This window comes from Miscanthus floridulus, chromosome 1, assembly GCF_019320115.1.
Source record: "Miscanthus floridulus cultivar M001 chromosome 1, ASM1932011v1, whole genome shotgun sequence".
NCBI classification, from domain to species: Eukaryota; Viridiplantae; Streptophyta; class Magnoliopsida; order Poales; family Poaceae; genus Miscanthus; species Miscanthus floridulus.
In genome coordinates, this window is record NC_089580.1 from 65,825,205 (window position 1) to 65,897,293 (window position 72,089).

At 47.3% G+C, this 72,089-nt stretch overlaps 1 protein-coding gene, 1 long non-coding RNA gene and 1 other non-coding gene across 4 annotated transcripts; all 3 read right to left on the reverse strand.

The window, feature by feature from the left end:
- Positions 1–14,727: 14,727 nt before the first annotated feature.
- Positions 14,728–15,051, reverse strand: LOC136458123 (uncharacterized). Its single transcript, XM_066458116.1, has one exon. It carries the CDS (start codon positions 15,049–15,051, stop codon positions 14,728–14,730), a length of 324 nt encoding a protein of 107 aa, XP_066314213.1.
- Positions 15,052–24,675: 9,624 nt separating this feature from the next.
- LOC136512198 (small nucleolar RNA Z247) lies at positions 24,676–24,814 on the reverse strand. The gene has a single exon (XR_010772999.1). It is a non-coding gene; the product is annotated as a small nucleolar RNA Z247 (small nucleolar RNA).
- Positions 24,815–36,629: 11,815 nt separating this feature from the next.
- On the reverse strand, positions 36,630–37,814 carry LOC136485938 (uncharacterized). Of its 2 annotated transcripts, XR_010766614.1 has the most exons (4): positions 37,400–37,814; positions 37,110–37,292; positions 36,941–37,016; positions 36,630–36,848 (listed from the first exon to the last, which is right to left on the reverse strand). It is a non-coding gene; the product is annotated as an uncharacterized lncRNA (long non-coding RNA). The 2 variants fall into 2 exon arrangements; XR_010766613.1 differs by having other exon boundaries at positions 36,941–37,292.
- Positions 37,815–72,089: the final 34,275 nt, after the last annotated feature.

Sequence of the window (72,089 nt, forward strand, 5' to 3'; positions counted from 1 at the left end):
CATTGCAGCACTTCCCCGTGGATGACATCACCGTTCCTTTGATGCCATGTGAGTTGCACATTCCCATGGGGAATACTGGTGCCACAGTCTTGGTGGCGCATGGTATTTTTTCTCCTGTGGTCCCTGAGAAGACACCAAGAAGCCATGGGAATCCAATTCCACCTGGCTATTATAGCGTCTCGGTGGATAGAGTTATCAAAGACTATAGGAAAGTGGCTCTTGACTTTCTTGGAGGTGATGGGGAGAAGACCCTAGAACAAGGAGAGCATTCATTCATTTTATTGCGCAAGCGCTACATTATTATTCCCGGTGCGGCGGCTAGGGTACCGTCGCCTTCTCCTCAACTACCTCATGATAGGTGCGGATGAAAGTGAACAAAACATTTTTTCAATAATTAATCATTCTCAATTATTGACTTCTCGAGTAATAACCATTTACTCCCAATCATTTTTGTACTCATAGGTCTCCCAACCTGAGTCTAGTTCTTCCATCCTTTGATAATCATCAGAGTGCTATGGACGATGATGATGCTTTGGACGATGATGATGCGTTCCATGGCATGGCTACATCTCCATCTCCTCTAAGGCGGTCTTCCCCTCCACCTCCTCCCGCACCGTAGAGCCAGAAGAGGCCCTCGCCCCCGGTGAAGTCCCCGGTGAAGAAGAAAGCCAGACGTCGTAAAACAAAGCCCTCTTCGGAGAAGCTACCTTACGAGAAGTCTGAAAAGGAATCAAAAGCGGTGGCACAAAAAGATTTGGATAACTGGCAGAAAAGTTTAGCAGAATCAAAAGCAAGGAGGTTGGAACTTCAGAAAAACCCACCAAAGCCATACTACATAGCTCAACGAGAACTAAGGAAAAGAGTTCATGAAGTGGAGAAAAAGCAGCATGTGGCATGTAAGTCCCCGCCATTATCGGACTATGAACGCTCTCTCGACAAGTCATATAAGGCGTCGCTGAAAGCGAAGAGAGCAGGGAAAGATGTTGCACAGCTCGGGCAGCAATCTAAGCAATCTATCAACCCGCTAGTTGTTGAGAATGATTGTACAAATGCCCAAGGCAGTCCAATCGATAGGGAGGCACTCTAAGACTTCATGGCCACAACAGGTCTCACACCTCAACAACACATTGGGGGAGGATCGATACCCACAACCAACTTTGATATTTACTAGACCTATGAGTATGGCAGGAGTCTTGTCAACCCTAAGTTTTTGTCATCACTGGGTACGCAAATGTTCTTGTTAAACAAGTGGTACTTAAGAGCATGTGACAACGAAGAGGCATGGCTTATTGTCAGAATTAGACCAGAGCATTACTTCAATGGCTATGACATTTTATATACTGAGTTCAATGAATTACACCAACATTAAACCGAGATGCTCTCGACAAATCTCTCCTCAACTGCTGGTGTCTATAAGTAATTCTTTCTACAATTGATGTAGCTTGCGTGTTAGTTCATTGTCTATATATAGTTATCCTCACACTATATATATTCTTGTACTATATAAATGTAGATATGAGATGCAGAAACTAAAGAGAAAAGGGTTAACTGATGTTGGTTTCATGGATCCAAATCACACATTTAAGGACACGCTTACTTGATATGATAGATGGTCACCTCAAGTGGAGAATAATCTCTTTAGGTTCTTAGATAACCAACATGACAAGACACTGATACTCCTCCCTTACAACTTCAAGTGAGTGTTAATGTCTTGTGCCCATTTTATTTTGCTTAGTCCATGTTGACTTTAGTTAATGAGTTATGCCTGCGTATAAACATGTAGCTATCACTGGATACTACTGGTCATCGATATGCCCAGGAGTATTGTAAAGATCTTTGACTCAGCGACAAAACCCTAAGAAAATTACCAAGCAATGATAGATATTCTCCACTGGTAATTTTGGTCTCGCATACTGTATACTCTCTTATGCCATTTTATTGATATAACTCCATTTATTTATTTATTTTGTTGGGCAGTGCTTGGAAAAGGTTCACCAAGAAACGCCATTATGGTCAATGGAAAGTGCCTTTGAATGTAGTCCAATACCTAGTAAGTACTAGCTAAGTCACCGTCTTTATTTAGTTCAATTCATTATTAGCATGCTTCATTGGTTGATGATGAATCTTTTTCTCATAAAGTGGTGTCCGCAGCAAGGATCGAGAAACAACTTATGTGGATACTACGTCTGCGAGTTCCTCATGGAGTACTCAAGGAGAACAGGTGAAGAGATCCTCAAAGTACATAAAAAATATACATAATTTATTTATTATCATTGTGTTGATATATATAATCATATATATATTCATACTTTTCCTTTCATTCAAATTGAAGATTGAATGGAGGAAGCAAAATGTTCTGTGATGTGACCAGATCAAAGCAATTCAAGAGGCATTGGTAGGATTTCTTATGGATGAGGTCATAGATCCCAAAGGCGTGTATCACTATGACCCTAAAGAATTAATACCTAGTAGCCATACTATCGGTGTTTCGAGTAAACACCAAATAGTAAATTTGTATTTGTTGCGCGTTAGGCCCGGATGGTGTGCTAAAAGACACAAGGTTTATACTGGTTCGGGCAGAATGTCCCTATGTCTAGTTTGCTGCTGCTGCTCGTGTTATTAGCACTGAAAGGTTCAAAGTAGGGGGTACAAACGGTTGAGAGAGGGATAGGTCCCAAGTCTATGATGGAAAGGTCGAACGAGTGCTGAGAGCTCGGTTGCTGCTCAGCTGTGTGCTATGTGGTGCGTGGTGTGTTGAATTGATCTGTCTCCTTAGTGGGGTGCCCTGCCCTCCCTTTTATAGATCAAGGGGGAGCAGGGATTACAAAATAGGAGAAAGAAGAAGAACTAGAGGCCAAGAAGGTCCTTCGAAGGTGCTGGGTCTTTCTTTTCCTTTGAGCCTGCCCTGCTGACATGGCAGTTGGTGCCAGGGATAGCATGTTCGCTGATCCTGATAGGACCGTACTATGGCTTCATTCAGCAAGTGGGCACGTCTCGTCCCGCCCTGGTGGGCGGCGTAATGCACTAGGGTGCCAAGCCACGACCCTATGGGGAGCAAACGACGTAGAGGCCCCATGTTTGTTACTGTAGATGACATGAGTTTCCTTCTTGGACCGTAGTGGTTATCATATGTTTATGTCAGGATTCATGTCCGAGGGCAAATGCCGGTGCCCATAACATTGTAGGATAAATGTCGATGCCAGCAACACTATTTGGGCTCTGACGTGCCTAGAAGGGCTTAAAGCGCCCATCTAGTCATATCCTGATGGTACTTCCCTATAGACATGTAGGGTATGGTCCTTGGTATTGCGGTTGACTTGAGTGCCCTGCCTTATCAGCACGTGTCATTATGAAGGAGTAGCGCATAGACGTTGGGTGAGGTGGAGTCAGCCTTTAGACGTCGGGCGAGGCGGAGCCAGCCCTTAGACATTGGGTGAGGTGGAGTCTGCGCCTGGACGTCAGGTGAGGCAGAGCCCAGCCCCTAGACGTCGGGCAAGGTGGAGCCTACCCCTAGACATCGAGCGAGGTGGAGCCTTCCCTCCGACATCGGGCGATGCAGAGCCAACCCTCAGTTGTTGGGCGAGGCAGAGCCTGCCCTCAGACGTCGGGTGAGGCGAAGCCAGCAATTAGTCATTGGGTGAGGCGGTGTCTGCCCCTAGACATCGTGCGAGGCGAAGTCTGCCCTCAGATGTCGGGTGAGGTAGAGTCTTCCCCTAGACATCGGGTGAGGCGAAGCCCAGCCCCTAGACATTGGGCGAGGCGAAGCCAGCTCTCGGATGTCGAGCGAGGCAGAGCCTGCCCTCAGACGTTAGGCGAGGCAAAGCTAGCCCTCAGTCATCGGGTAAAGCGGAGTCTACCCCCAAATGTTAGGCGAGACAGGGTCCAGCCTCAGGGGTCAGGCGAGGCAGAGCCAGCCCTCAGGGGTTGGGCGAGGCGGAGCCAACCTTCAGTCGTTTGGGCAAGAAGTGTAGTTGCATTCTTGTTTGTTCGGAAGCATCAGCGTTTGATGGTTATTAGCTCCTCTTCTTTGGGTACCCCAGTATTCGGTCCCCAACAGTAGCCCCTGAGCCCTCGAGTGATTCAGATAGAATCACCCGAGGGTATTTCGATTCGTCTAAGGGTGCGTGCGAGCGCACCCGTTGGGTGTAGCCCCCAAGCCCTAGGTGATTCGGATAGAATCGCCTAGGGAGTAATTTGGACCCTTTGTGGGTATGGCTATGAGATTTGGTGTTTTGATAACTGGATAATTCGATTGGAGTCCCAGTATCCCATTCATAGGGATCTGGCAAGATTTAGCCTGGCTAAGACTTAATCGTGGGTCGAGATACGTGTGGCACTCGTGTGCCAGGGTTTTGGCCGCTTATGGGCCCATCCTTCGTCGTAAGGATGCCTTGGGATGGTCGTTAAAACTGTTGATGGGCCAGCCCTTGAACTCTTGGGCCTAGGTGGGCCGAAGGAACGCTTTTTGACCTGTATCTCTTCTGTTGGTAAAGAGTCCTGGCCTGCCTGGGAAGGCAAAAACGTTCGGCGCGACTTTGGCGAGAAAGGATAGGGATTGGGGGCGCATATCCCGCGTGGTGACGTGGTGGCGAATTATGGCAGGCACAGAGATCTAGGCGGACGATTGCCTTCCTCGCATCCGTCGCCCCTATAAAACCAAAGGGTTCGCCCCTAGGGTTTCATACACTGCCTCCTTGCCTTTGCATCTACAACCTCTACTACCAATCGCCTAATACTTCTGCATCCGCATCTCAGCCGCTGTCAAGTTCGCATCCACCCTCCCCAATCATTCAATAGAGTCGTGGTGTAGATCCGATGGCACCCTCCAGCACCTAGAGGGCCTCGTTCTCCATGACCTTCTTTACACGTGGACCGCCACCGAGGAGTGGCGGCTGCCCTGCAATGAGGATGCACCATCGCCGCCTAAAGGCTACGTTGTGTCCTTCGCTCACTTCCACGAGCGATGATTCACCACCCCTGCCCACAAGTTCCTTTAGGGGGTTTCTATAATACTACAATGTGGAGTTGAAGCACCTTACTCCCAACGGGATCCAACATATTGCGGCATTCATCACCCTATGTGAGGGGTTGCTGGGGATTAGTCTCCACTTCAACCTGTGGTGGCACTTCTTCACCGTCACCCTCCTGAAGAAGCGGGAGAAGAAGCACGAGCTGAGCGTACCTATGGGATGCGCCAGCATTCAGCTACGCAACAACCGAGTAAATGAATACCCGCCGATGCGTCTGTCGACCTCCAACAAGGGGTGGCATTCACATTGGTTCTATGTCAAGGATGAGGCAGCCACCCCCTTGCCAGCGTTCACCGGGTGCCTCATCGAAGAGGTCCCAGAATCATGGTGGAAGTGGGGGGTCCTGGATAAAGATAAGAAGAAAATCCAGAACCATCTCATCACCATCTGAATTCTGAAGGAGAGGGGCATGAAGGGGGTCGGGGATCATCAGCGCCTACCATACGTGGAGAGTGGTGCCACTGATAAGGTGTGTGCTTCCCCTGCACATGATGGCGCCCGACGCATCACTGGATGGGACGACGCTCGCCGAGGGAGCGCTCTCCCCTCCAAAGTGGCACAGCGCATCAAAGAGGCGATGGAGCCTTCGTGGGACGATGCCGGTGCCATTCTTGATTTTGTGTATCCGGTGCCGAGGCATCCCCCAAAGCGGCCAAAACCGGGGTACATTGACTTCGTAAGTTCTCTTTCGCCGTGCCTCCTTTTTAATTGAACTCCTGACCCCTTGATGCTGATATTGAGATAGTGGGACCAGCCAAAGAGACTCGTCTTTATGGATCACTCGGCCCTGCTGCCAAAGGACCCGCTCATGATGGTGGCGAATCGCACCGTGGTCGAGTGGCATAAAAAAGCCAAGGAGGACGAGAGGAGGAAGAAGCAACAGAAGTTGCGAGCACGGGAGCGAGGAGAGGAGACCGATAGTGATGATGATGATGATGACAAGGAGGTGGATGACAAGGTAGCTTCCAACATTGAGTGGGATGACGCGATGAGCGAGGATACACTGACAGGTATCCACTTGTCCGTGCAGGGGCTTTTCCCATTCCACGCGGGGGAAAGCGTGTCCGCGGGGCCGGTGGAGATGGGCTGAACTGTCGGCCTACCCCAAGAGATGGCAGGAGTGGGTGAGTCTGCCATTGTGCCTGAGGTGCAGACATAGAGGGTGGCCCCATCGCCGTGCCTCAAGAGCTATCAAGCGTGGGTAGATCTATCACCGCGCCCGAGGTGTCGGTGGAGGGGGCGGCTCCAATGTTGCGCCCCTGGACACAAGGGAGGTGGGTCCCTCTGCCCAGCAGTAGAGGGTAGGCTTGAAACAGTCCCGCCCCGATGAGGTGGAGCAAAGGCCTAGGGCTTCATCCCCTAAATGTCTCCACCACCCAATAGTGCCAACGTAAGTCACCAGCTTCTCTGTTTTCTTTGTTTTTGCCTGTTGTCATCATGACTTATGCCTTTTGTTTCTTTTGTAGCATCAGGAGACGGGTCAGATGGGGCACTTCTTTAGCACTGGCGCCCAAGAAGAGCATCACCCTTCAGGTAAGGCGGGGGCCGTCGCCTGACGTTGCTCCTGTTTTAGACGAGAGTGGAGCCAGTGTCACAGCCTTGTTGGCCAGTCAGGCGCCGCCCGCGGTGGGACCCCTAGACACCACGATGGTTGCCGAGGAGACTAGTAGGGAGTTGTCCCTGGTCCTAACACCAGGGGGCAGCCACTCACCCACGCAGGATGAGCCCCTGCTCTGATGGGGGAGTCCGCAGGACCCATCATCAGAACTCTTCACCCTCGATGATGCCACCGAGGGCATGGAGCGGGAGAGTCTCAACGAGGGCATCACGGCCACGCTAGAAGCTCTGAACTAGGCTAGGGGCGCCCTATGAGACATCATCATTCCCACTGGCTAGGTATTCACTTAGTCTTGCCTCTCGCCCTCCTCTTTCTTCATCTATTTTTGTGTTTTGACCACCATCTTTTTCAGTCTCTTATTACTCGCAGCCGGGAGAAATCCTGGTTCCTTCATGAACACAAGGAGGACTGGGACCATCTTGTCAATGAGGCACGACTGTACTAGGACGGGACCACCTAGCTCCAATAGAGGATGGCCGAGTTAACTCCCCTTGCCGTGGAGGCTGACAATCTTTGACGGCGGGAGGCCGAGGCCCACCGGGACGTGGAGGACGCCGAGAAGTCTTTCGACGAACTATCGAAGAGGGCACAACAGGATGAGGAGGAGGCCACTAGAGTGCAGAAGGAGCAAGATGAGCAAGATGGAGCGGATCATCAACCTCCTGGCAGAGGCCAAGATGGAGCGGGATCTCAGGCTAGAAGCCAAGGAGAGGTTCGTGGCCCTAGAGCAGAGGGCGAAATCGGACGCCGAGGCGGTTGCCCTACTTCACAAGGAGTGAGACAAGCTATGCCATACCGCAAAGAGGCTCCACTCAGAGCATGGTATGGCCCACAGGGAGCGCGACCAGGCTGTCCAAGAGTGCGACGAGGCGCAACAGAGGATTAGCTCCCTCCAGGCCGAGCTTGAGACCGTGAAAGCCTAGAAGTTGGAGGCCAAGGGCATTACTGCTGGACTAGCCATAGATCTTGCCGAGGTGAGGAGTCTTCTTCAGGCAGAGAGTGACGAGCTCAATGTCCTGAAGGTTGCCCTTGGCGTAGTCTACGACGACCTATAGGTGGTGCAGGCAGAGGAGACCAGCTCGCTCGTGGCCCGTGCCATAGATATCACAGTGCGGGTGCACCAGTTGGAGAAGGAAGCACTTTGCTCAGGGATCACCTAAGCGTTCGCCATCGCCCACTCGCATTATGATGAAAGCATCAACTTGGAGGCTATGAGCTTCGGTTTTGTGCATAGCTATGAAGCCTCCGAGCTGGATGAAATAGAAGCGGCGGTGACTCCTCTTATGGAAACCCTGGTGAGCAAAGTTGAAGACATGGTTCTCCCCCGGAGGGGGTAGTTAGTCGAATAGGTCTGATGGATATTATCTATAATCTATGGATAGGTGTTGGCACTTTTGTATTTTGAAAACAGATTTGTAATTTCATTTTGTTTAAACAAATTCGTAATTTCATTTCATTTGGTTGAACTTGCTTTCTTCCCTTTTTGCATTCAAAAAAAGGGGCTCATGCAATCCGACCCTTCCGTTCGTTAAGACCATAGGGCCTGAGGTATATAAGAGGGAAACTTTGATTATGCTGGTGAGCAAAGTTACCATAGCTGTTGGGGCGTGGGTTTTTTGCAGTCTGACCAGGCATGCTCGGTTATTCGTTCCCACAAACCTTGCCACTAACCTTAACGTGAGGAAGAGGCCTGATGCCACGACTATTTTGAAAAAAGGGGGTATTTATACCTTTACCAGCCCCCGAGTGAGATCCGACCCCTTGGTGTTGCTGGGGTCGAATGTCACTGGAGACCGAAGAGAGGATAGCGAAACTATTCTTGTATTCGCACGTACCCCTTCCTTAGGATTTTAGCTATCATTCTACGACCGTATGTTTGGTCTCCTTGCAAGTCCAACCTTCCCTGAGCCCCCGCGTGTGGCGGGGATTTGGTAAAGGGTTGGCTCGTTTTTGTGACTGTTGCCCCGTCCGCGTTTTTCGCAACTGGAGGGGTTAAGGCGACGTCACTTGCCTCAATGGCTCGAGTGATGCACTTAATGAGCTCGCTAACGGGGATGTTTGAATGGAATCCAGTCTCATCACTCATGACAGGGTCGGCAAAGCCCTCGGGTGGCATTCCATTGCTCCTTAACCTACCTTCCAATAGATTCCCCCTTAATGGGGATTCTATGGGCTCGGCTAAAGGCTAGATCGGACAAGAAGGTTGAGATGACCCCATCCACCTCTATGTGGGTTAGGCGAAGGCCGCTAAGGCTCATCTGCACTTTCTCCCTAGCTCTTGTTCAACGTGAGGTGGCCTTGGGCCCTTCACGGGCCGACCTTCGAACCCCGGTCTCTCGATCTAGGATCGGGCGGCTCGAGCCCCCGAGCCCTTTAGGGTCTGATAGGGGTTGGCCATGTTTCACGTGTCACCCTATCCTCGGTTTCTATAACTAGAGGGGCTAAGCTAACGACACTTGCCTCGATGGCTCGAGTGTTGCGCTCAATGAGCTCGCTAACGGGCACGTTCAAGTAGAATCCGGGTCCATCATCCACTGATGGGTTCGGTAGAGCCCTCATGTGGCATTCCACTATTTCTTAACCCGCCTCTTGGTAGATACCTGAGCTGTTCGATAGGCTTGGGTGGCCCATTGGCCTCTCCTCGATGGAGATTCTGTGGGCTTGGCTCGAGGTTAGAATCGAACGAGAAAGGTCGAGATGTCCCTGTACGCCTCTAAGCGGGGTCGGGCAAGGTCGCTGGGGCACATCTCGGTTTTTCTCCCCTGGCTCTGTTTGACGCGAGGCAACCTCATGCCCTTCGTGGTCCGACCTTCGATCTGGTTAGTTGCCGCTCATATCGAATGGGGTGACTACCGCTTTGTGATGCGACGCGAAGCATTGAGATGCAGCAATTGCATATGCAACACTTGGATATATGGGATGAATGTACGATATAATGGAAACGAAAGCGAGGGTCGGTGATGTTACCTTGGTGGCATGAGTGACAGGGAACTCTTACCAGACATGTTCATGCGGGGTTCTGGTCCGATGTTCACGACGGGGCCGGTGTAACCTGCACGAGCATCACAATTTTTCGTTTGTGTCTCTCGGCAGCAATCCGAGCCATTTGATCGAGTTTGGGTGACCTCACAGCTTGTCCTTAAAAGAGATTCTACAGGTAGACCCTCCAAACCCTTCTTGAGAAGGTGGATGCTAAAGCTTGGGGTGCGGGGATAAAGAATTTGATCACGCTGGTGAACAAGAACGCCGTAGCCACTGGGGCATAGGGTCTTGCGGTTCAACAAGTTTTACTCAAAGTTTACACCCATGCGCCGTGTCTCTGGTATTTAAGCGTAAGGAGGGGTTGGGCAAAGCGAATGTCTAAACAAGTAGACACTTTCGGCAGCACCCGAGCGATGTCCGCGCCCCTGCCGTTGCTGGGGTAGGAGGCTCAGTAGTGAAATTGATACGTTAAGTAAGTAAATAAGGGTGCTTATCTTTCAACATATGTTTGGTTCCTCCACCCCATCGCTCGACATTTGCCTGGGCCATCTGATCGACTCAAGAGGCCCGTTGGTCTCCCCTTGATGAAGGTTCCATCGTTGGGCCCTTCCAGGTCCTTCCTGGGAAGGCGGAGAGTCGCCTACATGTGGCTGCGCCTTGTTTCTTGTGGCCAGCGTGCGGTAGTGGTGGGCCATGCCTAGGCCACGTCCCATTTGACTAGGCGCCGTCTCATCGAGCAGGGCGCATCCCGTCGGTAAAGACGCGTCCCATCGAATTCCCATCCGCATGGAATAGGGGAAGGGAGAGGGTTTTTTGCCCCAACCTTCACCTTTCTCCAACTGATGTGTCTCCTCCTTAAATAGGGGAAGGGAGAGGGTTCTCGTCCCATTTGTCCGCCTATTCTTGAGCTGCTACCTCTCCTCCTGTTCCTTCTCGCCGAGTGCGTTCATGCATCACGGCGGTTCCTAAGTAAGAGATGGTAAAGCGAGGGAGAGGAGAACTCACAGATCCATTCATGAATCCAGAGCGCGACATCGAGCTAGAGGTCATCCAATGTAGATGAGATGGTGTTGGCTGCCTTCGCTAAGAAGGGGCCACTTCTGCTGAAAGAGGAGGCGCACTAGAGGGTGCTGTACGTCATTGGCTTTGTCACCATCTATGAGGCCTTCATCGGGATGGAGCTGTACGAAGACTTCTTCTGACGAATCTTCTTTGGGCGAGCCGTGTGGGGGAGCCCCCGTGTGAGTAGTTTTTTTGTATTCATGAATACATCAGTCCCTTTTCGTGATGAAATCACATTGTAATGGGAAGCTTGTCACATCCATTTCCTGGCAATGGTCGTGTTGTTCGATCGATTCAGGCTACCTGTTGAAACAAGAATTTCTTGCAAATATAAAGGATGCAGACACCACACATAAGAATTTAGTTAAGCAGGGAAGCCAAGCGATGAATTTGTGCGAAAACAGACAAGTTCTTAGATTTTGCTACAGCAAACAACTTTTCAGCTCTTCTCCCTCTTTTTACAAAAGAGGCCTAGTGCCTTCCGACCCTTCCCATAGTTAAGTTCATAAAAGCTTAGCGCGTGGGTGAGCTAGCTCTGATCATGCTGGAGAGCAAAGGTGCCATAGCCGCTGGGGCGTAGGTGCCTCATAGTCTACCTAGTTTTACTCAGACCTTGTTCCCGAAATCCTAGCTCGTAGGATTTACCATGAGAAAAGAGGGCAGACACAGAGAATGTTCGTAGGATAAATGTACTCATACCAGCCCCGGAGTGAAACCCAACCCCTTAAGCTTGTAGGGGTCAGATGTCACAAAAGATTAGGGATTGTAATGACAAAACTGATAAGAGAAAGTATGTGTTTATTTAGGGGTAAAAACGACGTAGCTGCTCAATGTTCCCGGCATTGGTGAAGACCTCGCCGTCGATGGTTTTCAGCTTGTAGGCGCCTGGCTGAAGTACTTCCGTGATGACATACAACCCCTCCTAGGGTGGGGAGAGCTTGTGGCAGTCCTTGTTGCTCTGCACAGGGCAGAGGACTAGGTCCCCGACATTGAAGGCTCGGCCCCGCACCCGTCGGCTGTGGTACCATCGCAACACCTGTTGGTACTTGGTCGAGCGGAGGAGGGCGATGTCACATGCTTCATCCAGCTAGTCTATGGTGTCCTCATGGGATGCCTCGGCTCCCTGTTCATCATATGCCCAAATCCTTGGTGCTCCATAGTTGACGTCGGTTGGGAGGACGGCCTTAGAACCATAGACCATGAAGAAGGGCATGTAGCTGGTGGCTCAGCTAGGAGTTGTCCTTAGGCTCTAGAGTATCGCGGGGAGCTTGGTGACCCACCATGCACCAAACTTGTTCAACTGGTTGAAGATCCTGGGCTTGAGGCCTTGTAGGACCATGCCGTTTGCGTGCTCGACCTACCCGTTGGTTCGGTGGTGCACGACGGTGGCCTAATCGACCTGGATGTGGTATTTATCACAGAATCGAAGGAACTTCTTGCCGGTGAACTGTGTGCCGTTGTCTGTGATGATGGAGTTCGGTACCCCAAAACGATGGATGATGTTGAGGAAGAATAGCATGGCTTGCTCAGACTTGATCACGGAGATCGGTCGAGCTTCTATCCATTTGGTAAACTTGTCTATGGTGATGAGCAAGTGGGCGTATTCTTCGGGCGCCTTCTTGAGAGGTCCAACCAGATCAAGCCCCTAGACCTCAAAGAGCCACGTTATGAGATCATCTAGATTGCCTAGGCTGGGAGGTGAGTTTGCCGAGCGTAGTACTGACACCCTTCGCAGGTGCGCACGATCTGCTCGACGTCGGCTATAGCAGTGGGCTAGTAGAAGCCCTATCGGAAGGTGTTTCCAACCAAGGTTCTAGTAGCGGTGTGGTGACCGCAAACCCCACTGTGGATATCGCTCAGCAAGCATTTCCCCTGCTCAATGGGGATGCAGCGCTACAGGGTCCCAGTGTGGCTTCGTTTGTAGAGTTTGCCCTCCACAAGAACCAAGGACTTGGCACGGCGTGTGAGCTATTGAGCCCCTGCCTTGTCTATCAGTAGTGTGTCATGGAGTAAGTAGTTGAGGTAGAGCATTCTCCAGTCGATCAGAGGGTCAGGCTCTGTTACTGCATCTTGTTAGCTCCATGACCTTAGGACCAGACGGAGCCGTCAGTTGGTTAGCCCCCGAGGCTGGATCGGGCGAACCGTCGTTGGCCTGTTCAGACCCTTCGTAGCACATCGAGGGCTTGTGTTGGTCGCTGGCGAAAACACCTATTGGCATCAGCTCTCGGTCGGATGCTGCCTTCGTAAGCGCATCGGCCGCCTCGTTGAGGCGCCTTGGGATGTTATTGAGTTTGAGGCCATCAAATTTGTTCTCTAGCCGTCGGACTTCTCGGTAGTATGCAACCATCTTGGCGTCATGACAGCTTAACTCCTTCATGACTTGGTCGATGACTAGCTAGGAGTCGCCTCGGACGTCGAGGCGTCGGATGCCCAACTCGATGGCAATGCGTAGGCCATTGATGAGTGCTTCATACTCAGCCACATTATTGGATGAGGGGAAATGGAGATGAACCATGTTCCTCATGCATACCCTGAGGGGCGATAAGAAGATCAGCCCTACGCCGATGCCCCTCTTCATCAGTGACCCATCAAAATAATCATCTAGTACTCTTGGTCGACGACCGCCGATGGCATTTGGACCTCGGTCCATTCCGCGATGAAGTCAGCCAACACCTGGGATTTGATCATTGTTCGGGAGGCATACATAATGCCCTGATCCATCAACTCGAGTGCCCATTTTACTATTCTTCCCATAGCGTCCTGGCTTTGGACGACCTCGCCGAGGGGGAATGACGTCATAAACATCACTGGGTGTGACTCAAAGTAGTGGCGTAGCTTCCTTTTGGTGATGAGGATGGCATACAGGAGTTTTTGGATTTGGGAGTAGTGGGTCTTAGAGTCAGATAGTACCTCATTGATGAAGTACATAGGGTCTACACCTTGATGGTGTGACCCTCTTCTTCCCGCTCCACTACCAGGGCAGCGCTGACCACTTGCGTGGTGGCCGCTATGTATAGCAGAAGGGATTCTCCATCGGTTGGAGGAACCAAGATTAGGTCCTTTGTCAGAAGTAGTTTGATCATGTCAAGTGCCTCTTGGGCCTTAGATGTCCATTCGAAGCGGTCGGCTTTTTTCAAGAGTCGATAAAGGGGAGACCTCGTTCACCAAGGCGTGAGATGAATCGGCTGAGTGCAGCGAGGCACCCTGTGACTCGCTGAACCCCCTTTATGTTCTGAATCGGGCCCATCCTTGTGATGGCTGAGATTTTCTCTGGGTTGGCTTTGATGTCATGTTCGAAGACGATGAAGCCAAGCAGCATACCCCTCGGGACCCGAAAATACACTTCTTGGGATTGAGTTTGATGCCATTGGCTCAGAGTTTTGCAAAGGTTTGCTTAAGATCGGTAACGAGGTGGTCAGCCTGCTTGGTTTTGACCATGATGTCATCATCATTGGCCTCAACGGTCCACCCAATGAGGTCCCCGAAACACTTGAGCATACAATGCTGGTTTGTAGCCCCAGCATTCTTCAGACCGAACAGCATTGAGACATAGCAAAATGATTCAAAGGGGGTGATGAAAGATGTCGCGAGCTGGTCGAACTCTTTCATCATGATTTGATGGTACCCGGAGTACGCATCAAGGAAGAAGAGGGTTTCGCACCCCGAGGTAGAGTCAACTATTTGGTCTATGTGCGGCAAAGGAAACAGATCCTTTGGGCATGCCTTGTTGAGACCTGTATAGTTGACACACATCCTCCATGTCCCACTCTTCTTTCGTACAAGAACGGGATTGGCTAACCACTCTGGGTGGTATACTTCCTTGATGAATCTGGCCATTGAAAGTTTTGCTATCTCATCGCCGATGGCCCTACATTTCTCCTCGTCGAAGCAACGCTGGCGTTGCTTCACTGGCTTGGATCCTAGGCAGATCTTCAAGGTATGCTCGGTGACTTCCCTTGGAATGCCTGCCATGTCTGAGGGTTTCCACGCGAAGATGTCTCTGTTAGCGCGGAGGAAGCCAACGAACGTGCCTTCCTATTTGGAGGAAAGTGTGGTACCAATGCACACCATTTTACCCTCGGTGCTGTCGGGATCTATGAGGACCTCTTTGGAGCCCTCCACTGGTTCGAAAGACCCAGTCGACTTCTTGGTGTCAGGCACCTCTTTGGTGACCTCCTTCTTGATGGTGGTGAGCTCTCCGAAGGCGACGATTGCTGTGGCGTGACCGCAGCACTCGACCTCGCACTCATAGGCACGCTGGAAGGAGGTGCCACCGGTGATGACCCCGTCGGGGCCTGGTTTTTTAGCTTGAGGTATGTATAGTTGGGGACAACCATGAACTTTGCGTAGCATGGACATCCTAGGATGGTGTGGAAGGTTCCGGGGAACCCAACCACCTCAAAGGTGAGGGTTTCCATGCTATAATTGAACTGATCCCCGAAGATAATGGGCAGATCGATCTGCCCAAGTGTCATGGCCAGCTTTCCGGGCATAATGCCGTGGAAAGTTGCTTGGGTTGGGCAGAGGTGTGTCCGGTCGATGCCCATTTCGTTGAGTGTCTTGGCATACATGATGTTGAGGCCGCTGCCTCCATCCATCAATATTTTGGTGAGCCGCTTCGTGCCAATGATCGGGTTGACCACGAGCGGATATTTCCTCGGATATGGGATGCTCTCTGGATGGTCGGTCTGATCGAAGGTTATGGCAGACTCGGACCACCGGAGGAAGGGAGGTGTGGCCGATTTGGTCATATAGACCTCACAGCGTGCGACCTTCTAATGATGTTTGGAGTCATAGGCCACTGATCCTCCGAAGATCATGAGGTAGCCATCTGGTGTTGGAAAACCATCGTCCTTCTCCTCAGCGTCGTCCACAGTGGGGGCATGATCCTTTCCGTGCTCCCCTTTGTTGGAGCCTCTAAACAAGAACCGCCGCATGAGGCTACAGTCCTTAAACAGATGCTTGATCGGGAAAGCATGGTTTGGGCATGGCCCCTTGAGTAATTTTTTGAAATGGTTCAGAGTGCCCTCTGTGGGCTTCCGACCACCCTTGCAGTCAGCAGTGGCTATGAGCGAGTCCTCACACCGTTGCTTCTTGTTCTTCCTTTTGGCAGAATGGTTGGAGGCTCCTTCGCTGATGCCCTCGTCTCGCCTTGCCTTGCCATCAAGACGATCAAAGATCGCTCCGACCGCTTCTTCTCCTAAGGCATGGCTGGTGGCGATGTCTAGAAGTTCCTTGGCGGTTCGCGGGCCCTTGCATCCTAGCTTATGAACCAAAGACTCATAGGTAGTCTTGGGTAGGAAAGCCCCTATAACGTCGGTGTCAGCGATGTTAGGAAGCTCGTTGCATTGCTAGGAGAAGCACCAGATGTACCCACAGAGGGTTTCTCTGGCCTTCTGCCGATAGTTCTTGAGGTCCCACTAGTTTCCAGGGCGCTTGTACATGCCCTGTAAGTTCCACACAAAGATCTCCTTTAGGTCCGCCCAACTCTAGATTTTGTTGGACGACAGGTGTTCCAACCACGTTCGTGCCGAATCGGCCAAGAATAGTGGAAGGTTGCGAATAATGAAGTCATCATTATCTGCACCACCGGCTTGGCAGGCAAGCCGATAGTCTTCGAGCCATAGTTTGGGGTTTGTTTCCCTAGAGTACTTCGGGATGTTGGTTGGTGGCTGGTACCTCTATGGGAAGGCAGCGTTGAGGATGTGCCGGGCGAAGGCCTAAGGGCCTGGTAGACCGGGGCCTAGACTCTGGTCCTTGCCTCTGCCGTAGCGTTTGCCGCGATGAGGATGATAGCCGTGGCTGGTTTCGTCTCTTAGATCGCCGTGGATATGCTTGTGAGCATGGAGAGTGCTGCGTGCGTCGCGGTTACGGCCGAGACGCTGATGCATAGGGACCATGGCGTGTTGCCTGCCGCTATGTGGTCCCTGGTGGACCGACGCGTCCCTACCAGGATGCATGGAGAGCGTGTGTTGGCTGGCGTCAAGCTTGCGTCACTGAGACAACGAGCTCTCTACCTGCTGCGCTACCGCACGTTCGAGCAACGTGTGAATCTCGTGGTGGGCCTGACGATCCTCGAGCGTCGCAGCCTCCGGAAGGCCATGGAATAAGGCTGCCCATGCCAGCGATGTTTTGGCTTGCTCGGGCAAAGCGAGGGAGGGCTTCATCATCGGCGATGATCCTCCGGTTCACGTCGTGAGCCATGGTGCATGCGCGCCCACCGTCTCTGCGATACTCTATCTCCCGATCGAGCTCCACGCATTCCTGCACGAGCTAGAGTCATGCTTCCTTGATCTCCTGGTGTTGAGCTTTTAGCTGTTCCACCCCCATACGAGGTGGAGCCATTGTCTCCCCTTTGGCCTCATCGCCGAGGTTGTCCGCCTGGGTAGCCTCCTCCCTGGAGATGCTTTCGATGTGTCCCTCGGGGGTACCTGTCATGAAGCATTCTCGGGAGGGGTGATGGCTCCCCCTGCTAGAGTTGGAGCTCGAGGATGACCCTGGCTCCTCTACGAGGAGGTTGTGGAGAGATTCTGTGATGTGTTCGATTACCCCCACGAACTCATTGTTCGTGGGCGGCAGGACCATGCATCGTGCCACAAAGTGGCTAACGGTCGTCGCAGCGTTGTGGAGAACAAACGAAAGCGCTGTCAGGGCGCTCTGTATATGGTGTTCCGGAGAGAAGGGTTCTCCTCTGGCGAGCCATGCCATGTTGTTGGCGTCGGAAAAGGTGAGGCGGTGCTGGTCCTCCCTGGACTGCTGGGGTCCTAGGGAGACACTAAGCTAGAGCTCAAGCCTCTCGTAGTTGAGGCCGATGGAGGGGAGAGATAGGATGGCGGCGTGAGCCAATGCCAACTCTCCTCCCACTGTGACACTGAAGTCTAGGTCCCTGAAGCGCACATGTGCGCCCGGAACCCAGCTGATTCCATGGCTAGCCATCCGTGGCCAGATGTTAACGTCAGAACGCGCAAAGGTTCGCTACCTGGCGCTCCAACTGTCGGTGTTTCGAGTAAACACCAACTAGTAAATTTGTATTTTTTGCGCGTTAGGCCCGGATGGTGTGCTAAAAGACACAAGGTTTATACTAGTTCGGGCAGAATGTCCCTACGTCCAGTTTGTTGCTGCTGCTCATGTTATTAGCACTAAAAGGTTCATAGTAGGGGGTACAAAGGGTTGAGAGAGGGACAGGTCCAAAGTCTCTGATGGAAAGGTCGAACAAGTGTTGAGAGCTCAGTTGCTGCTTAGCTGTGTGTTATGTGGTGCATGGTGTGTTGAATTGATCCGTCTCCTTAGTGGGGTGCCCTGCCCTCCCTTTTATAGATCAAGGGCGAGCAGGGATTACAAAATGGGAGAAAGAAGAAGAACTAGAGGCTAAGAAGGTCCTTTGAAGGTGCCGTGTCTTCCTTTTCCTTTGAGCCTACCCTGCTGATACGGCAGTTGGTGCCAGGGATAGCACGTTCGCTGATCCTAATAGGACTGTACTATGGCTTCATTCAGCAAGTGGTCATGTCCCGTCCCTCCCCGGTGGGAGGGCGCGACGCACCAGGGTGTCGAGCCATGACCCTATGGGGAGTAGACGGCGTAGAGGCCCCACGTTGTTACTGTAGATGACATGAGTTTTCTTCTTAGACCGTAGTGGTTGTCGAATGTTTTCGTCAGGATTCATGTCCGAGGGCAAATGCCGGCGCCCATAACACTCTAGGATAAATGTCGGCGCCCGTAACACTGTTTGGGCTCTGACATGCCTAAAAGGGCTTAAAGCGTCCGTCTGGTCATATCCTGATGGTACTTCCCTGTAGGCGTGCAGGGTATGGTCCTCGGTATTGCGGTTGACTTGAGTGCCCCGCCTTATCTGCACGCGTAGTTATGAAGGAGTAGCGCATAGACGTCAAGCGAGGCGGAGTCTGCCCCCAGATGTCGGGCGAGGCAGAGCCAGCCCTCGGACGTCGGACGAGGTGAAGTCTGCCCCTAGACGTCGGGTGAGGCGGAGCCTGCTCTCGGACGTCGGGCGAGGCGGAGCCAACCCTCAGTCTCAGGCGAGGCGGAGCCTGCCCTCAGACGTCGGGCGAGGCGGAGCCAGCCCTCAGTCGTCGGGCGAGGCGGAGTCTGCCCCCAGACGTCGGGCGAGGTGGAGTCTGCCCTCAGACGTCGGGCGAGACGGAGTCTGCCCCTGGATGTCGGGCGAGGCGGAGCCCAGCTCTTAATGTTGGGCGAGGCGGAGCTAGCCCTCGGACGCCGGGCGAGGCGAAGCCTGCCCCCAGACGTCGGGCGAGGCGGAGCCTGCCCTCAGACGTCGGGCGAGGAGGAGTCTGCCCCCATACGTCGGGCGAGGTAGGGTCCAGCCCTCGTGGGTCGGGCGAGGCGGAGCCAGCCCTTAGGGGTCGGGCGAGGCAGAGCCAACCTTCAGTCGTTTGGGCAAGAAGTGTAGTTGTGTTCTTGTCTGTTCGGAAGCATCAGCGTTTGATGGTTATTTGCTCATCCTCTTTGGGTACCCCAGTATTCGGTCCTCGACACATACCACCGAAGATTAGGGTTGAATGAAATCCCAAGGAAACGAGTACAATGTTTTTGTGACTTTATTATGTACATATTCCATGCATGTACAACCTCTTGAAATATTTGCATATATGTAGTTTCATACATTTTAGTGTGTTATTTATGTATAATGCTCGAACGAAACCTTATACGTGGACATATATTAGCAGCGTAGAATTCGTATACGAAAAGCTAATCAAAACAAAAAAGAATTAAATTTAAAAAACCATAAAATAAAAAGGAATGAAATAGAAAAAAGGAACCATTTGTACCGGTTGAAACACTAACCGGAACTAAACGTGCCAGCCCGGTGCAATGTCTGGGGGCCATTTAGTTCCGGTTAGTAATAGCAACCGTGACTAAAGGTCCACTTTCAGTCTCGGTTCCCAGAACGAAAATTAGGGGGGAAGGGGGGCTTTAGTCCCAGATTCATAATCCCGGTTGAGAAACCGGGACTAAAGGGGTTTCTTAACAGGAACTGATGCTTAGTCCTGCACTAGCGCGTGTTAGCGTAAAGCAGCGTGTATTTTTTCTAACGTGAAAAAAACGAGGTAAACCATGTTACCACGTTATCCTCATAAAAATTGTGTATTTTTTCTAGCGTGAAAAAAAACTTGAGGTAACATGCACCCCCAGCCCGCCCGCTCGTCCTGTAATGTACACACTCAAAAATCTTTTTAATTTATTAAGTAATTCAAAAAATCAATAGCTCATATTTATTTAAGATATTACCTCCTAGTAGGTAAAGGACGTATCTTAGCATTATCCTATGTTATATATCTAGATATACTTTATATCTAAATATATAACTTTTACTATATGTATCTAGAAAATTTAGAACGACTAATAATTTGGAACAAAGAGAATACTAAAAGGGGAGCAAAGCGCTATGGCACCCTAAAGCCAAGTTTGTGGTGACAGCATACGGCCACATGGTGCTAATAATTCAAGAGTGAAGTCACGAACTTTGCGTTAACTCGGTTAATTATGTTACTTGTGGTGAAACCCTGTACACCTAGATTAAATTCTCAACTTGACGCGGTACCGACTTAGTCTTCCACTAGAAACAAGCACGGCGTTGCCGCGCGCCTGGCTATGTTAGGCCAGTCCGCGTTGCGCGATTATGTCGAAGTATCAGTGCAGAGTAGCTGCTTCCAATAGATAGAAAGGATTACATACACATTGATGTATCTATTTAATGGTGCAAGACTAATATTTTTTAACACATATCTCCATTTTTATAAGCGGGAAATTGGGGAACACAATTTAGTTATCATCGTCGTTGCAATATTTGTGGGAGAACATTGATGAAATTTTATAGACAACGAAATACAAGTTTCTGATGGAACATCAGCTTGTCAGTGGTAGATCGATCACAATGATATATTATAGAAATCATGGCATTTCAATGGAGAAAGAGAAATACATGGTAACATAAAACATTGCATGAAGAAAAATAAATAGGATATATAAGTTGTGCATGTAATTCATGAAAGATTATAGAGTAACTATGGTTGCCTAACTCGGCTCACCATAGGTTGCATGTTTATATATAGAACAAGAATTACAGATATAGATAGTTCTAAAACTGGGACTCCTAACTTTGAGTTCTATTCTATCTATAGTAAGTTACAGGAGTCCATCTGTCCATGAAACATGTTCGGTTACAGGAGTCCTAATGTAACACGTTTACAATCTCTAACACCCCCGCTCAATCTAAACTTTCCTAACCACCTTGAAGTTTGAGATTGCGAATAAATGTATTCATCTTTGCAACCGGTAAGGCTTTTGTAAATCCATCCGCCACCTGATCTCCAGAAGAGATGAACCGAACGTGTAGCTGTTTTCTCATAACTCTTTCACGCACAAAGTGAAAATCAATTTCAATATGCTTTGCTCTAGCATGAAACACGGGATTAGCTGATAAGTAAGTTGCACCAAGATTATCACACCAAAGAACTGAGGTGCGATGCACTTTAACCCCAAGTTCGATCAACAGTTGCTCAAGCCATATTATTTCTGCAGTAGCATTAGCCATCGCTTTATATTCTGCTTCTGTACTAGATCTTGAAACAGTTGGCTGTTTTCTAGCACTCCATGATATAAGATTACTTCCATAAAATATTGCGAAGCCTCCAGTAGAACGCCTATCATCTGTATCACCTGCCCAATCTGCATCTGAGAAGGCACTGATGAATGACGTCAATACCTTTTGAATATGCATCCTGAGTCCAATGGTGTGTTGTACATATCTAAGTATTCTTTTAACTGCAGTCCAATGAACTGAGGTCGGTGCATGAAGAAATTGGCAAACTCTGTTGACAGCAAAGGATAAATCTGGCCGTGTATTTGTTAAATACTGAAGAGCACCAACTATGCTTCTGTAGCGAGTAGCATCTTCTGGACTGAGAGGAACACCATCATAGCTCGACAGCTTCTCAGAGGCAGATAAAGGAGTCGTGTAGGGTTTGCAGCCGAGCATTCCAACACGCTTCAACAAATCTTGTGCATACTTAGCTTGAGATAGAGTTATGCCATCTAACTCTTCTTTAACTTCTATACCCAAGAAGTAATGTAACTTGCCAAGATCCTTTAATGCAAAGTCTTCTTTTAAATCAGCAAGAAGAGTTGTCACCGCTGCAGGTGATGAGCTTGTAACGATAATATCATCAACATAGATAAGCATATAAATAGTTGTACCACCCCTATGATATATAAAAAGAGACATGTCTGATTTTGACGGTACAAAACCTAGAGTGATTAATTTGGAACTTAACCTGGAGTACCACGCCCTGGGCGCCTGCTTCAGCCCATAGATAGCCTTGTCCAACTTACATATATATCCCGGTGTTTTAGTGTCCTCAAAACCCGGAGGCTGCTTCATATAAACTTCCTCTTCCAGAACACCATGCAAGAACGCATTCTGCACATCAAGTTGTCTGAGGCACCATCCACTTGACACTGCAATAGAGAGTACCAATCTAATTGTAGCTATCTTGACAACTGGGCTGAAAGTGTCTTCATAGTCGATGCCATAGCGTTGCTTGAATCCCTTGGCAACTAATCGAGCTTTGTATCTATCAATACTCCCATCGGCTTTTCGTTTGATTTTGAAAACCCATTTGCAATCAATAATATTCTGTCCAGTTTTTCTTGGAACGAGATGCCAAGTTTTATTCTTAGCTAGAGCTTGAAATTCCACTTCCATTGCATCACGCCACTTTGGATCTGAGATAGCTTCATCAACGGAATTAGGTTCACCAGTAGCACTAAACATGCCATATCGAATCATACCATCATATAGCTTCTTTGGTTTGGTAATACCGCTTTGCAACCGTGTTTGGTGACGTGGAGGATCAGGTGCGGCTGCTGGAGAATCAAATGTTGTAGAAGATCCGGGTGGCACAAATTCATGTGCACCTGATGCTGTAGCATGCAGCGGTGTCACAGGTGAAGATTCCTCAGGCGCATGCAATGTTCCAGGTGGAGACTCAGGCACCACCGCATTACCCCCTCCTGTCGACGCACTGTTTTCCTCTGGCGCAGCAACAGTGGTCGGCAGCGGTACTGATGTTCCCCCAGGCGGTGTAGTAGGCAAAACAGCACCGTTCGTCGAGCTGGAAGGAGACAGCGTTTCCACCTGTGAGCTGCAGTCCGGGCGATGTGCACAATTTTGTGCCGGTAGCACTGGGAGCATAGGCATGGGAGCTGCAATTTTCTCAGGAGATTCACTAGAAATAGCAGGTATGTTAGTAGTATTAGTAATATCAGATGCAGTACAGTCATCATCCCCTGGATTTCGAAGGGAGGAAGGCAGTAGAACAATTTCCTTTCTAAGAGAGGCACCAGCGTTAGGATGGAGCTTTGAGAAGGGAAACACGGCTTCATCAAAAACGACATCACGAGAGATATAAATGCGTCCAGTGGAGATGTCAAGGCACTTGAAACCTTTGTGCATGGAACTATAGCCAAGAAAAGCACATTGGGTGGATCGAAAGGATAACTTCCTGGAATTATATGGCCGTAGATTGGGCCAACAAGCACAACCAAAAACACGGAGATTGCTATAATCAGGTGCATCATGAAAAAGGCGAGTACTAGGAATTTCAAAATCAATAACCTTGCTAGGAAGAATATTAATGAGATAGGTGGCTGTAAGAAAAGCTTGATCCCAAAATTTTAAAGGCATGGAAGCATGAGCAAGGAGAGCTAAACCAACTTCAACAATATGTCTATGTTTGCGTTCAGCAGCACCATTTTGTTGATGAGCATGAGGACAGGACACACGGTGTGTGATCCCAATTTTCTTGAAGAAAGAGTTTAATTTTTCATACTCGCCTCCCCAATCCGATTGAACACAAAGAATCTTCTTAGAGAACTGTCTTTCTACTAAGTTTTGAAAATCTTGGAAAACTCGAAAGACATCAGATTTATGCTTCAACAAATATATCCAGGTGTATTTGCTATAGTCGTCAATGAAGCTAACATAATAGCTATAACTCCCAACAGAGATGGGTGCAGGCCCCCACACATCAGAATAAATCAGATCAAGAGGAGCACTAGAAATTTTATTAGAAACAGAATAAGGTAGTTGATGGCTCTTGGCCCTTTGACACGAATCACAAATTGACTCAACATTCTTGGAACTAGCACACGGCAACTTATTTGAGCTAAGGATCTTCTGAACTATGGGAGTAGCAGGATGACCTAGACGACTATGCCATAACGATGTAGAAGGGACATGGACTCCAAAGACTTCATGCTTTGACTCTATTTTCTCTTCCGATGGAATGAGAGGATACAGGCCACCTTTGCATCTACCGTGATGTAAAATCCTCTTCGTTTCCTGATCCTTAACGAGAAAGAAATCAGGGTGAAATTCAAGGAAAGCATTGTTATCTTTGGCAAGTTTATGAACTGAAACAAGGCTTTTGGCAGAAGAGGGCACATGAAGAATATTGTTCAAATAAAGTTTACTGGAAGGGGTATGAAAAACTGTATGCCCAATATTACTAATACTCATACCTTTGCCGCTGGCGTTATGAACTTGTTCATTGCCACTATATTTATCACGGACGGTCATCTTGTCAAGTTCGCTGGTGATATGGTTAGTGGCCCCGCTGTCCGCATACCAATTTGTATCAACACCATACGCTCCTGCTGGTCGCCCACGGTACTGATTGTCTTCCTCATAGCGAAAATAACATTGATTTGCTTCATGATTTGTCTTCTTGCAGATTTGACAGGGCGCCTTTTTTGTGACTTGCGAGCTATTGCCTTGATTATTGTTGGTGTAACTCTGATTTTTGTTGCTGTTCTGTCCATTGCGCGATGAATTGAACCAGCCTCCACCACGTCGACCACCAGAACGACCACGGTTGCCACGACCGCGGGATGCCATGTTAGCTGAAGACTGGAACTGATCGGTCCCTTGATACATCTCGAGCCGAAGATCGTACTCCATGAGTAGAGAATATAATTCAGAGAGTGAAAGATCTCCTGATCGGCCCATCATAGAAGAAACAAAAGGATGATAATCAAAGTCTAAACCATTAAGTAGATGAGCAACCACCTCATCATCCCCGATGGTGACGCCAGCTGACGCGAGCTCATCCTTGATGTTCTGCATCTTGTTGAAATAGGCTGTCGTAGTGAGGCTGCCCTTCTTGGTGGTGGCCAATTGCATGCGCAGATTTGTAACCCGCGCTCTTGATTGTGCTGCAAACATAGCCCCTAGCGCCTTCCATGCCTGCGCAGAGGTTGTTGCAGTCGTGATCCCGGCGAGGACCTCCTTGGAGACCGAATTCACCAGGTAGCTGAGTAGCTGTTGATCTTTTTTTACCCATGAGTCATGCTCTGGATTGGGAATCTCCTTCTTCTTGCCGTCGACTTCAGCTTCAAGGACTTGTCGCGGCTCGGGGATGGTTCCATCCAGAAAACCAAGCGCCTTGGCGCCACGGACAGCGGGCAGGAACTGCGTCTTCCACAGAACGAAGTTATCCCGTGTCAGTTTGTCAGATACCGGATGTCCAAAAGGAGAGGACGGGTGTCCTTCGCCATGAGCGGAGGATGAAGACATCTTGTCGCGGGAGGAGCGTCACGAGCAGGGATCGCGGCCCTCTTGTCGCGAGATTTTCAGATCGCGGGGAGGAGCGTTACGAGCAGGTCGCAGCCCCCTTGTCGCGAGAATTCTAGGAAGAGGCGGCTCTGATAACCATGAAAGATTATAGAGTAACTATGGTTGCCTAACTCGGCTCACCATAGGTTGCATGTTTATATATAGAACAAGAATTACAGATATAGATAGTTCTAAAACTGGGACTCCTAACTTTGAGTTCTATTCTATCTATAGTAAGTTACAGGAGTCCATCTGTCCATGAAACATGTTCGGTTACAGGAGTCCTAATGTAACACGTTTACAATCTCTAACAATTCAATCGTTTCTGAACTCCATATGGAGTTTATGTTCAAATCACGGTCACAACTTGACGCTTGTTAGAATCAGTGTACCTGACTAACCACTTCATCCATCGCTTTGCCATTGGTAGTGCAGTGTGACCAAGTTTCGACGGAGAGAGGCTAGCTGAATGTGAGCTGCGTGACCATGCTGCCCCCTCTGCTGGATCATTGGCCACTGCCTTTGATGACTCCACCACTGCCCCTGAATGGAGTTGTGGCATGGAGCACAGAACCGATAAATAGACCAATCATCACTACCTGTTAGAAGCAATTAGGCCATGGAAATTTCATCAAACAGAAGCAGAAATGTTAGATGCCTAAATTAGGATATGGGGGATGAAATCCATGTGGCAAAAACTAAAATAGAATCAGCAAACTGAAATCCATGGAACATCTGAATCTTTAACACAATCCAAGCCACGGCAATGAATTTGTCAGCAACAGAGCTATTGGATATATTGCAAAGTTTTATGTTGTGAGTTCTATCATCGAAATTATCTGATATATGCATAGGTGTTGATAAAATGTGCAAGTTTGAGCATTGAAAAACCAGACTATCAATCATTTCAGATACTGAGTTCCAGACGATAGCAAAAATGTTTTTTATTTTTTTAAGGTTGGTATAGCTGGCTGCTTTCTATTTTTCCCTTTATTATTAGGACCTCAAATATAGGGGTTTTTTCGAACTAAAGCTGCTTTCTTAGCTTTATCATAGTGTAATAAAAAACACATCAGATATGCTATGTAATTGTTGGTTTCAGACATCCTCGTCTTCTAGTTATCTTCACCCGTGGCCGTGGAAGCAATGTAATATAAGGCCAAACTTGTAAGATGGTGATTGCAAGTAAAGGGAGATGAAGCATCTTCTGAGGTCGCCCCAAACAAAGCTAGTCCTAATCCTTTAATATATAACTACCTATCATCAAAATATATTACTACCCCCAGCTTAACTAAAAGCTATATTATTTTTCAACACTAAGCTGTTTTTGCCTAAGTCCTAAAATCATGCTGCTGTATGCAATTGACAAGGGCAGATAACCTCTCATCAATACTCTGAACCTGCTATGATGCCCAGCTCTCCCTGGGATGGAACGAAGGTTGTATGTGTGTGTGATTGCTGGACGAGGCTTGAGGACGCCTGGAAGACGGCGTGGCGGCGCCGTGGCTGCTTGCGCACGCAAGTTACGGCGGGATTACGGTGAGACTCCCGGCTCCCTTGGGAAGCCGAGAAAACAATATGTTTTCTGCTTAAATTCTCAAAAGAGTCTTACAAGAATATTTAGGCCCTCTTTGGCGCAGCTCCGGCTCCTCCTCCGCGAGCACTGTAGCAACACTGTTCGAGCACTGTAGCAGGAGCCGTTTCGGAAACCGAGGTAGAAAATGAACTGAGAAGAGGAGCCGGAGAAGCCACGATTTCGGACTCCTCCGGCTCCGCGCTACAGTAGCACTACAGTAGCGGAGCTGGAGCCGGCCGGAACCGTGCCAAATGAGGCCTTATATCTCTTTTCTCTACTAAAAATAGAAATAACTCCCTAACAATACCAATATTTCTAATAATAGTATATAACGATAATTTGGGCCTGGAGCCCAACTCAGCGTACGCACGTAGCCTTGCGTCCTCCCGCTAGCCACCTGAGCTCCTTCGTCGCGTGTAAGAGATGCCGGTCATAACATCTCTCCCAGCCTGCGAAAACAGCTCGTCCTCGAGCTGGAAGTCGGGGTAGACAATCTTGAACTCGTCGAGGCGCTCCCAGGTGGCATCGTCAACAGCCATGCCACGCCACTTGATCAAAACCTGCCAAACTCCGCGACGCTGCAGCGCTTGCAAAGCGCGGTCCGGGTCTGGCAGGATGCGGCCATCCTGCGTCGGAGGAAGAACACCGGACGACGCTGGAGGATCGCCGCGATGCGGCTTCAGCAGGCTGACGTGGAAGACATCATGCAAGCGCGCGCCGGCGGGTAGCTGAAGACGATAAGCGACGCGACCAATGCATTCCAACACGCGGAACGGACCAGCCCATCGTGGCCCGAGCTTGTACTTGGCACGGGGGTCCAGAGACTGCGCCGTGCGGTGAAGAAGGCGCAGCCAGACCCACGCGCCGACGTCGAACTCCACCTCCCTGTGGTTGGCGTCGTAATACTTCTTCGCAAGCTGCTGGGCTTGAATAAGGTGTTGACGAACCTCAGCCAGCATCTTGTCATGACTGCGAAGAAGAGCATCCTCAGCCTCGGTACGTGCAGTCCCCGGCCGATAAGGCAGGATGGCCGGCGGGGGGCGCCCGTACACCACCTCAAAGGGCGTCGCGCGGAGGGCAGTATAGAAGGAAGTATTATAGCAATACTCCGCCCACGAGAGCCAATCCACCCAAGCGCGAGGCCGATCACCTGTAACACAGCGCAAATACATTGCGATTACCTTGTTCACCACCTCCGACTGCCCATCCGTCTGGGGATGAAACGCCGTGCTCATACGCAGAGTCACGCCCGCCATCTTGAATAAGTCACGCCACACATGGCCGGTGAACACAGGGTCCCGATCGCTCACGATGGAGGTCGGAAACCCGTGAAGCCGGACGATGCCGTCGAAGAAGGCGCGGGCGACAGACGCCGCGGTGTAGGGGTGGCCGAGCGCGATGAAGTGTGCGTACTTCGAGAAGCGGTCGACGACGGTGAGAATGACCGACTTGCCGCCGACCTTAGGCAGCCCTTCAATGAAATCCATGGAGATATCCACCCATACCTGGGACGGTACCTCCAGCGGCTGGAGCAAACCAGCGGGCTGCAGGGATTCGGTCTTGTTGCGTTGGCAAGTAGTGCAAGCACGCACCCAATCTTGGACCATCGCCCGATCACCTGGAATAGAAAAGTCCAAGCGAAGGCGGTGCAGTGTCTTCTGGACCCCTTCATGGCTGGCACCATGGGCGAGCTGAATGGCCTGGTGCCGGAGATCACCAGAGTCAGGCACAAATATACATGTGCCATGCAGCAAGAGGCCACCGTCCACATGCCAGGGAGCGCCTAGCTCACTGGCTTGCAGGCGCTCCAGCAGCAGTACAGCATCCGGAGTAGCGGCTGTAGCACGGCGCACGTCGTCGAGGTAAGCGAAGGATGGCCCGGAGAGGGCCGTAGCTACTGGTAGGTTGCCGTCATCCCCGGGGGCGGTCTCGGCATCACGGTGGGACAACGCGTCCGTGACTGTGTTGAGGCGCCCCGGGCGATATTCCACGGCAAAGTCAAAGCCGAACAGCTTGCTGACCCACTGATGTTGCGGCACTGTCGACAGGCGCTGGTCTAGCAAGTACTTGAGACTGAAGTGGTCCATGCGTACGAGGAAGTGGCGCCCCCACAAATAAGGCCGCCAATGCCGCACAGCCTGCACCACCCCAATAAGCTCGCGCTCATAAGCAGCAAGCTTGAGGTGGCAAGCGGCAAACGGATGGCTGAAGAAGGCGAGGGGCCCGGTGCCCTGATGTAGGACGGCGCCGAACCCCGCACCCGAGGCGTCACTGTCCACCGTGAAGAGCCTATCGAAGTCGGGCATCTGCAGGACTGGCCCCGTAGTGAGGGCGCCCTTGAGCGCTTGGAAGGCCGCGGCGGCCTCGTCGTCCCAGGAAAACGCGTCTCGCTGCAAGAGACGCGTTAGGGGCACCGCGATGATCCCGAAGTCCTGGATGAATTTCCGGTAGTAGCCGGCGAGGCCCAAGAAACCCCGCAGCGCCCGAGCAGACCGCGACACGGGTCAAGAGGCAACCGCCGCGATCTTGTCGGCGTCCATGGCGACGCCTGCTGCAGAGATGACATGGCCCAGGTAGGCAACGGAGGAGGCCCCAAACGAACACTTGGAATGTTTGAGGTGCAGGCGGTGGGCGTGAAGAGCGTTGAGGACGACGATGATGTGCTGCAGGTGTTCCGCCCAGGAGGAACTATAGATCAGGATATCATCGAAAAACACCAGCACGAACCTACGGAGATATGGGCGGAGGACGTCGTTCATCAGCACCTGGAACGTGGCCGGGGCATTGGAGAGGCCAAAAGGCATCACCAAGAACTCGTAGTGGCCCTGGTGCGTGCGGAAGGTCGTCTTGCTGATGTCGTCTGGGTGCATCCGCACCTGGTGGTAGCCGGAACGTAAGTCCAGCTTGGTGAAGTAGTGGGCGCCGTGGAGCTCGTCGAGGAGCTCCTCCACCACCGGGATGGGGAACTTGTCCTTGGAGGTCTTCGTGTTGAGGGCGCGATAGTCGATGCAGAACCTCCAGGAGTTGTCCGCCTTGCGAACAAGGAGAACTGGGGCGGAGAACGGAGATGTGCTAGGACGAATGATCCCCTGGTCCAGCATAGCGGCACATTGCCGCTCCAACTCGTCCTTCTGGAGCTGCGGGTAGCGGTAGGGGCGGACGGCAACTAGAGCGGTGCCCGGAAGGAGGTGAATCCGGTGGTCGTAGCGGCGCGCCGGTGGCAGGCCGCGCGGCTCGTCGAAGACCGAGCCGAACTAGAGCAATAGCCGATCCAAGAGGGGCTGGTCGGAAGAAGTGCAGACCGCCCGGACCTTGGGCTCCCTGGTGTCGTCGCAGGGGGAGCCCAGGCCCTTCCACAGGATGTGGCATCTGGCTCGCGTGAAGGCCATGGAGAGGTTCGCGCAGTCCCATAGAATAGGGCCGAGGGTCTTCAGGAATTCGAACCCCAGGATGAGGTCGAACTCGCCGAGACTAATGCCAAAGCAGCTGATGGAAAACTCCTTGGTGCCGATGGTCAGGGTGACGTCACTGGCTAGGCCGTGGCAAGGCACACGATCGCCGTTGGCCACGAGCACTCGCAGCGATGGATGCGGAACGGAGGGCATCTACAGACGACTGAAGAGGTCGGCGTTGAGGAAGTTAGTCGTCGAGCCGAAGTCGAGGAGAGCCACCAGATGGTGGCCGCGCACTGTCGCGTGCAGCAGCATGGCGTTCTTGGGCCAAACGCCCGCGAGCGCGTACAGGGACACGGTGGGGTGTGCCCCTGCGGACGGCGCGTCGTCCGCGGGCTCCAGGACAGGGGCGACGGCGGGCTCCTCCCGTAACACCGCAGCCGCGGCGACCTCGGCCGGAATCTTGGCGTCGACGTAGTCGTCGTTCTCCAAGTAGAACAAGCGTTGACAAACATGTCTGCGGACGTACGGCTCGTCGCAGTTGAAGCAGAGGCCCTGGCGACGCTGTTCCTGTTGCTCAGCCGATGACAGCCGGCGGAACCGCGGCTGCCCTAGATGTGTAGGCACGGCCGGCTGCTGGCCCTGCTGACCGGCCCCCGCAGATGGAGTTGCCCCCGGTCTGGGTGGTGTATGGAGCCCAGGGCGCGCCGGAGGACGAAGGCCGCGTTGCTGCTGCGGTTGTTGCGTAGGCAGGAAGGCAGCCGCGCGACGCTCGTAAGCCCGCGCGTAGTACATGGCGGACTGCAAGTCTTGCGGATGGTGCAGCTCCACATCCACCTTGATGTGCTCTGGAAGGCCGCCGACGTAGAGTTGTGCCTTCTGACGAGCATTGAGGTCGCGCTCATGGCAGAGGACGGCGTTGTAACGCTCCGAATAATCTTGGATAGTGGAGGTGAAGGGCAGCCGAGCCAGCCCCGCCAAACGAGTACCCTGCGTGGGCGGACCAAAACGCAGCTGGCACAGCGCGCGGAAGCGCTCCCAGGCGGGCATGCCTTCATCTTGCTCGTGCGCGTAATACCATGTTTGGGCAGCGCCACGAAGATGGTACGATGCCAACCATGTGCGAGTTGAAGCCAAGGTGCGCTGCCCGCGAAAAAATTGCTCGCACTGGTTAAGCCAATTGAGGGGATCCACGCTGCCGTCGTAGGTAGCAAACTCGAGCTTGTAGAATTTCGGCGGGTCGAGAACGCCACTGAACGCTGCTTCCGCATGGGGCAGGGCGCCCGGGGGGCTGCCGCCTCCGAGGACCGCCGACGCGGTCGCGGCAGGAGCGCCACCATAGAGGAGCGTCCCGTCCGTGCCGCCGTAGAACGTCCCCGAGGTGGGAACCGAGGGAGCGATGAGGCGGTCGCTGCGGACGGTGTAGGCGAGGTGGCCGTTGTGTAGATGGGCGCGGCCACCAACCCTGCCAGCGCCCAGGTCGGGACGGGGGACGGTGAGGACGGCCACTGAAGAAGATGGAGGGGTACCCCCGTCCCGCTCTGCGGCATGCCGTAGGCGAAACGCGCCTGCTGCAACGCAGACGGTATAGCCGGCGGTGGTGGTGGAGGAGGAGGCGCCGGTTGCGATGGGGGCGGCGGCGGAAGTAGACCCGCCAAGGCCGACTGCATGGCGGCCATGTTGCGGCTGATCTGATCAACCACCCCGGCCAGGGACTCCAAGGTCAGAGGTCCCCTGGTGGAGGCGTCCGAGATCTCGGAGGACGCCGCGGGCAGCGGCGCGGAGAACAGCGGCGCGGAGGGCAGCGGCGCAGAGGCCACCGGCGGTGAAGTAGCGGCGCTCGGTGGGGCAGTGGTCATCGTGCCTGAGTCTGATACCAAGCTGCTATGATGCCTAGCTCTCACTGGGATGGAACGAAGGTTGTATGTGTGTGTGATTGCTGGACGAGGCTTGAGGACGCCTGGAAGACGGCGCGGCGGCGCCGTGGCTGCTTGCACACGCAAGTTAGGGCGGGATTATGGTGAGACTCCCGGCTCCCTTGGGCAGCCGAGAAAACAATATGTTTTCTGCTTAAATTCTCAAAAGAGTCTTACAAGAATATTTATATCTCTTTTCTCTACTAAAAATAGAAATAACTCCCTAACAATACCAATATTTCTAATAATAGTATATAACGATAATTTGGGCCTGGAGCCCAACTCAGCGTACGCACGTAGCCTTGCGTCCTCCTGCTAGCCACCTGAGCTCCTTCGTCGCATGTAAGAGATGCCGGTCATAACAGAACCACCACTTGATCAGGCAAGCAGTTCCTCGGATGTTGAAGCTCTGCAACAGTCTGAAAGCACACGGAGAACACAGGTCATCACTATTTAAAAGCATGCCATTAAATACAATCTCAAGTGATCAACACAAATGATTTTAGAAGTGCATTACACAGTATATGTACCTCCTAGTTCACATGGTGCTGCCCAGGCACATCGTGTTTTTTCATTCTGCAAAATTCAACCAGCAAAGTTTTCTAGTCAAGAAAAAGGCACGAGAGGTGTTTCAACGTAGAAATGGACTGAAACTTTAGTACGTTTTATTAGATAAAGAAGCCCTTCATATGCAAAGTATAACTGTCTGCTAAAGAGAGCTAAACCTTGTAGTCATTTGATCGAGCATATGGTGGGTGTCGTCCATGGCACTGTCCCTAGCAGCTGCTGGGGCATTAGGTGGCGTGCTCTACGGCGTGGGAGGGAGCACAGAGGCATGGGGAAGCTGCATAGTGCCGGCGCTACTTGCCTTCTTCCTCATGGGAGCCATGCTCAGCTTCTTCTCCACAGCAGCGACATTGTGGCGTGTAAGGTGTATATTTAGAGGAGGCGACGCCGAAAGTCAGTGCTACTTTGAAGTAGCGTGGGCATCCACGGTTGCATCAGTTGCCTCCTCCACGTGCAGTACACGGCCACGACAAGCAAGGCATCGTTGAGCGAGGAAGACGCTGAGATGTGGAGGCTTTGGAGCGCCGGCCGGAAATGTGTGTGGAGCAGGCGCCCGAGCACCGCGGCGTGCTGTGCTACCCGCTGAATGGAGCACGGCGAGAATCTTGCATGCCTCCGAGGAGCGCCGCTGCTGCCTGGGCGCCTCCTCTCGTGGCCGTCCTGGTGCTGCCCGCAGCATCCCCGTGCGGGACAGGCGACTATGGCTCGGCCGTCCAGGTTGCAGGGTCGAGGCCGCTCCGCGAATCGTCAATCGCCCGCATCGCTCCTCCGTGTTGCCATACGTTACCTCAAATCTGGACATCATTGTCCGTTCAAAAACCTCCTTCACTGCTGGATTTTGAACCGACAGTGATGATGGGTTGATATCACTGCCGGTTATTAAAAACCAACATTGATCTGCAGGAAACAGTGTTGGTTTCTGGCTCCACCCGACAGTTAGTTGAACAACACTGTCGGTTTGTAGTCCCAACCGACAGTAATGGTTGCTTTTAAGAGTGTTGATTTTTGGCTCAAGCCAACAGTATTGAGCAAGCCTATATTGTCGGTTTATGACTCAAGCCGGCAGTGTTGATCTAGACAACACTGTCGGTTGATGACTCAAGCCGGCAGTGTTGAACAAGACAACACTGTTGGTTTGTTGATAACCGGTAGTGTTTTGCAAGACAACACTGTCGGTTCGTTGCTAACCGGTAGTGATGGCCCATTCATATTTTATTATTTTATAATTGATTTTAATTTATACTTTTTTGTGGAATCGGGTTTCGCTTTATATACGCTACGTAGACGACAGGTCCATCAATATTAAACATTACAAATGTTACGATTACAATTCAAATGTTCTTATCCACATCTTGATCCTTCAAAATAAAAAAGAAATATTCTTGGACTTCACACATGCTTCTCGGACTTCTTACAATAATCTGGCGAGCCGCTCTAAGCCATACTGGTCCTTGTACCTCATGGATTGTGCAATAGAAAATACTCTATCTTTTTCCAATACCTCGGCTAAGATGAATTTTGAGAGCTCTGATTGCAGTGCGACGATCTTCATGTCTAACAGTCTTTGTTGGTTATATTTCTTGCGCTGTCGTTCAAAAAAGATGATATCCAAAGAGGAACATTAAATCATTTTATTGAATTATTAACAGACATAAATGAAATTGTGATTATACACACCAACTTATCGGCTTCTTCCGATTTTCCACCGATGTAGCGAAGCATTGCCCACATTATATAAAACCCGCATTCATTGTTTCCCGCCGGTTGTGACAGGTACTTCCCCTCCATATCGACAACCTTGAATGGGACCGACGTCCCACCGATATGTCTTCTTCGGACATTGAGCAACATTAAAGGGAGAAACATTAGAAATCGGTATGTGTGATTAGAAAATAATATGTTATTAGGATCGTTTACTAATTTAACACTGCCACCGGTGCATCCAGATGATGAAATGGTTTTTTCTTCGAGTCCCACACCTCGATCAGATTTTTGGCAAGATTGACACAAATAAAGACGAAATGGTTGCTACAATCATAGAATCCTAATTATCGAATAATCTTAACGAAAAAAGAAGCATAAAATTAAAAGCTGAGAACACATACTCGTAGTTGTAGGCTACAAGTATGTGAGTTTTCTTCTTCATCGTGAATTCGTCGAAAACAACAATCAATCTCTGTTTTAGGTCTTCCACGTCACATCCATAGAGGCCTAGACATATTCTCTCATTGACTTGCAAGGGGTCCAAGAAGCCTATGTAATTCCATTTGTTCTTTAGAATGCAAAATTTTGCTATACACCTACATAAAATCATGGAAAGTGCTCAAAAGTTAACAATTTATCTTGAGAGTAGTTAATTGTAATATCGTGCGTGTAGGGTACTTACATAGTCCACGGCGTCAACATTTGAACATCGAGAGAGCGTTTCTGGTATAGCTGAAACAAGCGCTCCCACTCGACATCGAACTTCTCTTCTTTAGGATAATGGAAAACATATGGCGAACGGATAATAACCTCAAAACCAAAGTCGTCCGTCTCTGTTGCTTGAGCCATGTAATATTCATGCAACAGTCGCATATATGTTGTCAGATTTTTATACTCCTCATCGGGAACCAAAAGATTGCCCCTTTCATATTTCATTGCCGATGTTGTCGTCCCTTGTACATCATAATAGATGGTCATGGCCTCTTCCATGGTTAATCCTAGGTTATCTTTGACGTACTTCTGTATGTTCCTTAAATCTTTATTGTGTATTTCTTCGTCTCTTGTTGTAGCGTATTTATTCTGTGTTTGCCTTTCGAATTCAGACGTCAACAAATACGAAGGCAGTGAGGCATAGAGATTGAAGAAACTAACACAATCTTCCTTCGAGATGTGTGCTATAAAATTTTCTTTAATCAAGGTGGTAACGCTGCCACTGAACGACCTTTTTCTTTTCTATTTGTCCACTTTGGGAGCATTAGCGACCGAATCCAAGGACCTTTTCTACGACTGCGAGGATGTCCTTAATCTTGTTTTGGGCTGAGGTGGAGGAGGAGGAGGAGGATGACGACGAGAATTCTGTTTCCTCGGCGCTGATGAAGATGGAGGAGGAGGGGGAGGAGGACGAGGAGGAGTCTCTTTTCTCGAGGCTGATGAAGATGGAGTCGGACAAGGAAGAATAGAAGGAGACCTCTGTCTTTTCAGGGATGATGGCTCTGAATGAGGAGGGGAGTGATCTCTGCTAGGAGATGGAGAGTGATCATCACGGTGGGCGAAGACTCATACACTACAAGAAATCTTAGGATCTATGACGACCTATTGTCATCATGAATTCTGATATATTTGTCATAGTAGTTGTATTTGTGACGACTGCATGACGAAAAACCAATCGTCAAAGATCATGCGTAGTAAATCTTGTTTAATGACGATTGCATATTTTTTCATCATAATTTTTAATGACGACCAGATTAGAGAGTCGTCACTAAATATCTTAAGGCCTGGCTAAGCCCATATACTAAGCAGACTTTTAAGCGGCCCATTTAGCTTCCTAATATTTTTTCAGCCCATTTTGTTTTATTATAATTAGCCCACACAATTTTTTGTTTGGGCCCATTTAGCTTACAGTCCAGCAGCATAACAGAACATATTTTTAGTCCGATTTTTATTTTCACATTCAGCCTGTTTTTTTTTATTTTCGCATTCCTGTTTGCATTTTTAGAGGCCCATTTTATAGCCAATATTTTTAGGTCCAGCCCATGCCACATTTTTTTAGGACGGCCCATGATAAAAAAAATCTGAACCAGACAAAACACAACTAGTCCAAATTATTAAAATCACAGCTCAAACACATTCCATTCATAAACAAATCAATCGGTTAAATGGTCATACATCTACAGGGGAGAATTTTGAATTTGGAAAGAACCCAATCTGGACTCGTACATGAATGTCCATGGATTTTTTTAAGGAACAAATGGAAGGAGCTGATGCCGCAGATGAAATTGACTTCCTGCGAATATGCAAGTTTGCGTAAGGTAGAAGTGGAAGGAGCTGATGCAGCCGATGACGTCGACTTCCTGGGTATAAGCCATCAAGTAATAATCAGCCAACCAATCCAGAGTAATACAGTGCATGATTCAATTACTGGACAAAACAATCAGAGTCATACCATTCACCTTATTTCCATAATAACGGAAATCTAACCATCTCTAGAGTCCAGAGTTACCAGGCAAGCAGGGAGATTACTACATTCGCAACACAATCAGAGTAGCATGTTGGCAGCCTGACAACCAGAGACCACGAGCAACGAAGGAGAATGGAAAAAATGGAGGCGGTACCGTGCACGACGGGGTCAGCGTTGAGGCGATGAACCTCGGCGACGAGCGCGGGCTAGGAGATGTCCTCAGGGAGGTCGCCGTCGATGAGCAGATGCCGACCTCGGCAGACGCCTTGCGCTTCGTGTTCACGGAGGTCTGCGAGTCTTTCCGGCTCCCCACGATGGCCACGGCCAGCCTCGGAACCTACGAGCGAACGAGCGAGAGAGCACAGCGTCAGCACACAATCCGAGGCCTACGCGCCTCGATCCAAGAACTCACAGGCAGCGGATAGAGGGAAGCGGAGTGCTTACGAGTCTGGGCCGAGGAGAGCGCGGCCACATCGGCGGCGACGTCGCAGCGCAGCGGACGCCGGCAGCGATGGCCTTGCCGTCGATGATCTGCGTCATCGCAGGGTAGCTGTGGTTCTTCGCGAGCGAGTGGGGGCGACGACTCCGGATGAGACCTGGGAATCTTGAGCTCCTTCGTGCACGCTGCCTAGATCCGTTGCCGCCTCCTCGGTTCTTCCTCGTCGATGACTCCATTAAAATCTGCGGCCGCCAGGACCTGATCCTCTGCTGCTAGCGTTGGATCCATTGCCTCCGGCGCCTTGGATTGGATATGGAGGGGTGGCGTCGCGGTCGGCATCTAGAGGGAGGGGAGTGGTAGCAGCAGGTGGCGGGCAGTGGTGTGGAGGCGCATGGGAGGGGAGGAAGCGGAGAGGGTGTGGATCCAGGAGCTGTCTAGGGTTTTGGAGGTGCTTTTATGTGAGGTTTGCTGCATCTTGGTCGTTCATTTTGATCTAATGGCCTGAATGTGGCGTGGCTTGCGGGCTGAGATGGGCCAGATCCACGAGATGGGCTTTATTTCTGCGAACCTCTGTTTAATTTTTTTCCTTTTATTTATTTACAACGAATTTTATGTTACTAGATTGCAAATCATAAGAACTATTGTCTACTGAATTTATATACCCCCAACATAATTTTACATGAACTAGACTACCTAAGCGGTCAATATTTATATAAGTAGATTGCCATAAAAATTTTAAGTTATTTTAACAAAGTGAAACTATACATTGTTCACAAATAGATACATCCCTCACATAGTTTTATATAATTGTGTGAGTGATACATTGTAATCACCCTAATCATCTAGTGAAACACTCCTCATCTCAAGGATTCACTTCCTTCACTTGAGAACGAGGTAGAGTTGTAAAGCTAGCCTTAGTGGCTAACCTCAATAACGTGGAGGTAGACAAGCCTTAGTGGCGAGTTGAACCACGAAATAAATCATTGTGTCACTTGTGTTTTGCTTCATTACTTGCGATATTTGTTCTTGAGGTGTTTCTAGGGTTTGATTCCGATCTACAAATTGGTGGTGGTGCTACTTCTTCTAGTTGGTGATCTAGGTTCCTTATATCTGCAGATAGCTCAGTAATTTACTTGATCTAAGTTTCCATCGTTAGATTTTGAATTGTGGATCATTCTTGTCTGCAGGTGCGGCAGTGCCACAGTGCCGTTGGTAAGCGCGACAGTAATGGGTACTGTAGCACTTTTTGAAAAAACTTTTCGTGAACTAAACAAGGGCTAAACAAGGCCTACACCTAAAAATGTTCTGGATGTCCACAAGTACGTGCTTGTCGGACCCGCCTGGCAGCGGCCTAGAAAAAGAGAGAGATAGAGAGAGAGCGCCGCGGCTTTCTAGATTTGCGGACGCGGGTGCGCGTGTGTTCGAGCGGGAAGCGGGATCAGACACCGGGTGAGTGCGCGTGACGTGGTTCGGCCAATAGGCTTGCACCACGCGGCACCGTGGGGCCCTGTCGTCGTTGGGTGAGAGAGAGTAGAGAAGAGAGAGGCCGGCTGGAGCTTTGGAAAAGACGCGGGCGGTAGCCTCCGTGAAACTCCATGGAACGGGACGGTGGCTGCAAAGGAGGAGAAAGAGGCGACGGAACGGAGCAGTAGTTTTTTTTAAGTGAGCGTTGCGTTCCTCGTGCTGGGCCACGTCCTAGGCTTTGGGCTGGTCTGCTGGTGTGCTGGCGCATGTGGGGAAAAGAAGTCCAGGCAGGTTTCCGGTTTCCCCATGGGCCATGGGGTCCTTGCGTGCGCAAGCAGGTGCAAAACACGTGATTTAGAGGCCAAGGAGATTTGATTAGCATGCACGGGTGGAGATCTAAAAAAGCAAGCACAGGACGGATATTGAAAATATAAACATACTATACATGTGGTGTACGCAGGCCTGCTAGGCTGCCCCCGCGTGGAGCGCACGACGCAAGCCTATGGGCTGTATATATAATAATTTGATAAATTATCAAGTACATGCTGATATATACAAATGACTGTGGGACTAGCTATCTAATTTCTTTTAAAATTTAACTAAAAGTTATGACAAACTAATATTGCCAATAATTTATGACAACTGCAAGGTAGCATGTTATGACGGAACATAGATCATCATAGACAAACTACTTCTCTAGATTATGACGATTTTTATTGCGTCTTAATGACGAACACATAATTTTCGTCAGAAAGTCATTCTCCACCCAAAAGTCGTCATAAAACAGAATGACTTATTGACGAATTGACTCATCGTCACAAAAAAATTGTCATAGATCTTAAGATTTCTTGTAGTGATAATCATCCTCATCATCAGAGGACAATTGATGGTCAAGCTTAATGAAGCGCTTGCGCTAGACCACTTGAGAGCCCTTGTTTTGACCAAGTTTCGGCCTGTCTTCCGCTACGGGGTACTCAATGGGTATCTTGTTAAACCTCTTATCAAGTATTTTGTCAATTGTGACATGAGCGTACCCCAGTGGAATTGGGTGGCCATTAATTGTCCCGTCTCCCGCAGGCCAGGCCTGGCCGAGCGCCACCTTGTCCTTTATCTATTCCTGACGGATGTACAACCTGACATTGACGGGTTTAGTGATGTCATCCACCGGATGAGGCACATTCGCCTCTTCTTCGTCGAGCGGGGTCAATCCACAGCTGCTGCGACCCCAAAACTGTGGGCTAAAGGCAGTAGGAGTAGGGTTTTGTGGTACTACTGATCCCTTGGACTGCAAAATTTGCTCAACTCACGCTTCAATGGTCGCCTCAATTCGTGTTTCCATTTTGTCTTCCATCTCTTTTAGTCTCCTCAAATACTTTGCCTCCTGTTCCGCTCTACCCCTGGAGCGGTTCCGGTAAGTGTTACATTCTTGGGGGAATGCTAGTTTCCAAGGAACAACACCAGTTCCTCTAGTGCGACCAGGGTGCTCCTTGGTTCCGAGTGCTTGGGTGAGCACGTCTTTCTCCCAATTAGAAGTGCGAGTCCCTTGCCTCACCTCCTCAGTTACCTAGGAGATCCTCTGGATGAGTTCGCTCATGGGTTGATTTGAGGAGCTAAAGCTCCCGTCCTCGGTGTGCCGTACATTTCTCCCCATATAGGATAATACCGATCTAGGCTCCCAATCGGCGGTCTCAACCTCAACGCCTTCCTCAGCAAGGCGATCCATCTTTTGAAGTTTTGCTTCAAATTCTGGCATCTTTTTGGCGTAGCCACGAGAGCCGAGATGATGAGGATTCGTCGCTTTCTGCGAATTCTCCTTATTCTTCCTGCTCAGTTCTAAGTACTCCTCGAATAACCTATATTCTTTGAAATCCTGCCAGAAGTCCTTCTGCTTGCTAAACTGTCCACCATCGAAATCTGGTTCTTTATTTTGGAGGACAAAATTCTTATACAATGTCCCCTTGTAATTCTTGAAGCATGTCCTCATGATTTCTTTTGCTTTTTTCTTGACTAACTCCCTATCATACTCGGCTGGGAAAGTGAAATACTCTAGGATCTTGACATCCCATATGTAATCCTTCTCACTTTTGAGAACCCTCCACCGATCATCATCTTTCCCAATCCACTTCCTGTACTTAATCGGGATGAAGTCCTTAACAAGTAACCCGAGGATAGTCTTGTATTTGGTCAAAGCTATAGGCGGTGAGAGTGGATCCCCGAATTCATTGAACTTAGTAATGTGCCAGTGTGCATTCCTACCAACAGGAATCTTTGACATGCCTCGCTTGGATCTGGCCTTCCTGCTACCTGAACCCTCTGGCTCCTCGGCCGACGAAGGCTCCTACTAGAGACACTAAGTAAGCTATGACCCTCTCAATTGATTACCGTGTGTGGCTACATAGTCACATGATACCAAAGTTACCTGGCCATCTTGGTCATTTTGACCCAGATCGAGCAGGCCGGACGGGGTCCATGGCTGCTCGTTCTCACCGATCTGATTGACACCATCACCGTTTGTCGGATCATGCGGCTCTCCTGTCCCAGCGATATCAGCCGCTTCTTGTTGCCGATCTGTTCTTCGGTGATGGGGTAACAGGCGACGATGAGTCATGGCTGTGACACGATCATGGTTAGTTTTGGCCGCGGACAACTACTAATAGCATATGCTCACATATATATAATATGTTTAATGCAAAGTCTAATAATAAGTCCACATACAACAAAGTCAAATAATAGTATATGTTCACCTAGAACAAATTCATTGTTTGATTGACCACATACAACAAAGTCCACCTACTGTTCTATGAAACTAAGCCTACATTAACTTCCAAATAAGAAAAACGATGACCATAGCCATAAATAAAAGCATGACATCTTTCCAAGACCAAGGAGCAATTCTCCTAATCTTCACATCTCCGGCGGGTGGCTTCTCTTCGATCTCCAGTGCCAGCGAATGACCATGGTTTGCATTCATTGGACCATAGTAGGCTGGTTGCCCATGGTTTGCAAGGTAGGCCAGATGACTATAGTAGGCCCTCAAAGCTTCAGCTTCTGTGTTGTATTTTTTGTGCAAATTACTAGGGTAGCGATGGACTTGAGCATAGCAATCTTCTCAGGTTTGATAAATCTCAGGCATGTGACCAACATGCACTACATACCATGCCATGGTTGCCTATACATTTAAGTAAATTAGGAATGTGGTAAGTGGTAATGGTAACTCACTGAACAAGAGTTATTATTCAAGTTATATGGGCAAACGAAATCTATTTAATGTTCTTTATCCTTGACATGATAAAAAATTATCTCAATTGACACTCTACCTATAGCGATTATACTTGTACACATTTGACAAGAATCCATCATTGCTTAAGCAAGAGCAAAAATTCTTATCTAACTCTTACACAAACAGAACACTCTCTACCATCACAAATAAGACATCCATAGTCATTAACGTGTACCTTTGACTTCTAGTTTCCATTGCTTGCAATAATTACAAAGTACAGAGATATCATAACATTATGCAACTACTATTAGAGACAGATATGCTCATATCATTGTCACATATTCAATCTAACTATGTCAAGAGGTGTTGATGATCAATGTTTAAATACTTAGACTGCACACAGCACAAAATGTCACTTAGCTGTGACTCGAGGGAATAACTTGTTGCGACAACATGCAAATAACACCAATGGTTCTTAAACAGTTTAGGGCCATGATTACTAGGTCCTCAACAAATCTGTAGGTAGCATAATCTCTTCAGGGAAAAACTAACTGGTTTATGTAACAGCATGTACATACAAGGATAGCTAAACCAAGGAGTAACAGCATGTAACTCAATCGAATAGGAATCGGCTGCTATTGAGAAGACAACAACCGTGGGGCATTTCATCAAACACTTAGCTGGTAGTGAGCCACGCACTCACCGTGGGGGTCGGAAAGCCTCGGCGGTGCTTCGGCTTGGGGCGGTGGACGGCATGGGGAGTGCTCCGGCGTGGGGCGGTGCACGGGCGTCGGCGTCGAAGAAGAGGAGCGCGGGGCTGGGAATGACGGCACGGGGGGCGGTGGATGGGTGCTCCGGCATGGGGCGGTGCACGGGCGTCGGTGTCGAAGAAGAGGAGCGCAGGGCTGGGAACGGTTGGCGCAGGGTTGAAATTTGGATAATTTCAACCCACGTCAGGCTCTTATACCAAACCTCATCACTGTCGGTTCTAATTATAAACCGACAGTGATGGGGGTACATCACTGCCGGTTATAAGTCTAAACCGACAATGATGTATAAATATCACTGTTGGGCCATTCTTTAAACCGACAGTGATTGCCATGTAGCGGTTCCAGCAAAAGTAAGTTATCTTTTCTAATTCTTTCGAATACCTCCTACTGGCTCAATGGTTAAGACCCCGCAACTTAGCCCCCGATACCTGTGTTCGAATCCCGGGTGGCTCAATTTTTTGGTTTAATTTTATAATTTATTAAGCGGTCTAAAGGTGAAAAAGAAAAAATAAATAAAACTTGGCACACATCCTATACTAGCGCAGCGGTTAAGTCTCTGAACTCTGCAGCCCGAGACCCGAGCTCAAACCCGAGGGCTGACACAATTTTTTTTTCATTTTTTATATATCACTGCCGGTTTTTAAAATAAACCAACAGTGATAACCAGGGTCACTGTCGATTTCTTCTCATCACTGCCGGTTTTTTGAAACCGATAGTGATGTTTATATATATTAAAAAATTCTTTTATATACTAAATAAATAGAAGCATCTGTATTCCTATTGAAAGGATCAAGATGCCCAAGAGGGGGGAGGTGAATTGGGCTAATTCTAAATTTTCTTGCAATAATCAAATCCTACGGTTAGCCCAATTAACCCCTTGTGTCTAGAAAAGTGATTCTATTAATCTAACGCACAACGGACTTGCAACCTATGTTCTAAACTTACTCTAGCATGGCAATTCTATGAATGTAAGAACAAGTATTGAATTGCTCAAAGTAAATGCTCAAAGTAAATAGAGAGAGATGAACGCGGTGATGTTTTGCCGAGGTATCGGAGAGTCGCCACTCCCCACTAGTCCTTGTTGGAGCACCTACGCAAGGGTGTAGCTCCCCCTTGATCTGCGCAAGGATCAAGTGCTCTCTATGGGTTGATTCTTCGACACTCCGTCGCGATGAATCGCCCAAAGCCGCTCACAACTTGAGTTGGGTCACCCACAAGCTTCGCCGGGTGATCACCAAACTCCCAATCACCACCAAGCCGTCTAGGTGATGGCGATCACCAAGAGTAACAAGCACGAACTCTCACTTGACCACGCGAAGCCTAATGAGAAGATGGATGCACACTTGGCTACTCTTGATTCACTAATGAGGCTACTCTCTTGGATTCTCAAATCTCAATCACCTCACTAGGACCTTGCTCTTCTTGGCACTCACAAACTTGAGCCTTCTTCTTCTCTATACTTGCCACATATCCAATGCCACTTCTATTCATCTTCATGATGGTGTTCATGAGTAGCTCACTTTGGAGGTGCTTGCCTCTAGCAAACTTGCTCAATCCAATCTTGAGATGCTCTTTCTCCAACTTGAGCTTCTTATTTTCTTCTTTGAGCTTCTCATTCCCAAGAATCAACTGTTTGTCATGATCAAGAGTTTCTAGCACAATGGTGTTGTGGCTTTTCATTTCTTCAAGATCTTTCATGAGCTTCTCATTTGTGTTCTTGAGCTTGACATATTCATCATAGTCATTGCACTCAACCACTTGCTTGCCTTTGCCACTAGATCCTTGCTCAATGCTCTCATCAATCAAATCATCACATGATGTAGCTATATCAATCTTAACAACATGGTTAGTAGCATCATGTGGCTCATTTGGTAAGAATTCTTGAGCAATAACAAGAGTATCATGATTGATCTTAAGAGTTGTATACTCATCTTTTAGCTTGTTGTGACTAGTGATGAGCTCATTGTACACCCACTCAAGTTTATCATGTTTATCTTTAAGCTCTTTCTTAGAAGATTTGAGCTCCTTGAGTTTAGATGATATAGCATCATTAGTTTCTCTAAGCTCGTCATTAGCCTTTTCCAATGTATCGCACTTAGCTAAGAGTGAATCATTTTTAGCATCAAGCTTTTCATTTGTAGCTCTACTCTTTCTAATGATCTTAGTGTATTTTCTTAGTATTTTGACAAGATCATCATATATAGGTGAATCATCATCATCGCTATCGCTATCATCATCACTAGCTTGCTCATCATCACTACTATCATCATTCTTAGTTACCTTGCGTTCACCCTTGGCCATAAGGCATAGGTGTGTAGAGGATGATGGCGATGGTGGCGGTGAAGATGCAAGATCAATAGCAATGGCGGCCACCTTCTCATTGTCGCTATCATCATCGGATGATCCACTTGATGAATCAATGTCCGTGAGCCAATCACCGACAATGTAGGCCTTTCCACTCTTCTTCTTCTTGTAGAAGTCCCTCTTTTTGCCATCTCTCTTCTTGTATGGCTTGTTCTTCTTCTTCTCATCTTCATCTTCATTGCTTGAGTCATCTTTCTTGCCCTTGTTCTTGTTCTTGAACTTGTCTTTCTTGGGCTTTGTGCATTGATGAGCTAGATGGCCAAGTTCACCACAATTGTAGCAATCCATCTCGGAGATTGGCTTTCTTCTTGAGCTAGTGAAGAACTTCTTCTTCTTGCCATCAAACTTGATGCCACTCTTGTTTAGCTTCTTTAGCATCTTGGTGGTCTTCTTCACCATGAGAGCAAGACTTTCTTCATCATCTTCATCATCACTTGAGCTCTCATACTCAAGTCTTGCTTTGCCCTTATCTTGGCTAGCTTTGAATGCTAAGTCCTTCTCTTTCTTCTTTGTAGAGGATGAGCCATCTTGTGGCGTGATGTGCATATACATCTCATGAGCATTGATCTTTCCCAAGATTTGTGTCGGTGTAGCGGCGGAAAGATCACCTTGATGTAGCACGATCACAATGTGCCCATATTTGTCAATGGGGAGGACACTCAAGATCTTTCTCACAACATCGGATGGTGACATTTGAGTAAGTGAAAGGACCTAGGATGCCGCCTAGAGGGGGGTGAATAGGCGTTTCTGAAAATTAACACCTTTAAATGCGGAAACAATTAGAAAGGGGAGTTTCCAAAATGGAAACTCCAAATTTAGAGTACTACCACCCCTCACAAGTTAGCCACAAAGTAAACAAGGTATAAAGAATATATCTATAAGCTACAACCCTGCAACACCAAGTTAGAACAGAGAATAAATATTTTCAGTGCAGGCAAGAAATACCGGACGTGTCCGGTGTCAATACCGGACGTGTCCGGTATACACGATTTCTGCAGATCAGCCCCAAACTTGCTCCTTTCGATTTCTATCTTCAAACCAAACTACAGGCACCTAATGGAGATGACAATATGCACAGAGAACCTGCAGCACAGCTAGAGCAACACAAATATCAAATGAAATGCGAATTAAGACACGATATTTGTTTTACCGAAGTTCGGACTCGTTCGAGTCCTACTCTCCGTTGAGGGGGCTGCGGGCGACCCAGCGAAGGTCAGCCCTATAGGGTACCACGAAGGTCACTCTAGCCGGAGTCTTTTCCAACTCCTTTTCCTCCTTCCACTAATTTGATTCCGAGGCGGCGGAATCGACCGTTACAAACTTTCCGAAGCAACCACAATCTCTCGGTTGCTCTCCGGCGACGCCTAGCCGTCTAGGACCGAAGAGTCCAAGAGTAACAAATGCGAATCACGAGATTGACAATATGCACAAGTGCTCAAGTGGTGGCTTGCTCTCTTTTTCAAATTCTCTCTTAACCCACAAATTGATTTTTGCAATTTGGATCACACACTCACTAAGAGAGGGTTTAGGAGAGTTGGCAAGGCTCAAAAACGTGTGTCTTACTCAGCAGAATCAGCCGCCTCCAAAGGTGGAGGCTTGGGGGTATTTATAGCCCCCTTGAAAAACTAGCCGTTTTATAGCCGTTGCAATAGCGGACACGTCTGGTATGCATACCGGACACGTCCGGTACTACTCATGCACTGCGCCAACGGTAACTAAGTTACAGTGATGTTGTGAGGCGTCGGAACTCCCGAAGAATGCCGGGACTTCCGACCATCGGAACTCCCGACTCAAGTTGGAACCCCCGACCCTCAGTAATTTGAAAAACATGTAACTGAGTTAAAGTTAGTGAGGTGTCGGAACTCCCGACATATGTCGGAACTCCCGACCGTCGGAACTCCCGACTTACGTCGGAACTCCCGACCCTCACGGCTTTTGAAAACTAGCCGTTGGCTTCTGGTCATCCATACCGGACACGTCCGGTATGCATACCGGACATGTCCGGTATGACCAGGTCAGTGAACCCTCCAGGTCAGTTAAAGTGCGATACGTCGGAACTCCCGACCCATGCCGGGACTCCCGACCGTCGGAACTCCCGACCTACGTCAGAACTCCCGACTAACCAACCCGAGAACAGCAATTTTACAGCTGCTGGACAAATACCGGACACGTCCGGTATGAATACCGGACACGTCCGGTATTGCCAGACCAGCAACAAATCAGTTAGCTCATTTGTCTCTCAAATACTCAAAACTCACATGGGTTGGCTTGAGCACTTATGAAACATTATCTATCAACATGATGCATCCCTCTTAATAGTACGACATACCTATTAAACTCAAGACAAACGGAAATATGAATTTGTACTACTTGAGTTGTTCTTTTGAATTGATGCCGTGCCTTCCAATCTTCATCAAGTAAGGGTGCTAACATGTTGATGTTGATCTTTTCACTTGAGCATAGCCATCTTGAGCATGTGACTTGATTCCATTCATCAAGTTTGAATAATCCCAAATGTATCAAGTCACTTCCATCAAATACTTCATTATAGATTTGATCCTTCACATCAATATGACCATCTAAGCTTGATTAGTACCTCAACTAAATGCAAGTACTTTCTTCTTCACCCTAGCTAGGTTCTTCGGCCGCCAAGCCATCGCTTGCCCTTCACCCTTGCTTAGTACCTCGAAGCCTTTCCTTGCTATCTTCACCATCTCAAGCCATCAAGTCACATCTTGTGTTGAATCATCCATTCATATGTATTGTTACCTTTTTCATTTTAATTTAGCAAGCTTCAAATATGAGACAATTCCATATGCAATCCCTCATGTCTCATTAACTAATAATCACAAGCTTGCTTTCACATAGTACATGGAAATCCCACAATAAATAAGCCTTCACATGAATTCCATTTGCATTGTTGTCTTGTGCTTGAACTAGATTGTTTATACAACAACACATCATTTTGGCTTCCATTAAGTACCTGTGAGATAACCTATTACCTGTTCACACTTAGCAAACGGGTTAGTCCTTTAATCACGTTGTCATTCAATCATCCAAAACCCACAAAAGGGCTAGATGCACTTTCAATCTCCCCCTTTTTGGTGATTGATGACAACTTGATTAAAGCTTACAAAATGATATTAACATTTAAACTTTTGGGTTCAATGATTTATGAGAGGCTCCCCCTTAATATGTGCTTATGATTAGAATCCACAAAATGACCTCAAATGTCAATTGCACATACTAAAACAAATAGAAGACTCCCCCTAAATCATTGCATCCGTGGGGTGCATGTGTGTGTGACAAAGTGAAACCGTGATGCATATGACATGATATATCATACAAGAATAAATATAAAGGCATTACATCAAATATTTTCATTCTAGCATGCATAGTCCTTATGAAAATAAATATGACACATGTAATTCACACATAGCACTCATTACAAATTTTCTCAAGTCCAGAAACCACTGATATATATAGATAAAGATCATGTCTCAAGAGATACAAAGATAAAGCATAAGTAAGTCTCATCTCTCACATGATACAATCTATCTCAAATCCAAGATACATCAATGAAGCTCAAAAACAAACTACAGCCTGCAGTACATATCTTCAGGTACAAAGATAAGCAAATGAAACTATCCTGAAGCTTTAATCAGTCTCTCTCCCCCTTTGTCATCTATCACCACAAAGGTCCAACAATGACATACTACGGACAAAGGGGCTACAAGCTGTCACGGAAAGCTGAGATCACTCATCATCATCATCTCGACCAGCATCCTCATCATCTGAGCGTGCAACACCGGCTGGACGAGAACCACCCGCACCAGACGCGTCATAGCCACCAGACCCGTAGAAGCCACCACCACCTGTCAGGTCACTCCACCAATCTGTAGCATAGTCATCTGCAGTGCTGGGACATGGCTGAGAGTGAGTAGGCACACAAGCCTGAAGTGGTAGAGTGTCAGGGTGCTCAGGTGCCTGCTGCTGCTGCTGTCGCTGTATGAACTCAACATACTCTCTATCATATCTAGCCTGCTGCTGCTCCTCAGTCTCAGGCTCACTAGCTGCCTCATCTGATAGAGGAGACCTAGGAGGATCAAGCTCAAGATTAGAAGCAATTTGCTTCAAAGTCCGAGTGTCCTTCCTCCTAGCCTCCCTCTCCTTCTGCTGCCTAGTCTGGATGTCACGGCACATCCCAAATATGGAGCTGAAAAGCCTGCGGATAGGCGAAGGAGGACTGCCACGGCATGAAGTAGAACGTGAAGGTGCACATGGTGAAGGTGAAGCTCCTACTGGTGCACCACTCCCAGGTGCATCTGCCTCTGGTGCTGCTGCTGCTCCTCCTGGTCCTGCTGGAGGTAACCCTGTCTCAGGCAAATCTGCAATAATCTTCAGGGCCTTGTGAATCTTATCATACTCAAATGTGTGTCCTGTCACCTGCTCAATCATATGCATGATATAAGGAGCAAAACCACAGCCCTTGAGGGGCCTCTCTCCAACACTCCTGATCTCGGACCAAATAAAGTCAAACACGCTGAAGGGCCGAGCATCAGGTGCCATCCTATGGAGTAGGTTCCTGGAGTAATCAGCAATGGTGCCCTTGTCTCCACCCTTGCAGTCAATAGTCTTCCTGAACATCCTGTCCAGGTACCTGTAGGTAGGGTGAAGACCTAGAACCTTCCCCACAGCTCCTCTCTCACCACCAGGAGGATACATGTAGGCAAGCTGCTCAGGAGGTAACACCTGCTCGGTGTGGATCCTGTCCCTCTGGAGATCATCCTCTGAGAAGCCAAGATGGGCGGCAAAAACATCATAGTCAACACTGTACCACTGGCCCTCAAGCATCCAGTGCATCCGCCGCTCATCCTCCTCAACAAATAGAGTAGCAAAGAACTGAGCTACTACCTCTGTGTTCCAGTCATGCTGGAACTCCATGATCTCATAAACTCCTATGCTCTGGCAGATGGCAATAGCATGATCAACTGAGGCCTTCTGCAACTCTCTAATATATTGCTAGTCAATCCACTGAGACCTGACAATTACTAGGTTCCTGGTAAGAATCACACTGGAGTAGAAGTCCAGGTGAAAGGCTGTCTGGAAGCGGTGATCGTACTGAACCTTAGGTAAGCTCCTCGGATCAACCCTTCGCTCATCTCTAGCCTTCCTGGTCATACCCTTTCCCCTGTAGTCAACTCTGGGAACATAGGAGGGCACATTGGGCATACGTGTCTCAAGAAGACCATAATGCATCCCTTGACCAGGCTGGTGCTGAACTGGAGGAACTGACTCCTCCTCCTCAATCTCCTGCTCCTCATCTGAGCTGTCACCATCTGATCCTCTGTCAGTGCTCTTCCTCTTTTTATCTTCTCTGGGCTCTGCTCTGAACTCATCAGACTCAGTGTCAGAAGAAGAGCTCCCTGATCCCTCTGCATACTGAGGTGCTGCACTAGAGGCAGCTCTGGTAGGCCTCCTGCTGCTCGGTTGGAATCCAGGATGCATCTCCTGTCTCGCCTTCTTGTACTTCTCAAGAGCTGGATCATGCCTATGCTTGGACCTAGGCTCCTGTCATCCACTCATAGCAGCTGTCCTGTATCCAAAGATTTCCAAAGAATTTTAGATACATGCCCATAGCTTATAATTAGACATAGATTCTTTCATCCAAGGTTTTACAATCACCTCGACACACCATTGTCACAAGGTTTGCAAAATGTAGATACAAAAGAAACTAAGCCTAACAAACCATTCTAGATAGGATTGAGTCAGAGATCAGCAGGCAGTCTGCTCTGCTGGGCCATACCGGACACGTCCGGTAGAATACCGGACACGTCCGGTATGGGCGACCAGCAACCCTAACCGGGGTTTCTCGATTCAAACCACCACGGATCAATTCCAAATTTTGGGCATTGCTTCTCCATCACCAATGTAGCATAATCACCGAAGGAATTTTAAAATCATGCATTGACCATGTAGATCGGATGAGGTCCGTGATTAGGGTACCTTAAGAGAAGAGAAGAGAGAGCGATGTGAAATCCAAATCCATGGGCTATCAATCCTTGATCCAAGCCTTCTCCAATGCAATCTCCCTCTCTCTCTTTTCCTTGGTGAATTCCTTGGTCGCCCTAGGTGAGAAGAAGGGCATCGGCTGGTTGGTTTGGAGGAGGCAAGTCTGTTTGGGCCGAAGGGGTACGCTCTGTTTTTATAGTCCCGCTCATACCGGACACGTCCGGTAGCATACCGGACACGTCCGGTAGCATACCGGACACGTCCGGTATACGCGGGCTGGCCCAAATAATTCCAAAATGTGTTCTCACTCTTCTAAACCCTTTCTCAGTTGCTCAGTCCAAAAAGGTGTATGATCTTGATCCAAACTGAGTACTATCACTTTTCTTATCGAACGCCATCAATTTATTTTCTCTTTTCCAAATAAATGGCATAATCAATAATTTGCTTGCTTGAGAGAGATAAAGTGAGACAAAGTAGATTGTGGACTTAAGAAAGCCATGTCATGTGTGATTAGCCAATCAAACAATCAAGGAGAGCTATAATCATCTCATGGCAAGGCTAGGTCACAAAGACCAAGATTCAAATAGTTTTTCAGATTCACACTTCCTACTCATGCTAGTTAGGGGTTTTGAAAAACTTCTCTCCTATGTTACACAAATGCACATTCTAACATATAAAGGGCCTTAGATGCACTTACAATACATGTATGTAAAAACATACCTTTGCCTTGAGCTCACAATATCACCACTGAGATAATACATGGTATTACAACATCATGTTGACCTCACTTGTCAAATAATCATACCATATATGAAATCAATTTTCATCTAAAGGACTACAAATAATGCTAGATAAATTTGTTAGTCCACAATGGTGCAAAATAGAAATTTAGCTCCCCCTAAATAAGTGCTTCAAGTATTTTGAATGACTTTCAACAAGCACTATTATTCTAATAAGAAATTGAGAGCCAATTTTCATTTTGACCATAAACCAAATAAGATTGCCATATTTAAAAGTGAGTTTAAGAGATGCTCACAACCCACTTAGATTTGATAAAAACACAAGTTTCTGAGTAAGTTAGGGATATATGAAAAATGTATGGATCGAATACTCAGTTGCAACACAAATAGTGTTCTGGTCCATGCAATACCGGACATGTCCGGTAGTGTACCGGACACGTCCGGAATACACAGAACAGAAACACTGACTTTCTGTCTCTGGTCATACCGGACACGTCCGGAAGTAATACCGGACACGTCCGATAGGTTCAGGACAGAACCAATTAAATCACTGCATGTAATTTTTTGTTTAGCTTTATTATTTATTGTATACTAGCATCTCAATAGATAAATTACTCTACTAGAGAACAACCAAAAGCATCATATGGTAAACATGATAAATCTCAAGTGAAATTAATTAGCCACTTTCATTATTTCACAAATGTACCTATTTGTGAACTATAGAACATGAAACAAACAAAGTGGCTATCCTACAAGGTTTAGGTACTTGTTACCAATGTTGAGGATGAAATCTATGATATGTTCATTGAATTATCTTCGGGTCAACCATATAAGAGATTATGATGAGAATTGGTTGATAGATTGAGTGAATATTGTCAATTTACTTGCTCAACCACCCCGAAGATTTCATCTCACCACCAAGTACCTACATCATTAACCTAAGCACACTTTGGTACCCAACTCTTGTTGGGTCCTTTTGAGTTAGTCAATAAGTGCTTAGGCACCCAAATGGCTTTAGCATTAGTTTGTGGTGAACACATCACCTTACTAGTGCTAACTCCATTTGTGGTCTTCCTAAGCATATCATTATAAACAAATGTGTTTGGCTTAGGAGTTTTACCATTTGGGCATTCATAGCTTAGATGCCCCTTTCTTCTACAAGCATAGCATATGCGGCCTTTGTGTGCTCTATGCTTGATTTGCTTGTATGGACATCTATCAACCTTGTGGCCCATCTCATTGCACCCATAGCATCTTCTAGTTGCAACTTGGGCTTCCTTTCTTGCTTCTTTGTACATTGGGCATTTCTTGGTAGAAGCCTTTTGATTGGCGGCTTCAACTTTGTCGGCCCAACTCTTGTGTGGACACATAGCCCACTCATGTCCATACAATCCACAACCATAGCACATCCTTTTTCCATGTTTCTTGCTCTTGGTTGTGTTGGCCTTGCTTGAGATGTGATTCTTTTGTTGAGCTTTGGAGGAAGCAAGGTTTGAACCCTTCTCAAGCTTCTTCACCATGTTATCACGGTTATCTTGAGAAGGTTGTGCTTTCTCCTTGCCCTTCAACCGAATCACATTTTTCTTTAATCTTTGCACTTCTTCTTTGAGCTCTATGTTTTCTATAAGATTTAGCTCAATCGAAGATTGGCTTGCTTGAGGAGCATATTCATTAGTACAAGAAATATTTAATTGAGATGGTGTACTAGTGAGCGGATGTGTTAGAGGTTGAGAGAATTTTACCGATGTAATCACAACCTCATGAGCCACCTCAAGCATGATGCTTGATTCTACTACTTCCTCATGAGAGCACTTTAGATGAACATAATTTGCTTGTAGCTCATTATACTTGCTTGATAGTTCATCTAGCCTTGCTTTGAGCTCAAAGTTTTCCTTCTCTAGTTGTGAAACACTAGAAGAGGAGTTAGTAACTAAAGCATGCTCAATTGACAATTTTTCATACCTCTCATTTATTGCCTTTAGCTCTTGTAATTTGGAGATGAGAAACTTTTCTTGATTTTGAAGCGATTGCTCTTGCTTCTCAATCTCTTCTTCAAGCTCATCATTCTTTTCAACTATCTTCATGATGATGAACTTGTCTTTATGGTTGAGATGATCAAGGTTGTAGTTGTCTTCAACTTTAATATCACTCTTATTTTGATCAACTACTTGTGCTTTCTCCTTTTCTTGATCTTTCTTGTTATTCTTCTTCTTGCTTTTCTTGGCCATGAGACACAAGTGATGAGTATCATGAGATACTGAGGTTGACTCATCACTTGGTCGCCATCGGGCTTGAGCATCGCTGCAAACAGCTGCTTGCTGGTCTGCTGCCTCGGCCATACCGGACACGTCCGGTAGGCATACCGGACACGTCCGGTACATGCAGGCAGACAGCAGGTCATGCGCTGCTTGCACTTCTTGCTCTAGCTCGGCACTCTTGAGGTTTTGTGAGGCTTCTTCGCTGTATGAAGACACAATGGACATACTTTCCATTGACTCGATCTCAAGTGCATCATCACATTTGGATTTTCCATATAAATCAAAAAGTCTAGTCCAAATGAGATGAGCACTCTCCGGAGGTGGTTGTCCATTGAATATTGCCTCATCTTGAACCTCTGCACTTAATGTACTCAAAATAATATTAATAGCTTGAGCATTGAGTTGCACGCATATCTCTTCCTCTTTTGACAAATTTTTGTAGTTGATCCAATCAACTATAGAAAGAGGTATGCTTGCATCCACAATATGCTCAACAAGAGGACTAATATCTCTAAAAGCATTGAGTACATGTAATGACCAAGTTAGAAAGTTTGAACCATCATTTTGGAGAAGCACCGGCTTCGACTTGATAGGCGTCGACATCCTTTTCTCACGGCGGTGAAGCTTTAGGTGAGAACCTCGCTCTGATACCAATTGAAAGGACCTAGGATGCCGCCTAGAGGGGGGTGAATAGGTGTTTCTGAAAATTAACACCTTTAAATGCGGAAACAATTAGAAAGGGGAGTTTCCAAAATGGAAACTCCAAATTTAGAGTACTACCACCCCTCACAAGTTAGCCACAAAGTAAACAAGGTATAAAGAATATATCTATAAGCTACAACCCTGCAACACCAAGTTAGAACAGAGAATAAATATTTTCAGTGCAGGCAGGAAATACCGGACGTGTCCGGTGTCAATACCGGACGTGTCCGGTATACACGATTTCTGCAGATCAGCCCCAAACTTGCTCCTTTCGATTTCTATCTTCAAACCAAACTGCAGGCACCTAATGGAGATGACAATATGCACAGAGAACCTGCAGCACAGCTAGAGCAACACAAATATCAAATGAAATGCGAATTAAGACACGATATTTGTTTTACCGAAGTTCGGACTCGTTCGAGTCCTACTCTCCGTTGAGGGGGCTGCGGGCGACCCAGCGAAGGTCAGCCCTAGAGGGTACCACGAAGGTCACTCTAGCCGGAGTCTTTTCCAACTCCTTTTCCTCCTTCCACTAATTTGATTCCGAGGCGGCGGAATCGACCGTTACAAACTTTCCGAAGCAGCCACAATCTCTCGGTTGCTCTCCGGCGACGCCTAGCCGTCTAGGACCGAAGAGTCCAAGAGTAACAAATGTGAATCACGAGATTGACAATATGCACAAGTGCTCAAGTGGTGGCTTGCTCTCTTTTTCAAATTCTCTCTTAACCCACAAATTGATTTTTGCAATTTGGATCACACACTCACTAAGAGAGGGTTTAGGAGAGTTGGCAAGGCTCAAAAACGTGTGTCTTACTCAGCAGAATCAGCCGCCTCCAAAGGTGGAGGCTTGGGGGTATTTATAGCCCCCTTGAAAAACTAGCCGTTTTATAGCCGTTGCAATACCGGACACGTCTGGTATGCATACCGGACACGTCCGGTACTACTCATGCACTGCGCCAACGGTAACTAAGTTACAGTGATGTTGTGAGGCGTCGGAACTCCCGAAGAATGCCGGGACTTCCGACCATCGGAACTCCCGACTCAAGTCGGAACCCCCGACCCTCAGTAATTTGAAAAACATGTAACTGAGTTAAAGTTAGTGAGGTGTCGGAACTCCCGACATATGTCAGAACTCCCGACCGTCGGAACTCCCGACTTACGTCGGAACTCCCGACCCTCACGGCTTTTGAAAACTAGCCGTTGGCTTCTGGTCATCCATACCGGACACGTCCGGTATGCATACCGGACATGTCCGGTATGACCAGGTCAGTGAACCCTCCAGGTCAGTTAAAGTGCGATACGTCGGAACTCCCGACCCATGCCGGGACTCCCGACCGTCGGAACTCCCGACCTACGTCGGAACTCCCGACTAACCAACCCGAGAACAGCAATTTTACAGCTGCTGGACAAATACCGGACACGTCCGGTATGAATACCGGACACGTCCGGTATTGCCAGACCAGCAACAAATCAGTTAGCTCATTTGTCTCTCAAATACTCAAAACTCACATGGGTTGGCTTGAGCACTTATGAAACATTATCTATCAACATGATGCATCCCTCTTAATAGTACGACATACCTATTAAACTCAAGACAAATGGAAATATGAATTTGTACTACTTGAGTTGTTCTTTTGAATTGATGCCGTGCCTTCCAATCTTCATCAAGTAAGGGTGCTAACATGTTGATGTTGATCTTTTCACTTGAGCATAGCCATCTTGAGCATGTGACTTGATTCCATTCATCAAGTTTGAATAATCCCAAATGTATCAAGTCACTTCCATCAAATACTTCATTATAGATTTGATCCTTCACATCAATATGACCATCTAAGCTTGATTAGTACCTCAACTAAATGCAAGTACTTTCTTCTTCACCCTAGCTAGGTTCTTCGGCCGCCAAGCCGTCGCTTGCCCTTCACCCTTGCTTAGTACCTCGAAGCCTTTCCTTGCTATCTTCACCATCTCAAGCCATCAAGTCACATCTTGTGTTGAATCATCCATTCATATGTATTGTTACCTTTTTCATTTTAATTTAGCAAGCTTCAAATATGAGACAATTCCATATGCAATCCCTCATGTCTCATTAACTAATAATCACAAGCTTGCTTTCACATAGTACATGGAAATCCCACAATAAATAAGCCTTCACATGAATTCCATTTGCATTGTTGTCTTGTGCTTGAACTAGATTGTTTATACAACAACACATCATTTTGGCTTCCATTAAGTACCTGTGAGATAACCTATTACCTGTTCACACTTAGCAAACGGGTTAGTCCTTTAATCACGTTGTCATTCAATCATCCAAAACCCACAAAAGGGCTAGATGCACTTTCAGTAAGTCCAAGCCCATTGACTTCCTCTACAAGAATATTTAAACGTGAATACATCTCATTAGCACTTTCTTTGGGAAGCATCTCAAAAGAATTTAGCTTTTTGATTACAAGATGATAGCGTTTCCTCACGCTCAGTCTTGGTTCCCTCATGGAGCGCACAAACATCCGACCGTAGTGCATGGGCGTCTTTGTGGTTCCTTACGCGGTTGAACACATCTTTGCAAAGGCCTCTAAAGATGGTGTTTTGAGCCTTTGCATTCCATTTTTCATAATTAACCTCATCGCCTTGTAAATTAGTTGCATCCCGAGGTTTTGGGAAGCCTTGTGAGGCGGCTCTAAGAATACCAACGTCTAGAGCTTCCAAGTACGCCTCCATGCAGATTTTCTAATATGGAAAGTCATCTCCCTCAAAGATAGGAGGAGGTCCATCCCTATGAGACATCTTGCTCTAAGCGATTAAGCTTAAAAACGTGAGCACGAGGCTCCGATACCAATTGAAAGGATCAAGATGCCCAAGAGGGGGGTGAATTGGGCTAATTCTAAATTTTCTTGCAATAATCAAATCCTACAGTTAGCCCAATTAACCCCTTATGCCTAGAAAAATGATTCTATTAATCTAACGCACAACGGACTTGCAACCTATGTTCCAAACTTACTCTAGCATGGCAATTCTATGAATGTAAGAACAAGTATTGAATTGCTCAAAGTAAATGCTTAAAGTAAATAGAGAGAGAGAGAGGAACGCGGCGATGTTTTGTCGAGGTATCGGAGAGTCGCCACTCCCCACTAGTCCTTGTTGGAGCACCCACGCAAGGGTGTAGCTCCCCCTTGATCCACGCAAGGATCAAGTGCTCTCTACGGGTTGATTCTTCGACACTCCGTCGTGGCGAATCACCCAAAGCCGCTCACAACTTGAGTTGGGTCGCCCACAAGCTCCGCCGGGTGATCACCAAGCTCCCAATCACCACCAAGCCGTCTAGGTGATGGCGATCACCAAGAGTAACAAGCACGAACTCTCACTTGACCACGCGAAGCCTAATGAGAAGATGGATGCACACTTGGCTACTCTTGATTCACTAATGAGGCTACTCTCTTGGATTCTCAAATCTCAATCACCTCACTAGGACCTTGCTCTTCTTGGCACTCACAAACGTGTTTCTCAGCTGTTGGAATGAGCAAAAGTAGCTCCACTCACGAGTGGAGCTTCTATTTATAAGGCAGCCTGAAAAACGAACCGTTATGAGCTTCTGCGGGGTGATCGGACGCTCCGGTCGTACTGACCGGACGCTCCGGTTAGTTCAACCCGCGAACCAGTGAAAATGTGTTGACCGAACGCTAGCAGGGTCCGGTCACCACTGACCGGATGTGTCCGGTTGCATTAATCCCTTACTGGAACCTTACTGGACTCGACCAGACGCTGAACCCCTAGGGTCCGGTCAGTACTGACTGGACGTGTCTGGTCACAGATTCCCTTCTCTGGAACCTTACTGGAGTCGACCGGACGCTGCCTCTAAGCGTCCGGTCACTTGACCTCTCCAGTGTCCGGTCGTAGCGAACGCAGTCTGTTGATCAAATGAACTGACCAGACCCTACGGCCAGCGTCCGGTCAGCATTTGACCCTTCATTCACTTCCAATCTCGATCATGTGAGAATGAAGTTTGCTCCAAAGGATCTTAGGCATTCATAGGAGCTACCTAGAGCTAGTTTTAACAAGTGTGCACCACACCTAACTCACTAGACTCATCTAGGTCAAGCTACCCTTCCATACCCCCCTTAATAGTACGGCCAAAGGAAAAACAAAGTCCTAAACTACTCTAAGTGTCACTCCAACTCCAATCGACACTTAGAACTAGTCATCCTTAACCTTGTCGTCCATCCTTTGAAAACCGAAACGATTTCCATCGTAGGGGCATGATAACCTTGATTGCCCAATTGATCTCCATTACTATGACCTAACTTACTTGTCTCTGCAAAACACACGTTAGTCATAGTAATCTTATATTGTCATTAATCACTGAAACCCAACTAGGGGCCTAGATGCTTTCACCTATGTTGAAATGGCTTGAAATTTTTTTGGCAAGCTTGTACACCCAAATTTAAGATCTTACAAAGGATCTTAGGTTTTTCTAATCATTTTTATTTATTATATTTTTCTGTGTGCTGAATGAGACAAAAGAGGATGAATTTCATCTTGGTCCCTATAGAATTTTTTCTTCCACCTCCACAAAATTCTTATCCCTAGGGCACATTAGAGCCTATGTAAAAGTTTGACACCATTCTAGATCTTTTCATGGGTAGACTCAGTTCAACCTATAATTAATCGGTGTCATCGCGCGGAAATTCAATTAAACCTTAGAAAGTAGCAAACCATCTCAAAAAAATCCCAAACTAGGTGTTTCCTTCGCACGTGGCATGTGCAAGCCTAAAAAAGTTTGAGACCAATATGACACCGGAATGCGTATGAACCACAGAAACCTTGATAACCTATGTGTATAGTCATGGTTCGATGAAAAGGCAAATGTATCTCTATGAAGCATGTATACTCCGCCTATGTCGAAATGGCTTGAAATTTTTTTGGCAAGCATGTACACCTAAATTATGGCCCCACGCAGGATCTTAGGTTTTTCTGATCATTTTTTTATTTATTATATTTTTCTCTGTGCCAAATGAGACAAAAGAGGGTGAATTTCATCTTGGACCTAATAGATTTTTTCATCCACCTCCACAAAATTCTTATCCCTAGGGCACATTAGAGCCTGTGTAAAAGTTTGGCACCATTCTGGATTTTTTCATGGGTAGACTCAGTTCAACCTATAATTAATAGGTGTCGTCACGCGAAAATTCAATTAAACCTCAGAAAGTAGCAAACCATCTCGAAAAAATCCCAAACTTGGTGTTTTCTTCACACGTGGCACGTGCAAGCCTGAGAATAATTTTGAGACCAATACGACACCAGAATGCCTATGAACCATAGAAACCTTGATAACCTATGCGTATAGTCATGGTTCGATGAAAAGGCAAATGTACCTCTGTGAAGCATGTATACTCCGCCTATGTCAAAATGGCTTGAAATTTTTTTGATAAGTATGTCCACCTAAATTAAGACCCCACACAGGATCTTAGATTTTTCTGATCATTTTTTATGTATTATATTTTTCTCTATGCCAAATGTGACAAAAGAGGGTGAATTTTATCTTGGACCCAATAGATTTTTTCATCCACCTCCACAAAATTCTTATCCCTAGGGCACATTAGAGCCTGTGTAAAAGTTTGGCACTATTCTAGATCTTTTCGTGGGTAGACTCAGTTCAACCTATAATTTATAGGTGTCGTCGCGTGAAAATTCAATTAAACCTCAGAAAATAGCAAACCATCTCCAGAAAATCCCAAACTTGGTGTTTCCTTCACACGTGGCACATGCAAGCCTAAGAATAATTTTGAGACCAATACGACATCGGAATGTATGTTTCTAGTTGCCCAACAAATGTTACACAAATTACATGCATGACAATAATTAAACACACAAAGCCGTACATATTAAAATTAGAACCCAATTAAACTATGACCTTGAAAACCTAGCTAAATAAACATTAATTACTATCAGAATCACTATCGAGATTGATCGGGCCATGCACACTAACATGCCTCTGTAGCCATATATGGTAATTGATGTCACATATTATGTATCCGCTTGTATCGATGAAGTCCAATACCCGTATGAGTGCACTCTCTCGTGCCTCACAATACCGAAACAATGGTCGGCCATAGATGTAACCTACTGAACGACCACTGCCCCTGTTAGTAATCCTTATGCAGTATTGGCGTCCTTCTATAGTGACTTGGCCGAGGTTTCCATTGCAGAAGTCATAATCATACCCGAGTTGCTTCGTAGCTTGGTCTAGAACGGCCCATAAGCCACATGCAGCATAGGTAAGGTCCTATAGCGCAATCTGCATGCGAAGAAAAATAAAAAAATTAGAGAATGTTATTACAATAATAAACAATAAATAACCACAACTCAGGTATAAGTGACCATTTTACCACATCCGCATGGTTGTAGCTCACAAACCATTCGCTTGCTTACGGGACGGGGATATCACCAACATTCAAAGCAAGTGCCTTAAAGTGCGAGAAATCAGGCACATTATAGCAAATATGTCGAAGCACCTCTAAATAGATGCGCACGGCACTTAATTGGGCACTTATCACGTCCAGGCTCTGTATTCCCGTCCCGTGGATATGGTTCCAATGATTTGAACCTCTCACAGGGATGAAAAAACTGAGTTCACACGTCCATAGCTGACCACTTGCATTAGATGCCGTGTTCTCGATGATGTCCGAGATAAAGAACCAGCTAAGTGCTGTTCACAGCTAATCTATTGGGGATATAGTCTATGGCATATATGCATGTAACAATGATATTAAACTAATTACACTTATTTGTTAGCATAAAAAATAAAAGATGTTGGAAAATATTTCATACAATAGCTGGAACAGGGAACCGTGGAATGGCCACATTAGGAGCGAATGGCTCATCGCTAGGGTGAAAACCTGATTCTTGTGGTGGGGGAGGTCCGTTGTTCATACCACCTGATCGATAAAATACAAAAAAATATGAACATAAAATATATGCACAAAAAAATTCTTTCAAGTAAAATGTGGCAACATAATTAAATATAGATCGAATGCAAGAAATAAGAATATATATAAATGTAGAATGCAAAGAAAAATAAATATAAATATAGATCAAATGAATATAGATAGAATATTGAAGAAGACAACATATCAATACCATTGAAAAATACAGGAGCCATGACCAAATCACATAGAGAGAGTGGATGTCTTGAGAAGTGAGAGTGAAACGTGAGAAATGCGACTGAGAGAGTTCGTGGATGGGTGGGATCAATGTATGTGGCCAATAGTTTGTTTTATATAGGGGGCATGGACATTACTGTCGGTTTTTAAATAAAACCGACAGTGAATGTGGCCTCATGTGTGCACCATTTTTGTAGACTATGATGCATAACGATATCTATGGTTTGTTGTGAGAGGAAAATATTATATCATGGCTGATAAGGCCTGGCTAAAACCAACATGGATGGAGAGGCTAGCTCCTGGCCAAGGGCCATTTTATAGGGGCCAGCAGTCGTGGTACATTTTTATTTCTAAACTAAAGTTGTCGGGGTAGGTGGAAGCAGTGTTCCAACTGTTATGGTCATGGGAGTACTGTTGGCATGTGAGGAACATCTACACATCACTGTCGGTTTTAGTTTAAAAACCGACAGTGAATTGGGCCTTCTGTGTCGGTTTGAGCAACCGACTGTGATAGAAGCTATCACTGCCGATTTTAAAACCAAAACTAGCAGTGAAGTGCCTGCCGCCATCGCAGCCTTTTAGTAAAAAAAGGTTTGGAGCCTGCCATCGCAGCGCTATCACTGCCGGTTTTAAAACCAAAACCGACAGTGAAGGGCCCTGCCGCCATTGCAGCCTTTTAGTAAAAAAATATAAAAAATCATAGTCTCATAGCCTTTTTATAAAAAATATAAAAAAATTCCGAGCCTAGGATTCAATCCTAGGTCTTGGGTTTCTTAGTTTGGAGCCTTAACCACTACGCTAGAATAGGAATTACGTTAGAATTAGTTGTTCTTTTTCTTTTATCCTGTCGTAATGCACTACTAAATAATAAATACAAAATCAAAAAAGTTTGGCCCGCCTGGGATTCGAGCGCGGGTCTCAGAGTACAGAGTGCACGGCCTTAACCGCTGAGCTAGGATAGGGAGTTTGCTTAGTTTGCTTTCCTTTATTTATTTATTAATAGAAATAATGCAGTTAGTTTATATTCTAAAATAACACAAAAAAATTGTCTTGATTATTTAATTTTATGATAATTAATTAATGGTCTATAATTATCAAATAATAGTGTTTGTGAACATCATCTTAATATTTGATTACATAGTCAATAATTAAATTGTAGAGATGCACACAAAATATAAATTAAATATTCAGTGCGAATTACTGATGCAACGTCTACATAATGATTACATAGTTAACAATAATCTAATTATCTTTAGGTGCATCAACAATGAGGACCTCATTGTGATCAATTCGTACATAAGCAGGTTCGTCACCCTCTTAAAGGATAGCTAGGGGTACGTTCGCCCCGAATGGAGGCATTTCCTGATAGCCCCTGTAGCCTTCTTCGTCCGTCACTCCATCGACACCGACAATCTTCCTTTTCCCTTCTAGGACTACTTTTAGCCTTTCTTTTGTCTTGTTGTCCCTTGCATAGAAGACTTGCATAACATCTCTTGCAAGGACAAAGGGGTCGTCTCTGTATGCGGTCTTAGTGAGATCAACGGTAGTGAACCCTTCGCTGTCAGTGTTGATTTCCTCGAGCCGGACCCACTGGCAGTGAAAAAGAGCTGCCTTCAATAGACCGTAGGCTAGCTCCCATATCTCCTCTATGAAACCATAGTATGTCGCCTGCATGTTGCCATTTTCGTCGTGAGCATCAAAACAAACACCATAATTTTGGTATGTGCTCTTTCCATCTTGCTTTTTTGTGTAAAATATGAATCCATTGATCTCATACCCTTGGTACTTAAGATATGTACTCGAAGGTCCCTTGGCTAAGGCATCCAGTTGATTACCCAACTTTATTCCAAGCAAGCGACATCGCAACCAGCTAACAAATTCCTCCTTATATTTTTTATCTAGCCAAGCCTCTGACCTGCTCGGATACAGAGTTTGCAGCGATTGCCTGTGCTCGTCAATGTATGGCATCACACCCTCGGCTTGCTGGAGAACAGCGAACTGTGCTTGTCTAAAAGAAATAGGGTCATCTACTATAACAGATTTCTCCCCGATCGTTCCTTTGCCACGTAGTCTTCCCTCGTGACAAGATTCTAGAACTTCGACCCTTTTGGTGTCCAGATAATATGTGTAGAACTCAATGGCCTCCTCCATTGACCATCCTTCAACCATGCCCCCTTCTAGCCTGAATCTGTTCCTAACATACATCCTGAAAACTTTCATCAATCTTTCAAAAGGGAATATCTAATGCAGGTACATTAGGCCAAGGGCTCTAATTTGGTCAACAAGATGAATGAGCAGATGTAATGAGATATCAAAGTAAGTCGGTGGGAAATGCATCTCAAGCCTAACGAGAGTTTCGGCTATGTCTCGTTACAGCTGCTCTAGCGTGGACACATCAATGACCTTTTTTGAGATCGCGTTGAAGAACGAGCAAAGCTTTATGATTGGGGCGCAGACCTTTGGGGGGAGGATACCACGTAGGGCAACAGGGAGCAGCTGAGTCATAATGACATGACAGTCATGGGCCTTCATAGGGCCATAGTTGAACTTGAGTTCTCTCATGTTCACTAGCCTCTTTGGGTTCGCACAGTAGCCCATCGGGACTTTGAGTTCATTGAAGAAAGAAATAAGCGCACGCTTTTCTTCCTTCTTCAATGTCCATGACGCAATCGGATGTTCGAACTGGCCATTCTCTAGCTCCACAGGATGCATCAACTTTCTGGTTCATAAGTGTTGCATGTCTAGGCGTGTGGCTAATGAATCCTTCGATGTCCCCCCATTGTCCATCAAGGTGTTAAGAGTGTTAGCGCACATGTTTTTAGTGATGTGCATGGGATCAAGACAATGCCGTACACTCAGAAATGGCCAGTAAAGTAGTTTCTAGAAATCCGATTTTTTCTTCCAAACGCTCCCATCAAGCGCTGCTACTGCATTGTCCCCCTTCCCAAGGACAACCTCTAGTTTGTTGAGTTCTCGAAGTATCGCAGGACCATCTCGATATTTTGGAGGTAAGGGTGATCCTTAGGTAGGAACCTATGGTGTCCCATATAAACTATCTTTGAGTTATTTGGCAGATTTACCGCATCGGTGTCGTCCAAGCACTCGACACATCCAGTATAGCCTTTTGTCTTCTCTCTGGACAACGAACCTCGACCTAGCAGGTCGGTGATTGTAGCGATAAGTACTCCCTTGATCGTGACATGTTCCTTTTTGTACTCGTCCCAAACATCCGGCACACCCTTTTCAAACATCTCCACTAGTTCATCGATCACTGGTTCTAGAAACACATCGATGTCATTCCCAGGTTGTCTTGGCCCTTGGATCAGTAGTGGCATCTGGATGTACGACCGCTTCATACAGACCCAAGGTGGAAGGTTGTATATACAGAGCTTCACTGGCCAGGTGCTATGATTGCTTCTAACCTAGTTGAAAGGATTCATCCCATCTATGCTCAAAGCAAACCAAAGGTGCCTTACCTCTCCACCGATGTCCTTATAGAACATAGTATTGACAGTCCTCCAGTCATGCCCATCGGTGGGGTGTCTCATCATTGTATCTTTCTTACGCTCTTCGCCATGCCAGCGCAACAGCTTGGCTGACTTTGCACATGCAAATAGCCTATGCACCAGGGGAGCTATAGGGAAATACCAAACGACCTTTACGGGACCTCCTCTGGTCTTGGTACCCTCATCTAACGGCCCTTCCTTGTACCGTGTAGCTTCACACTTGGGGCACTTGTCCAAGTCTTTGTATTTTTCTCCACGGTACAATATGCAATCATTGGAACATGCGTGGATTTTTTCAACCTTGAGGCCGATGGGGTAGATCATTTGCTTGGCCAAGTATGTCTTTTCTGGCAACTCATTTTTTTCTAGGAGCATTTTCCTTATTATACCTAACAACTGATCGAAGCGTTTATCGCTCAATCCGTTTATCGATTTGAACTCTAACAGCATGATGTCGGCTTCCAGTTTGCTCATTGGACAATTCCTATACAATGGTGTTCTGCCATCTTGTCTCATTTTCTCTAGCTTTCTCAGCTGTCTTTAGCTTTCTCAGCTGTCTTTCACTAAGACATCCAGTCTCTACATTACGTAGCAGCTGAGAAATGACATCGTTATCCTCAGTGTCGTCAGCTAGCGTGTTCCTAAACACATTATTAACTGTGGCCATAGGTTCTGTGTTGACACCGGGTTCCTCGTCAGCATCGTGGATGGCTACGTCGGGCATGGCCACATCATCATTGTTTCCCTGCAGAACATTCACACCAACCTCGCCATGTATAGTCCATATCGTATAGTTTGGCATGAACCCCCTGGTAATCAAGTGCGATTGTATAGACTCAATTTGATGAAAGTTCCTATGATTCTTGCAATCTTTCCATGGGCAGAAGACATGGGTCCCATTCCTAGCATGGGCTTTGGCATCGGTGATAAACTGGCTGACGCCATGCATGTACTGCTTGTCTGTTCGGGACAGATGCATCCACTCTCAATCCATCTCTGCACAAAAAAAAATACTGAGACAATAATTACAAAGAATTAATAAGAAATCGAGCTTCATGAACAACAATTGTAGCTCGAAAGTACCATTTTTAGAAAACATTATTGTACACTAATTATTAAAAAATTGAAATTGGTAGCCCTGGCCCTGTAAATTGAAAATCGTAGTAAAAACACTTATTGCACAATATTGAAGAACAACTATTCTACTCTACTTCTAAGAACTAATTATAGCATCACATACTAACAATGATGATCTTGACCACTATGGAATAATTAATTAGTTAGGAATTTAAATGTGTTCATAGACACCAACCTTTTGGATGATGGATTTACCATAATTTGAGCCTTGCACAAATGTCCAATTGGAAAAGTGCTCTCTAGAATGGAGAAAGAACTAGAATGAGAATCAAGCAATGTAGCCATCAAAACGAAGCTAATTAAGCAACAAAATCAAATGAGTGGATGTTTGTTACTAACCTTAAAGCAAAAAGATCAAGCCATTCTTCAAAATCCAAGCACTAGCTTCATGGTGAAGAGCAGCCACAACAATGGAGTGAAGGGTCCAAACGCGCGCCTCTGTTCTCGGGATGGAAGAGAGGAGGAAGGAGAGGACGGCTGCAGCCTTTTTGTGTTGTAGGCTTATCACCGTCGGTTCTTGGCTAGAACCGACAGTGATAGTGCCCAATCACTGTCGGCTCTTGGCTTAAACCGGCAGTGATGAGTACCCGCCAAAACACGGCCGGTTCAAGCAAAAAACCGACAGTGATGTGGTCCTTCACTGCTGGTTTTAGCCCAGCACCAATCATTTTTTTCATTTTCAAGCTCATAACCGGTAGTGAAGGTACATCACTGCCGGTTCTCACAAATCCGACAGTGATGAGGCCAGCAGTGATGTGCAAATTTAGCGTAGTGATAGGACGCTACGCCGGCGAGGTCTACCTCTTGGCCGGACGGATCTGGCTCGCCGGGTTGCGGGGGAGGGACCGGAGTAGGGAGGGGGCGGCAGCGCAGAGAAGACTGTGGAGGAGGAGCGGCGGTCAGCGCAGAGAACAAACAGGGTAGGAGGGTTCGCGAAGCGTGTTAGCTGGACAGCCATGTTGAACGGTTCTATGACTGGGGAGGAGGAGCCGTTCGTTCTTATAATATGTACGATCCTATGGCTGAGGAAAGCGTGCGACGTGGTCCAATGAGATGCTCGAGCTAGGCTCAGGATTCAAAAGGAAGAGATATGTGTTTGTAGCATGCGTAAGTGCATTCATAAAGGTGGGTGTGCTTATGTACTGTGATTCAAAACAAATTGAAGAGGAAGCTAAGTTACCATGGTAGGCATAAGATAGGGAAGGAGGATGAAACATAACTAATATATCATATTATCTTGTATGCATCGACCAATTTAGCTCAAAAATTTCTAATAGAAAAGGGTGAAAAAATCATCTGTATTTCGATAGTTAGATGTAGGTCAGCTGTCCTGAAAAATAGAGTGTGGTGAGGCCAAACCATGCGAGAGAATTTCATGCTGAAATGGTGGACCAGGATAGTGCATGTGTGTCAGTGCTACCAGATGAGCACATGTGCTTCCCTGCTAGAGAACCTTCCATGTGAAGAAGAAAAAAAAGCTGCCTGTCCTTGTGCGGCACCCTCTTGTAACTGATCAGAATATATGAAAATGAAAACAGAGAGATCTTGTGCGTTGCGATCACGAAAAGTAGTGTAACTGACAAGAGATCTTGTGCGGCACCCTCTAGTAGCTACCTTTCATGTCTCCACTTAACCACTTTATGTATTATTATGATATGTAATGCACATACAGTCCTTTATATATTTCTACGTGTTCCACAGCAAACAAAGGTGATCCCGTCGCAGTCAATGAGTCAAATATGGTATGATCCTACCCGCTTTATCTATCCATGCATTGCTGCATCTAATGTGGGTTTTTTTTAAAAAAAAAGGCAAAGGTGGGCGGGCATACTAATAAAAAAGATAAATATCCATTTTAGAGGCCTATTTTATGTGTCCTTAGGCCATCTCCAACAACAACACCCAAAATACAAGATCTATTCGTCCTTTGGGTAGCGCTACAGGCAAAAGGTTTCATACATATTCGGCATCTTCTCCAACAACAAGACCAAAAAGAGAATTTTTTCCACAAATGGGTTTCCAGGAGAGAGGATGCCCATATTTGGGTTGTGCCTCTCAGGCAACCCAAAATAGGTCTCCCGTATAGGTACTTTGTTGAAGGCTAATTTTAGGTCTCTTGCTACCCATTTTGGGTTTGGGTGCCCATATGGGTTTCTTGTTGGAGACCGTCTTAGACATTCGATACTCCCTCCGTTCTAAATTATAGATCACTTTGACTTTTTTGATACATAAAATTTGTTATGTATCTAGATATAAGTTATATCCAGATACATAGCAAAATAGATATCATATACTTTTATAAAGCTAAACCTCACTAGAAATTTCTCTTAATATACAACCTATCCACATCAACAATCCAATAGAACTTGCAATTATAGCCAACTAGCACATGTAATTATGATAGTTATCTTTTCATCCACTAACATGTATTTAGCTGTCCACATTGATATGTCAAACCATTCACCAAAATTAATTTAAGATAGTTTCATTCATATAACTATAAACATAAATAGTATATATTTTTTTAAAATTATCTGGAATCTCTGCAGCAACACGCGGTGTATTCTCCTAGTACTTAAAAAACTCAAAGCGACTTATAATTTAGAACAGAGCGAGTATTCAATCAGTATTATGTCATGGTATATTCGATCATAAATCAAGTATCGGTACGATCTCCAATTCATTCATGTGTACAGTTTACACGTAGATGTGTGATTAGAATATACTCGTGAATGTATGAGTAATGGATAAAAGCATGTTTGTTGGTGAACCTGCAAATAGCCTTAATGATTAAGCATATTTTTAGGTTCGCGAACAAACTCACTTGCACTCTAAGGGCGTCCCCAATAATCCTAGCTAGCTAATTGCTAGCCAGAAGACTTCCAGATCATTGAGAGAGCACACACTAAAAGATAGCAGATGAAAGAACTAGCTAGAAAGGCTAACTATTTGTACTTCCATGCACATAGAGAAAACAAGATGCTGCCTCGTGTTGTGTGTGAGCTGACCGACGAGGGAGTCGCTGGCTCGGTTTTCTTTGCAACTTCTCTTTCCTCCGTGTAAGATCCATGTTGATCTATACATATCAATAGCTAGCTGAGTCAGGCTTGTTGGGAACGCCCTAATGAGTATGGTGTGTCAAGAGCAGACCTATAGCCTACGGTCAGTAGGACAACGTTGGTGTTTTATAAATAAACTAGTAAATTTGTATGAATGTCATGCTGCTCTAGAAAGATGATGGTAACCTCCAAAAGACACGAGAATTTATATTGGTTCAGGCTGAAGTCCTACGTCCAGTCTCAGAGATGATCGAGTGCGTGTTTCTTGCTTGAATGATCTGAAGTTCTTACAATGGGGGTGCAAGAATGGTAAAAGAGGTAGGAGACCTAGAGCTAGGAGAATGGCTGCTCGAAGAAAAGTTTCAAGAGCCCGATGAGAATGAGAATGATAGGATGAGAGGGTCAAGATGCCTCGAAAGGTCCTGGCTACCTGTATATAGAGTCCGGGGCCAGGTTACAAAGAAGGAGGTTCTCTCGACCGAGGGGTCGTGAGCCTGAAGGAGGGGGCCTAGCTAACTTGGCTTGCAAGTTACACCTTCTTGTAGTACATGTCTAGATGTGGTTGTCGTCATGGTCTTGTGCTCACATCACGGCATGGCATGACGTGGTGCCACAGTGCCCGCCATGGCGGTACTGTGGGCACGGCGGTATTTCGTCAGCTGTCCTACGCAACGTGGTCTTGCCGTGGTCTTCGTCATCGCCACCTGATTGTCCAGGGGCATCGTACAAGAGTAGGTAGCAGCCCCCGGGTCATCGATCGTCTTGCTGCTTGTGGAGTTGGTGGCCACGATCCCGAGTTTAGAGGTCGTGGCCTGCGTTGGCTTAGATTGCCTCTAAGTCAAGGCCATCATCATGGATCCCATCCCGTAGCTGTGGGATCGTACAAACATCTTGTCGGACTGTACCTGCCATCACCGCTTGGCGGTGTTGTCTTTTCTCTGTTGCGTGGTGCAGGGATGGCGTCTGACTGGACCGAGGTGACCGCTGTCCGCTCGGTCCTTGTAGGGTCAGTGCGGCGTGCTTTCTCCTGTCGGAGCAGGCGTGCTTGGCTAGACTCAATCTCTCCCGTCCCTTCCCAGGGGTCATGACGGCAAGAGGTCATGAGTTGCCACGTAGCGTGCAGCTAAGGCAAGATGAAGGGGTCGTGGCTGACCCCAGCTTTAATGATTGGCCAAGTCTGCTTAGCTTCGATGGGCCTCGGTCGTTCGGGCTCAAGCTTGGCTTTAGTATCGTGGACCGTCTGGCCTGCCCGTTATTCGATGCCTTGAGACACCCGGGGATCATGACCCCGATAGTAACCCCAAGTGTTTTTGCGATCATGGAGTGATCGTCAAAGCTCTATGATGCGTGTGTGTTGAGTGCGGGTTCGTAGTCGTGGCCTGTCTGAGCTTCGTTGCTTGACCCCTTGTGAGCTAGTGCGTTCAATGCGGTATGTGGTTGTTTCGTCCCGCCCGGTCAGGATGGCCTAACGATGTGGCCACAACTGCTGAGCCCTGTCGTGTTAGTGTACCGTGCGTCGGGGTTCATGACCCAGGCAGGGCTGAGTGGTCTTGTCAACACTACACCGGTCCTACCTTTGGGAAGGTCTCGTTTTCCCTGACCTCATGCAGGCATCTAACTTTGGTTGTGGCCTCCCGTGGTGCGCCATGCGGCGTGGAGGCATCAGGCTACTCAGTCCTCCGTTGGGCCTATAAACAGAGCCTCCCTCTCTGAAAGGATCAAGATGCCCAAGAGGGGGGGTGAATTGGGCTAATTCTAAATTTCTTTGCAATAATTAAGTCCTATGGTTAGCCCAATTAACCCCTTGTGCCTAGAAAGTGTTTCTATTGATCTACCACACAAAAGTTTAGCAACCTAAGTTCCAATCCTACTCTAGCATGGCAATTCTATGAATGTAAATGACAAGAATTGAATTGCTCAAAGTACATGCTCAAAGTAAATAGAGAAGGAGGAACGCGGCGATGTTTTGCCGAGGTATCGGAGAGTCGCCACTCCCCACTAGTCCTCGTTGGAGTACTCGCGCAAGGGTGTAGCTCCCCCTTGATCCGCCCAAGGATCAAGTGCTCTCTACGGGTTGATTCTCTGACACTCTATCGTGGTGAATCACCCACAACCACTCACAACTTGAGTTGGGTCATCCACAAGCTCCGCCGGATGATCACCAAACTCCCAATCACCACCAAGCCGTCTAGGTGATGGCGATCACCAAGAGTAACAAGCACGAACTCTCACTTGACGACGACAAGCCTAATGAGAAAGGTGGATGCACACTTTGCTACTCTTGATCTCACTAATGAGGACTCTCTTTG

Coding starts and splice junctions, on each gene's coding strand:
- LOC136458123 (XM_066458116.1), bottom strand. CDS start 15,051: ATGTCCATGCTACGCAAAGTTCATGGTTGTCCCCAACTATACATACCT.